Source organism: Phoenix dactylifera, chromosome 1 (genome assembly GCF_051530095.1).
Source record: "Phoenix dactylifera cultivar Ajwa chromosome 1, Ajwa_hap1_PhDact_Kaust_v1.1, whole genome shotgun sequence".
Lineage (NCBI taxonomy): Eukaryota > Viridiplantae > Streptophyta > Magnoliopsida > Arecales > Arecaceae > Phoenix > Phoenix dactylifera.
In genome coordinates, this window is record NC_143190.1 from 58,329,581 (window position 1) to 58,401,669 (window position 72,089).

Genomic DNA, 72,089 nt, shown 5'->3' on the forward strand with positions numbered 1-72,089 from the left:
CTCACAGGCATCCTCCTCCTCTAGAAGAGACGGACGTTCCTATCCATCCAAATGTGATTGCTTTCAATTTTATTCACAGGCAGAATACTTCTATCTCGTATACTCTAGGGCTGCTATATTATGTCTTAGATGCCAGGATTTTTGAATCATATATTATGTCTTAGATGCCAGGATTTTTGAATTACATAGGAACACATGCCTAATGTGTTCGTGCACCCATCTGGAGGCGGTTGAGTGTGAAATACTCGGAGCATCCAATGATCTGAGTTGGTTAGTTATGATTTCAAAATTCCAGGTCTTGTATAATTAGGTCAAGTCCTATATACAACTTTGGTCGTATTACTTGGATCTAGATACCGACGAGGCAAATATATATATATTCTTTGTTACTGCTGAAATATGAGTACTTCTTAATGATGATCAGTTTTATGTTTAGACCAAGGATGCAATGGAATATTGGCAAACAAGCTGATGACTAGATGGCGGGCATCAGGGATGGAAATTAAAGCTAGCAGGTGTTTGATCTGACCTAAATCATAAGTTGATTTCTTTGTAATATTTCCAACAACATAATGTTGAAATCTTGACATGTGCAATGTATGTGATTCATTCAAGAAGAAACATATGGATGCTTATCATGTCATCAATCAAGAATGTTCATAATGGATCTTATAATCATGTCTTGTGTTTTAAATTATTTTTTTTCTTTTTGGGGTTATATTTGTTCATCGAAAGCAATAATTAGGTCTGCCAAGTGCCAACGGGCCGGTTGGGCTGGGCCACGCTTCTACCTGACAAGCTTTTTTTTCTCCAAAAAAGAAATAAAGACAATACTCTGACAAGCTTTCATGAGGCCCCAAGTGAAAAATTGTGCTGTTTGCTGATAAATTAGAGCCATGGCAGCCATTGGCAGGAACCCTCCAGGCTTGAATAAGAAAACTATATATATATATAAAAAAAAAATCGGTACAGGTTATTCCATCAGCTTTCGTAACCGAGGCGGCAGAATATTGGCCACACACAGGGGTGGAAAGCGTGGTTTCAACGGCTCAAACTAACTGACCCACTCAATACCTGGCAGCTGGCTCGGGTATTTGGACTGTGACAAACCACGCTCTTTTCCCAAGTCCCACACGGCAGCCCGAGGACGCGGAAGACTTCCATCATTCCGCTGATGAGGATTAAACAACGAACAAGTGATTAAAATTTCTTGGAATTCCTAATATGTTTGTATATATCTTAAGTAATAACTGGGTCATATATTTTCTTCTTTTGTTGACTCTGAAATTCAAAAAGGTGGATCTAAATGATTCAACATTTGTCCATCATTTCGTTTGATTAAAATTTATTTTATATTTATGTTATTTAACAAAATATAGATACTGATATTAATTTGATGCAAAAATTTATATTCGAGTTATAAATTTAATACCAATAATATGGATAAATAAGAAATTTACAAATATTATCAAATAGATGATAAATCAACCTAACAGCTATAATCATTTGTTTTTTTAAATAATCGAGTACTGATTTGTTTTTTTAAGGATATAGATATTAGATATTCAAATTTCTATTTATTTTGAGACAAATTCAGATAAAAAATAAATCCACTTTCAACCCTGTTTGTTTTAATAAAATTCAAATGCAATAAATATCTATTGAGAACAAGGAGAAACCGTCAGTTCAATCAGAACCCAACACCTTTCCCACTAGAGTAGCAAACTTCCTTCGGAGCCAAACGCATCAACATCACATACCATGACAAATGGCACGTTTTTTATTCCATTAATTACCACTTCACAACGATTCGCACATATATGAAAAAAAAAGATAAACATAAAAACTAATAGGGAGGAAGAACAAAGGCATATGATTAATGATGAAATACCTCAAGAAAACAAAAATAAATTGTTAGACAATGATTATAAACATCTGCACCTATCTGCTTATTTTGCAACATATTTGCACTGAGATCCCACCATCTGTTTATTTTGAAACAACCAATGATAAAAACATCCATGGACGACGACGAAGAGAAACAAAGAAATAGATGACCCACAGGTATGTATTCTAGTATCAACACAACACCCAACGGAGGAAGAACAGCACAAGCATCCATCAACCCGGAATCAATTGATGAAGGCACAGCCGAGGACCAGCGCCGCCAGTCCAAATGAAACCTTACTCAAAACAGAGGAGGGGGAGGCGGTGGATCTATTTTCCGAGGGAGAAGGCGCCGGTATTGCCCCTGGAGGCGGCGGTGCTGCCCCTGGTCCAGAGCCAGAGGAGCTCGGAGAAGGGGAAGTCGAAGAAGACGGAGATGGAACAGGCGATGACGAAGGGGAAGGAACATGGATTGATGGAGATGGAGCAGGGGAGGACGTCGGGGGTTTAGGCGAAGGAGTGGGGGATGGAGGCAGAGACGGCGCCGGCGAGGTAGGCGGTTGGGTTGAAGGGGAAGGAACAGGGATTGATGGAGATGGAGCGGGGGAGGACGTCGGGGGTTTAGGAGAAGGAGTGGGGGATGGAGACAGAGACGGCGCCGGCGAGGTAGGCGGTTGGGTTGGCGTCTTGTTCCTGACTGCCAGCACTACTACCATCAGCTTCTCCCCCTTCTGGCACCGGTCACCGGTCCCGCTGATGAAGTAGAAAGGTCCCGATCGATCGAATTTGAACACCGAGTTGCCGTCATCGAGTCTCTGTATTGGGTTGGTCAAGTTACATGAATCATAGTCCTCCTTCTTCACCACCAGAACAGAGTCGTTCCCCTTCTCGTACTTAAACACTAGCAAACCAGTCCAAAGATTATCAGTACTAAAAAGACAGTGATAAGAATAGAAAGATGACAAGAGAAAGATATGGAGAGATCGATACCGAGGGTGTCATTAACTTGGAACCGATTCCTCGCAGCCCAACTACCATAGTCCTCAGTAGGCTTCAACACCCAGCCATTTCTCCCACCAACATAGAAAACATAAGCCTCCGAAGAAGACACCAAGCCGATCACCACCCCGAGAAGAAGAAGAAAACCAGCCGAGCTCTTCGAAGTCTCCATGCCTATCTCCACTCCAGAACCAGAGAAGGCCGTTTGAGAGCTGGAGAGAAACAGAGAAGAGAAAAAGAGAGCAAATTTATCGGTATCCGAAGACAGATGACGAAACTGGGGCAAGGACCGAGGCGCCGTATAAATAGAGGGCTTGTTTGGGGGTTACCGTTGCATTGCGGTGAGCTGGAGAACCGAAGGCGGAGACAAAAAGCTGTCCTTTTCTCAGAACCATGCGTTGTCCTGCCGGAGACCACGTGGCGATCGCGAGGCGACCCAACGGTAACCGGGTGCGGCTCCCCTGGTTCAGGGCACCGCTTAAATGGAAATCTCGCATCCTTCAGCGGTAACTGTATCCCACATTTCTTTTGTATTAATTAATTCTGCTGGCTGGGGCCGTTTTCTCGTGTTGTTCTCTCTTGATATGATCCGACGGTTCTGGTTTTGGAACAAATATGGAAACTATCAAGCAGGATAATAAGAATGACTTAATGTCGAGTTAAATGTAAAAAATTAATTTGGTAGGAATGTAATTATATTGGTCTATTGTTTTAAAAAAGTTGGTTTAATTTGTTTACCAAAAAAAAAATGGTGTTAATCCTTTCCTTCCCCGCTTGGAGTTAGTCGCCGGCTACGTGTACGCGGAAAAAGGGTGAGGAGGCGTCGTGAAGAGCGTGTCAAGCAAGGCGGAGTACGTCCTTTTCTGGTGGTTTTGTCGTCCCCACGTGTCCAGAGGACGATGCAATCAGACGTCTCAGATCCAATCCATCACTGATCAGATGCTACATGGAGTACGAAGTGTGAACCCGTGACTGAGACGTACCCTGAAACTGGGAAAATCAGAGGTCAGATCAGAGGGTGAGGATGAGCGACAAGTCCCATCATAGGGCATGGCATCCGAGAACGGTGCCAAAGCACTCGAGTCGGATTTGAATTTTGGCACAATATAAATTTCTTTTTTCCTTGGAGTTTTGGTCAATCAAACTGCAGCTTCACAACCAAGACTTGGTTCATCAAAATAAAATATACCATTAATAATGCTCTTAGACTTACATCCTCGTTAAGTAGTTCTATACTGTAATTATGAATAGGATTTTATCAATTTTGTTTGTTTCAAAAATATGGTTTTCACCACCGAGCTGGTAGCATGGTGGAAACGGAACTTTGATTCTACCAGAGTGGTCGAGATTCGAAACGCGCGGGCGCCGATTAAATGCGGGGATCGGATGCCTCCGCCTGATTTATCCGGTGGAGTCGCTATTTGGTCTACCGTTTCTTAAGTGGTGCTGGTGTGTCGTACTCACACGAAGATAGGGCTGCCACGCTGGTGGGGCTTTGCCACAGGCGAAAAGGAATGAGTAAAAAATATTCTATCTGCATCAAATACTCTCCAGTGGGGAAGGAGCCTAATGAGGGTTACTACACTGATGAGGTTCTCTCATGCCTCTGTGCATATGTTAAAATATGGCCTGCTTATCTAAAATATCTCCTAATTTTTTTTTCTAAAAAAAAATTCAATTAATATTATTCTCCACGATATATTTCAAACCTTGAAACTTATGATATCAGCGTCAGACAGCCACCATGACGAGCTTTCTATCCGTTATACAAGTACACTCCTCATCAATAACCGTTGTATCCTAAAGCTCCTCATCAGTAACCGTTGTATCCTCCTTTAGGTGATTCCATTCTTTGTCCCCTTCAACGTCATTCTTATCGTTATTTGAATAAAGCTGGGGAGGTGTCTCACTTCCTCCATTTCCTCTCCAGAAAAATAAAAAAAATTTCATTTGGTTTATATATATATATATATATATAAAACCTACTCTGTATATTATCAATCTATCCATTTTACCATAGACAAAAAATATCCTTATTTTTCATAACTTTTAAGGATATTTTATGTCTTTTTACAATCCCACATTAACTCACCCTCTCAACCTCCAATTAATACTCTCTCCTCCTCACTCTCTCCGATATATATATATATATATATATATATATATATATATATATATATATATATATATATATATATATATATATTGTATGTATGTATACATGTACATATATGTAAGTACATACATACATACATACATACATATATATATTGTTGGAAATTGTATCCTAAATGTCAATTGTCAGCATGTTGATGATTGAATTTTTTAAATGAATTGATAAATTAAATAAAGTGTTATTTGACATTATTCATTATTTTACATCTTCAAATGAACTCTTATATGACGAAGTCCTTAGGACTTATTAATGATAAATGAGAATTTATCTTCGAGTCCTTAAACCAGTTCGCGACCAAATGATATGTTGTTACTAGGACGACAACATTATCGAGATTAGGTCATTGTGTGACATATACGTTGGTTGTCCTCTTAACCGAAAAGTGTGGAGATACTGGTATGCCACACAGGTGAAGTGTAAGAGTACATTTCACTAAACGTGACCAATTTCGGAACGCTCTACTGTCAAGAGATGTTCCGAGTGGATATGGGTATAAGTTTGGCCCTATGACCTGAGACCGCAACATGTGACTAGCAAGCAACTCACTTACTTTGGTACCGAACTACCTGAATTTCTGATTCAGTGACGGAAGGTCACTGGGTACAGTCAAGTACTTGTGTAGTCAGTTGTGAGTCGAAATGGAATTGACCCCTCCTGAAAACAAGAGATAATGTCTTGTGATTAATTTAGCAAAACCTTGGTCAGGGTAATCCCAGTGAGGAGTCACGGGATATTTAAAATTAATCACATAATGGATGTACTAATTATAGGGTTGACAGTGAGCTCTAAGTCATCCAGGCATTAGGAGTCAAAGGGATTGAATTATACAGAACCATAGTCTAGGATTTCAGAATATTTGCTTCACATATATTCGGCCTATCCGGACGTCGGGTACTATTGCTAGATGGTTACATCGATTAGTATAGGAAGACGTTTCTATACTACCGGCTTAGGTTCGAACCTATGAGGTCACACACATAAAAGTTTATAGGTTGATCAAATGGCTGATTGATGATTAAGAATCATTCAGGGATAATTTGGTCAATTCGATTGACAAATTATCCTAAGCAAAAGTTGCATTAAAATAATTATTGAATTATTGAAGGATTAATTAGTAATTAGATTGCTAATGAACTCAATTTGATTGAGTAATCGGGCTTAGGTTGAGCCAAATTGAATATGATTCAATTTGGGCTGCATCAGGGTTTGGCCTAATTGGATTGGGTTCAACCTAAGTAGATTGAGTTTGACCCAATTGATGGGACTTGACCCAATTGGATTGGGCTTGATCCAAATCAATTAGAAGACCTTATTTGGACTGAGATTAAGTGTTATGAAATAGAATTGTAACTCAATTAATTGACATTGCATAATTCTTTGGGCATATGGGTTAGCTTGAATCAAGTTCTTAGGATTGGTTTAGACCTAAGGTTAGAATCATTCATGGATTAATAGAATTAATTGATCAAATCTAATTATGTAGTAACTAGATTAGGTCAAGAAAATTCTAGCTCAATTTGCGATAGTTGTAGATTGATCAAGTCCATGTCTTTGATTAGACCAAGATGGAACTTGATTTGGGCTCAGAGGTGAAGCCCGAGTCATTTGAGTAATCAAATCAAAATTGATTAACCAGTTGGTGTCTAAGGTAAGTTTGGCAGTCTTGACCGGTGGTTTTTAATTGGGAGCTACTCGCACTGATTCGTCTTTGTCGAGTTAATGGCATATCCCTTCCACCGATCTCACTTATCTGGCCGATATGGTCAATCACATTTTGATTGGATCACTTAGTGATTCGAGTTAGCCCATGCCTATAAGAAAAATCAGTTTGACTGATTTAGGTGCCTCCTTAACCGGTTTGAGTCTAATCTGATTTGGTGAAGTCAGTGGGAGAAATTAGACTAATCGAATCTTCTCATCTATCCTAATTATGAAATTCTCTAAAATTATTAGGTCCTTAAAATGAAATGGTTATGGAGATAACTAGGTCATAGCCTCCATATAATGGTTATGGAAATTGTATCCTAAATATCAATCGTCAGCATGTTGATGATTGAATTTTGTAAATGAATTGACAAATTAAATAAAGTATTATTTGGCATTATTCATTATATGAACTCTTATATGATGAAGTCCTTAGGACTTATTAATAATAAAGGAGGATTTATCTTCGAGTCCTTAAACTAGTTCGCGACCAAATGATATGTTACAAGAGATGAAGTGTAGGAGTACATTTCACTGAACGTGACCAATTCCGGAATGCTCTACTATCAAGAGATGTTCCGAGTGGATATGGGTATAAGTTTGGCCCTCTGACCTGAGACCGCAACATGTGACTAGCAAACAACTCACTGTACTTTGGTACCGGGCTATCTGAATTTCTGATTCAGTGACGGAAGGTCACCCGATGCAGTCAAGTACTTGCGTAGTCAGTTGTGAGTCGAGATGGAATTGATCCCTCCTGAAAATAGGAGATAATGTCTTATGATTAATTTAGCAAAATCTTGGCCAGGGTAATCCCAGTGAGGAGTCACAGGATATCTAAAGTTAATCACATAATGGATGTACTAATTATAGGGTTGACAGTGAGCTCTAAGTCATCCAGGCATTAGGAGTCAAAGGGATTGAATTATACAGTAGCCATAGTCCAGGGTTTCAGAATATTTGCTTCGCATATATTCGGTCTATCTGGACGTTGGGTACTATTGCTAGATGGTTACATCGATTAGTAAAGGAAGACGTTCCTATACTACCGGCTTAGGTTCGAACCTATGAGGTCACACGCATAAAAGTTTATAGGTTTATCAAATGGCTGATTGATGATTAAGAATCATTCAGGGATAATTTGGTCAATTCGATTGACAAATTATCCTAAGCAAAAATTGCATTAAAATAATTATTGAATTATTGAAGGATTAAATAGCAATTAGATTGCTAATGAACTCAATTTGATTGAGTAATTGGGCTTAGGTTGAGCCAAATTGAATAGGATTCATTTTGGGCTGCATCAGGGTTTGGCCTAATTGGATTGGGTTCAACCCAAGTAGATTGAGCTTGACCCAATTGATGGAACTTGACCCAATTGGATTGGGCTTGATCCAAATCAATTAGAAAACCTTATTTGATGAGGATTATGAGTCCAAATAATCAGAATTGGATAAGGAGAAGAATTCCTAAATTTTAGGAACCCATCCTTATCTTCTTGGAGAAGAATGACACATTGATTTATCCCCAATCTTTTTCATGCCTATCCTCTTTATTTTTGACCAAAAATTGGCGTGAGAAGAGAGGAGGCATGGGGCTATATTTTCTATAAAAATGACGCCTCAAATCTTCCTAAAAAGATTTAGATGAATTTCCTAATTTGTAGGGATTGCATGGCGCATGAAAAAAGGTGATCTGCGGTTGAACCCAATCAGGTTCAGCTATGGTTTTCAAAAAAAAAAAATTCAGCATGCTAAACACCGAAGAACATAGGATTCACTTTCATATATATATATATATGTATGTTGTGGTTCAAATTTGGCCCAAGGGTGACCATGCCTGAGGAGTCGAAGGAGCCGCTGGTTGTTGGATGAAGAAGATGGGGGCCACCTCCTATGTGACGGCGGTGGATCTGCACAAAGCCTTACCGGTGTTTCCAGTGAGGGCCCTTCGACGATCAAGTTAGAGTGGGATAAATTTGGTCCAGCTAAAAGTCCCTTAGAAGTTACCTGACCGAGCTACTTATAGTCCCGGTGGAGAGGCCCAAGTGGCAGAGGCATTGTCCGCCCTCATCATGAGAGGGCGTGGCTCTAAGCCGAATGGCGCGCAGCTTAGGCTGGTTAGTGGCGTGTAGTACTGTCCATTCTCAAGAACGGTAAGGTGTTGACAGTCATAGTAGAGTATGGCTGGTGTAGTCATGGTGTCGTCCTTTGGCTATCGAGGGCCAGCTATTGAAGCGTGGCATGGTGATGTTGTAATGTACGACCACATAGGAGGGTGTAGGCGCGCTCATGAGTACGGTTGTTGGCGAGGCCGAGCCTGTTGAAAGGTCGCGTCATGCGTTTGGTGAGGTCGGCTAGACGGGTGCTGAGGGTACCTTGGCTCTCCAGATTCCGAGGTGTGCTCATTGGAGTGCCCCGAGCTCGAGGGTCGAGGCGCACTGCTGAAGTTGGTGTCCCGAGCTTGGTCGGGGCGGGTTGGCGAGTATTGGAGGCACCCCAAACTTGGTTAGGGGAGTCGGTGAATATCCGAAGCCGATGGAGTTGTTGGTGGAGTCCGAAGCCGAGCTAATTCTGGGCCGAACCGAGGATTCAACCGGTCGGAGTTGGCGTTTATTGGGCCAAAACAGGGGGGCCTTTTAGCCGTGGGCAGGATGATCCATTTCGCCCCCCATCATTTGCCCTCCACTTCTGAGGTCGAGTTGCCCTTCAGCTCGGGCGATGGAAGTAGCTGGACCATTGATCGTCCAGCGCTTCAGTCAAGTGCTCAGGAATAGGTGTGTACCGAGCTAGATATACCTCGGTATATTTCATAGCAGGGAGGTTGGTGTCGGACTTGGGAGGCTTGAGCCGCTACGTTTTCCTGAGTAGAATCCGTTGTGGGAACTTTTCGGTGTTCCACGTTGGCGTTCTTTTTTGAGGGATTGCTGGAATGGAACAAGGAGGGGTTGACCATTAATACCCCATCCCTTGAAGCATCCCGTCTGGCGGAATGCAAGATGCCGGCCGTTAATGCTCCCTTCTCCGAAGCGTCTTGCCTGATGGAATGCAAGAGGCTAGCTATCAATATTTCGAGCTCCGGAGCGCCCTCCATAATGATTAGCATTTAGTGCGGTGATTCGGAAAGATTTGCTGAGGCTATCTTAAGGCTTGCCACGTGGCGAACCCCGGCTCGTCTAATCGTTTAGGCTACCCAATCAGAACCGTTGTAGTGGGCTATATAAGGCTTGAAAGGGGGGCCCTAGGATTGTTGCTTGACCCTCCCCCGCTCCTGGTCCTCTTCTTTTAGCCGCCATTGCCGTGGTGTTCGAGCTTTCCTCTGGGCACTCTGGGAGCTTTTCGTCAGCCTTTGCATTAGGCACTGTCTTCACCTCCCGGCGGTCATTCTCTTTCTTTTCCTGATCACCTTTTTCAGCGAGCTTTCGGGTAGGCGTTTTATCCCTTCTTTCGGTCGCTCGGAGAGTCTTTCATTTTCTCCCCTTTTGTAATCTTAAGACCAAGGCAATGGACTCGTTGCGAGCTCAGGCCTCTTCCGATATGGGGGAGGGTGAGCTCGAGGTGGGCCCGAGCCTATATAGAACCGGCTCGCTCATGAGTGACGAGGATCTGGGCTCGATCCGAGCCCGATTCTTCATTCCTCCGGAGTTCGTCCTCAAGCTCCCGAACCTCGGAGGATGTGTCACCAACCCACCTAGTGGTTGGGTCGGAGTGTACGTAGATACGCTCCGAGTAGGGCTAAGGTTCCCTCTGCATGGATTCGTGGAGGAGCTTTTGACGGCTTATGGCCTGGTGCCTGCGCAGCTCGCCCCGAATTCATGGAGAATAATCATCGGCTTCCTCGCCCTCTGCCTAGCACATGGTCTGTCCCCCTCGGTGAATGTCTTTAGGAGTTGCTTTATATTAAAAGGCAACCCCGTGGACAAAGGGTGGTGGTACTTCTTCCCTCAAGGAGGCCGCAAGCTGTTTGGGGGCATGCCCACTTCCATCCATGGATGGAAAGATAACTTTTTCTTTGTTTCCTCCAAGCGGTCTAGGGATTTAATCTGACCTGGAGCTTTTCGCTGCCTTCTGCGAATAATAGGCTTCCGTAGTTGTCGCAGTCCAAGCAGGGGGCCTTAGATAGTTTGCTCGGACTAAAAGAAACTCCTCGACTTCCTGACCAGCTCAGTAAGGGTATAAGTAGTTTAGCTTTTTCTTCTTCCTTTTTATGCCAGATTCTGATAGGACCTTTTGTCTTTAGACATTGCAGGGATGATCTTTAATACCGAGACGCTGATGGCCGCGTACAAGAATAAGAGGGCTGCCCCCGAAAGGGTCTGACCTGAGGGGAGGCCGAAGAAAACAAGAGTCGCCCCTGGTCTCGAGACTGAGCGGGGAGAGCTTGAGGTTGCCGTCCCCGCTCGGGTCGGACCCAGCCAGGGTCTTACGGTAGAGGCCGAGGTGCCCCAGTCGACGGCTGGAAGGGATCTTTCTGACCAAGCGGTGGTCGCACCCGCCCATCGAGTCCCAGAGATCGGAGCAATCACCCAGCCGCTTGGATCGAATCTCCAGCTCGGGAGCAGGTCCGAGACTTCAATTCCCTCTATAGTCCCAACTGCATCGAGGCCGCGACCTTCTCCGAGGTTCCGGCCTTAGTAAGGGTCGAGCCCATGTTCCCTGAGTCCAACGGGGAGCAATTGCAGCATCAACGTTGTGAACCTAAGGGCGATTCGGCCCTCGAGTCTGAGAACGTTGTTCGTGGGCTCATGCGCAGCATCATGCTCCCGTGTGACCGCGCACTGATGGAGGAGAACCTTGGCGACCTTGTCCATCATGTCTACTTAGTGAGCGTGCGGGTGAGTAATGTCGTCCTTCTGTTCCTTATTTATTTTCTTTATGAATGCTCGGCTTTTGTTAGCACTTTATCTTTTTGTGCCAGTCTCTTCATGTGGTTGACATGCTAATGTCTAGCATGCTCACCAACCGAGAGGAGCTGAGGGTGCTTAGGCCGAGGATGGAGTGTGCCGAGCTAAAAGAGTATGAGGCCAAAACTTGGGCAACAACTGCTGCGCAGCGACAGCAAGAGGCCGAGGATCGAGTGGCAGCCATTGAGCAGCAATGGCGTGAGGCCGAAGAGAAGGCTACAGTCGCCGCGCAGGCCAAGAAAAAAGTGCAGGCTATTGAAGTCCTGATAAAAGATAGGCTCGCCCAAATCCAAGATATGGAGGCCGAGCATTTTCGGGCTCGCCCATCCGCTGCAAGCCGCATCTCCGAGCTCGAAGTCATCCTAATTAGACTTCAGGGTGTAGCGGAGGAATGAAAACTGAAAATCGGGCGACTCGAGAATCTAGTGGAGTCGTCTGCCCGTGAGGCCATCGAGAAGTTTCGTTAGGTGGAGGAATACTTCACCGAATTGGCGGAAGGGGCTGCTGCTACCATGGTCCAAGGCTTCGATAATTGTCACCTCCAAGTCCAGCAGTTCTGCCCTGGAGTCGACCTTAGCGGCCTTGAGCCGAACTTAGATAGGGCTGCTGAGGCGGATGGGCACGTAGCGGAGGCTAATGCCGAAGTCAGGCTAGAGATCGCCCCCGAAGCTGCCGTTTGGATGGAATCAATAGCCATTCCTGATGCCAGTGTTGGGACTGAGGCAGCCTCTGAGGTTAGCGGAGATGGCACTTCCGAGGTTGCGACTAGGATGGAGGCACACATGACGCCAATGTGGAAGTCATCCGCGTCGATTGATTTTTTGTTTTTATTTTTATAAAGTCGGCCGTTTGGACCTTTCGTAGTCAACCCGACCCTAAGGTCGGGTACCCTTGTACTTGGCCTTCGGCCTTTGTTATCAATGAAGTCCATATTCTTTTCAACATATTTTGCCTTGGGTTAAATATTTGAGCTCGTCCCGCTCCATGCTCAGTTATCAAGATCCGAACTGCGTAGCTTAAGTCTAGGCCTATCACGCATAGCAGGAACCTCGTTTGGCGTTTGCCAAAGTCCTCGGGCTCGTCATGTACCTTCAATTTGGAGATAATCCTCCCGAGCTTGTAGCTCTTTGTCTAGTATCGCGGGCCACTTTGAGCTCCGAGAATAGGAATCCGCTCGAGGGCTAATGCCAGTACGAGAATAAAGATGATTTCGGGGATAAGTATCTACCCGAGTGTAGAAATTTGCTCGAGGGCTAATGCCAACTCAAGATTAGAAATGCACCCGAGGGACAATGCCAACTCGAAAATAACGATGAGCTCGGGGATAAGCATCTACCCGAGAGTAGAAATCCGCTCGAGGGCTAATGTCAACTCAAGATTAGAAATCCACTCGAGGGACAATGCTAACTCGGGAATAATGATGAGCTCGAGGATAAGCATCTACCCGAGAGTAGAAATCCGCTCGAGGGCTAATGCCAACTCGAGATTAAAAATCCATCCGAGGGACAATGCCAACTCGGGAATAATGATGATAAGCTCGGGGATAAACATCTACCCGAGAGTAGAAATCCGCTCGAGGGCTAATGGGCTAATGCTAACTCGAGATTAGAAATCCATCCGAGGGACAATGCCAACTTGGGAATAATGATGAGCTTGGGGATAAACATCTATCCGAGAGTAGAAATCCACTCGAGGGCTAATGCCAACTCGAGATTAGAAATCCACCCGAGGAACAATGCCAACTTGGGAATAATGATGAGCTCGGGGATAAACATCTACCCGAGAGTAAAAATCCGCTCGAGGGCTAATGCCAACTCGAGATTAGAAATTCACCCAAGGGACAATGCCAACTCGGAAATAATGATGAACTCGGGGATAAGCATCTACCCGAAAGTAAAAATCCGCTCGAGGGTTAATGCCAACTTGCGATTAGAAATCCACCTGAGGGATAATGCCAACTCGGGAATAATGATGAGCTCGGAGATAAGCATATACCCGATAGTAGAAATCCGCTCGAGGGCTGATGTTAACTCGAGATTAGAAATCCATTCGAGGGGCAATGCCAACTCGGAAACAATGATGAGCTCGGGGATAAGCATCTAACCGAGATTTAAATGAACCTTGGAGTTGCCCCCCACCTCAAATCAGAGGCGTATTTATAGAATCCTGCGGACGGGGGTGCTCTTCCTTGGCTCTCCGTTGAAGCCGCAGGGCATCCCGAGCCGAGCTCAAAGCATGACTTTGTAGATGCCCCCAACTCAGATCAAGAGCGTACTTGTAGAATCCTGCGGATGGGGGTGCTCTTTCTTGGCTCTACATTGATGCCGCAGGGCATCCCGAGCCGAGCTCAAGGGATGACTTCGTCGACTTTATAGATATAACCACAGTTGCGAGCCCCTCGGGCTCTCGCTAAGTTCTGCAGGGCGCCCCGAGGCGAGCTCTGAGGATGACTTTATAGATAGAACCTATAGTTGTGAGGCCCTCAATTTGCTAAGTCTCGTAGGGCACCCTGAGGCGAGTTCTAGGTTCGACTTTATAGATAAAACCTACAGTTGCGAGGCCCTAGGGCTCTTGCTAAGTCCTGCAGGGTGCCCCGAGGCGAGCTCTAGGGACAACTTTATAAATAGAACATGCAGTTGCGAGGCCCTCGGTCTCTTGCTAAGTTCTGCAAGGCGCTCCGAAGCGAGCTCTAGGGGCGACTTTATAGATAGAACCTGCAGTTGCGAGGCCCTCGGGCTCTCGCTAAGTCCTGCAGGGCGCCCCGAGGCGAGCTCTAGGGGCGACTTTATAGATTTAACGGCATATAACTCATGCCGCCAGGGTATCCAGAGTACGCCGAGCCCATCAGGGTGCTTCAGAGACGCCTTGGAAAAGTTCCGGAGGATAACTTCATTAGTTTACACATTCTGGAGGAGGAAAGCCCTGACCTGAAGGGGCTAAGATCTTTTTTTGGGGGAGTAATTTACATCTAGAGTCGCCAGCCCCGGGCCGATAAGAGTGTGGCCTCTTCTCGGCCCCTTAGGGCCAAGGCGGCGTTAATGCATAAGACGCGTAGACGGGGCTGTCAACCCTAAAGGATGAATTTTGATGATTGCAAAACACTTGAGATGATATTGTGAACTAATGACATTGGCTTAATTGTGAAGTTTTATAAGTCAAGAAAAATCAGAAGAAATAAAGCACTGCAAAATCATAAGTTCTTCGCAAACATCTCATTGGACATGTTCTAAAAGAAAATGATCTTAATCTAATCCATAGAGATCAGAAATGAAGTCTAAAGTTTTCTGTTTGAAAGACTTGAGTCAACCCCTAAGCAAAAAGGATAAGTTTAAGTTGATTCTGATATGTTTTATTCAAGAAACACAATTAATAAGTCGACCCCGCAAAACATTAGTCGACCCTTGTGTAGTTCAAAAAAAACAGAAAGCCTTCACCGCCTGAGACAAAGTCTGAAGAGTCGACCCTTGTTCAAAATAAGTCGACCCCTGCTCAGTCTCAGTGTCAGCCGAAAAACTATAGTATGAGTCGACCCTTGCATTTAAAGAGACGACTCCTGATGAAGATGAGCCGACCCTTAAGGATAAAGAGTCGACCCTTCGAAAATATCACAGCATAAGCCTTCTCAACATCTTGAAGTGCCGATCCAGAATGAACATAAGTCGACCCCTGAGTTATATATATATATATATGTATATATGTATGTATGTATGTATGTTTGTTTGTTTGCTTGTTTATTTGTATGTATGTATGTATACATGTATGTTTATATGTATGTTATATATAAACATACATACAAACATACATACATACATACATACATACACACACACACACACACACACACATGAGAGAGAAAGAGGGAGAGAGTATTAATTGGGGGTTGAGAGAGTGAGTTTATGTGGGATTGTATAAAGTCATAAAATATTCTTAAGAATTATAAAAAGTTAGGATATTTTTTGTCCAATGAAAGATGGGTAGATTGATAACCTACCATAATAAAGAGTAGGTTATCAATCCCTATATATATATATGTATATATTAATATATATATATATGTATATATATGTATATATATGTATATATATGTATATATATGTATATATATGTATATACATATGTATATATATGTATATACATATGTATATATATGTATATATATATATATATATATGTATATATATGTATGCATGTATGTATATGGTTTCTTCATAGATTCTCTTCGCACCCATATTGGCTGCTCCCACTCCTCTCGCGTGAGTATAGCCAGCAGCATCATTAGCAATCAGGCTACACAAAACAAAGAAAAAATAGGACTGTTGGGTCCAAAAAAATTCTTCCAAATGATGAGCAAGAAAAGAGGCAACCCAGTCAGCAGCTTGGTTCTCCTCCCAAAGGATATGCTTGACCTAAACCGCACGACACTCCTGCAGCATTCGACGTATGTCACATAGAAGCAGGTCTTTGCACCCGTTTCACCTCATTATAGACTCATAGTAGGGGCTAGGATGCTGGCCTCTCGTGTATCAATTAGTTTTCTAGCCCAATGGTTTCGTTATCCTTTTGATCTCTCGCAAGAGAGGGAATTTTTATGGGCTCTTTCATGGGTGACTTAAGCCTCAGGTTCCGATGCTGCTTTGTTAAGGATCTTTGCCTTGCTGCTATTTTGTTCAATCATCCACGGGCGCGCCACCACGAGGTTTGGCCAGCACGGCCGACGGTTCGGCGCTGTAGGCCTTTTCCGCCTTATGCGCCCCACAGTCGAAAAGCCCCTCGCAATTTTTTTTTTTGGTAAAATGGAGCTCGATTACGTTTTCAAGTATTCATAAAAAAACTTGCTATAAGCCACACTGGCGAAGCTCTAACTATTGCCAAACAACTCGACTGGAAAAAGAATGCTACGAAGAACACTCTCAGAAGATAATTCTAACACTACAATCATCCATAGAAAACCTTCGACCTCCCTTCAAAATTTAAAGAAAATAAAAAAACGTGGACACCGTTTCTTTGACTCTAACTTGCACATCTCTCTACTAAGGCACATTTGGGAGTTTATTCAAGGTAGGACCCAACTAAAATCAAGATCAACTAACAAACTGCTCGTAATTGACTTGACTCAATGCATAAATTAAGTTAACAGGGATCAGTCCCAAGTCTAAATTTGATTTAGTCAAATTAAAAATGATAGAGTTATGCTGACTCGAGCAATTGATTTAATAAATCAAATTAAAACCCAATATTGAATAAAATTTTAGCTCTAAGAACAAATTTGATAATGTCATATTAAATTCACCGTGTTGTATTGGCTCAAGTGAGGCATGTCTTATGCTACAAGTTCACTCTGAGCACAGTCAAGTAGGGGCCAAACTTGAAACTTTTTATTATTTTTATATTTCTTTCTTGTTTTATCTAGTTGTACCATATTATTTTATGGATTCCATTGTATACCTCTCATTATGGGTTAAGTAAAAAATCGGTACAAAATATATATACAAGATATATGTCTTCAAAAATAACCCCCAATACATAGACACATATATATATCTTGAAAAATAACATCAAATACATAGCCACATTATAACATCTCATTTTTTTTTTTTTCATTTGCGATATGGATAACTTGAAGTGAAAAAAGAAATATAACTCCAAAAATAACCTCGAATTTGGGTAGGTATTGTTAAACCGATGAATTAAATAGTTGTGCCCAAACAACCTTCGTGAACTCAATTTTAGGTGCTTGAATCTAATCGCTAAGAAGAACAGTTCTGTTATATATTGTTTTCATGAAGTTTTGACTATAAGATTTGGGACAATACTATTGTCATCTATAAATTCTATTTCAATTTTCACCAATATCTCAACTTTTAAGTTTTTGACATATTTTGATAATAATCTAAATTTTAGATATTTGGAAAGATATTAATAGATCACTAAGAAGAGAATTGTGTTATTAACTTACAATATATAAAGCATTTTGAAATTACAAAATCATACAGAATGTGATGTTTATTTCATACAAAATTGATGATTCTTTTTTCAGAGATTCAATCTCATATATCGTTGTAAATCAAACAATTGCTTAACACATACAATCACTTAATCTATTATTTATGGTCTTTTTTTAATTTTACAGTGGTAACCAAACACTTACTCTTTTGTTTGAAGCCCCACTCAATATCCTCGATGAGTTCACTAAGGTCGTTCTTTTATTAGAAGAGTCTAAACAAAAAATAAAAAAAACAACATACATTATCGTCCATCTCCTCAATTTATTTTTTTTCATTTTTTTAAAATTTCTTAGATCAAACTTTCACCATTATTGAGAAATTTAATGGAGCTGTAGAGCATCTGTTGCATGTTAATTGGACGCTCCATTATTACCCTCACATGATAATTATATGAGTAAAAAAAATATATTTATATTTTATAGAATCCTAATCTTAGATTCCTAACAAGAGTATAAGACTTTAGTAGAAAAACCAAAAGAGGGAAAAAAAATAATGGTTCTTGTTGAGTTCGAATGTCACAGGTCCGCACCAATAAGAGCTTGCCCTTGATGGTTGTCCTGAACCGGCGTAGATGCCCAAAAAAAAAAAAAAAATCTTAAATCACGTCCTTTGACGCGCAATACAAGCATCGACATGTACTATTAAAAATGGAATTTGATTTTTTTTTTTTTCTTTGGGTTAGTCACCAATTTATTTTATAAGCTAGCCCATGACATGAGCTTGGATTCTTACCACGCAATGACTAAAAGGGAAAAATTGAAAGAGAAAAGAAAGAAAACTGAAAACCAAGTCTACCCTCTGAGAAGACCCACAAAGATCATACACTCAATTAGAGCGTTTCTAGTTAACCTGAAACCAATCAAACCAGCGTTCAAAGAACCTACTACCGAACCCAAAATTTACAGTCAGGCTCATAAAAATGCTGCCATCAAATGTTTGAGTCCTATGCTGCACCTTTTAATTCTGAATGTGGACCAGCTCAGAAAATTATTGGATTGGACCATGAAGTAGACATGTCTGATTAAAGCCGGCCGGTAGCCAGATAAATCAGATATGGACTCAGATAGTAACCAACCCCAGCACATTGCTCTTTGAACCCTTTGTCGATAAGGGTGGCAATTTATAACACGATGCATCAGGCCAATCCGTGAACAATCTGCTTTAAGTATTTGACATAAATGAGTTTGAATTATAAACGTTCAATCCATCAAAATTTATTTATCAAATGGGTAGGATTCAAATCTAAGCATTTGACTCGTTTAATCTATTTTGGCCAATTTAATAATTAGATCGAGTTATATCCAGATCCATTTAACTTATTTAAAATATATTTAATTTATTTCTGTTATGTTTAATCCAATTTATTTAATATGTTTAATCTGTTTAAATTCATATATTCTACTAAAAATTTTTTTAATCTGATTTGATCTATTTATCACGGACCGACGTGAGCTAAAAACGCTCGCTCTGGTACCCAAGCCAACCACATGGCTTTCAAGAAAGGTCCATGGTCCAGGCTAACATTTATGATGATTAACCACCAGCCAACAAACTGCGATGGAGTCACGGCGGCATTCTTTAGCATGCGTGATAAACATGGTGATATGATTTTCTTGTGCATGTCATCCAACATTTCAAAAATTTAGATATCAATAAGCTCGAATGTGAATCCTAAGAACGAGCCAATGCTATGCAAAATATTAGGAGGTGATACTTACGCCCCGTTTGGGATAGCTATTGGCAGTAGAGCTTTTGGAAGTAGAGTTTTTAGAAGAAAAACCTCTAGTAGCTAAAGCTATATACGGCAAGACGTAAGAAAGTGAGACTTAAGCTGGGAGGCCTTGATGCACGTGGATCAGCAGTTCCGGTCAGCAAACTTCACAAGGCTCCTGCACATAGCCAGGGATACATAAGAAATAGTCTTATTAGCAGGAAAAACAGGAGAGGAGCCTTCCCTTTCTTCTCACCCTCTAACACTACCAAACTCGAAGTCCATGAAGAAGAGAAAGAAAAAGAGAGGTATTATGTATGCACGGAAAAGGGACCCGAATCTATAGACATGGATCGGTATAATAGGTCATACAGTCGCTTTAATGAGACACCTCCTCCCAGCCTCATAAGCATTTGGAATACTGTTTGGTTAGAGGGGGTCCCATTCTCATTCCGATTCTAAAAAAAAATAGAAATACTCCAATCTCCTAAAATCTAATTCAAATTCTCACCTAGTATTCAAATTTCATTCTGATTCCAATAACGAACCAAACCATCGAAGAACATGACCATTCCAATTTTAATATCGATTCTAGTCGCAAACCAAATGCAGCCTATATCTTATATCTTGTAGAGTCATCGACCAAATTGATTTCATTAATGTTACTGCATGTGGGCTGCAATTTGTCCTTGTAGCTTATACGGTGAATCGAAAGATCCAAAGAAGTTTGTCTAGCTGCTGTAGGATTCCTCTCCAGTGACCTCCATAGCAATATATGCTCCTCAACCTGACATGCAAGTTGTCTGTCTAAGAAACAAGACAATGCAATGAATGATATCGAAATCCCATCGATCAGAATTAAAAATGCAACATTAGCTGTATATAGGAGTGCACCGGACTCGGTTAATGTCAGATATCAGGCTAAGATCTACTCCTTCACAAAATTTAGCAGGCCAAATAAAGCCAGCTCCAAGCCACTGTTGGTGCAAAATCCAAATTTATGTCTCCCATACCAGACCTGATTGCTTTCAATTGGTGTGAATTTTATCCGTATGCAAATGCATGTCATCCATTCGAACCCAACAAAGATGGACTCAAGGCCATTAGAGTTCATTTATACAGGAAACCATTAACATAATCAAGGCAGAACATTACCCTATGATGCCACTAATGTTACCTCCAGAGGAGAGGACATACCATTTGCCGTGTTCAGGGCCTATTTGGATTTTTCTACAGAATTAGGCTAAAAATTATGTACGATTCATGTAATAGGCCGGTACAGCCGGTGGGATTACAGACTACAGGCTGACCTAAGTTTATATTCATAAAATACTCAAGAAAAGCTTTGAAGTTGGCTGGCCTAGAAAACAAAATCTCAACCTCCCTGCAGGAATGCGTTAGGAAAGGTCTAGTTAGCATAGGTTGAGTCGGGTCTCATGTTCCGTACTTCTAGTAATCCTATTTCCAATCATGAGAATCTAATCCAATTTCAATACAGAAACAATCAATTAGGTCCATGTTTGCATTGTCCTGAAGCCAGCCAGTCTATCAAAGAGTAGCCAATTGTAAGTGACAGCCGAAGGAATCGCCCAGGTCCACTTACAGCGAGCTACAACTGCTCCTGTCAACTACTAATAAGAGGTGAGTAAAGGAAGCCAGGGAGGAACATGAAACCAGATTTAATATCCAGGCACCCTTGGTTAATTTTGCACCAAGTTCTCACTTTAATCAGATGCATAACAGCAACACTGCATAGGCAAAAAAAAAAAAAAAAATGCAGGCAAAAGATGAACCAAGTTCCCCCTTATGCATGCAAGCACGGCAACTGCATGTTGCTGTTCTTGCACACACGTTACAGAAATGTCCATCTGGTCTTCATGACACACTAATATAACGAGCAAAAGATCCTTAGGAAGAGCAGATCACCTTTCTTGGTATACACAAGGGGGTCCATTAGGAAGGAATAGAAGGCCAGGAAGGAAAGTTCCTTAGGAAGGTTCCCCAAACCAAGATAACAAACTAAGTTTGCTCAGAATGATCCTCAAACCAGGGCGATACTGATGCAAGTGCAAATATGCCAACCTACAAAACAAATATGCCAGCCTACAAAAGTTCAAAGATCAGTAGGATCCACACTCCAAAACTAATCAAAAAAACTCCTTGTGCTCATGTAAATCTCTTCTCTTCTAACATGACAAGCAAACTTCTCAGTTATATGATTAAAGCATTTGTCCAAGAGTCTCCCGGATGTTCTTTTCAATGCGCTCGATGTAGTTCCTAAGACTCCAGCAATACTCCAGAAAAAATTTCAGGAAGCAGGAGCTTGTAGGAAATATATGTGCCAATGAACACATATATATATATATATATACACATATAAGTGAAAATGCAATGAAACAGTAAATAGTGCTAATGGAGCTTAAGATACAAACTATCCACTAATTCATATAAGATTCAAACCAGTCAAAAATATCATCAGTCTGCAAACTAGTCATCTCATGGTATCCATATGCAAGATTTAACTCCTCCTGGATATGATTAAGCAATTCATACTTCTCCAATGGAAATCCCCTTTCCCTGAGAGCTTGCTTCCAACGAGTCGCTCGCCCATCTTTTCTCATATACCCATTCTCATCGAGGAAGCCCTTCTCCGAGAACATCCGAATTAGCTTGACAGCCATTGTCTGGTTCAACCCCAGTATCCTATCCGACAAGAAGTTTGGAGACAAGGGGAATTCCAAGCACCTGACCTCCTTGACACGAACACCCTTCCGCCTCAGTGCTTCCATGTTCCTTTCTATCAATCTCATCCTGCGCTGGTCTTTAGGCATGTGCACAAAGAGTGTGGGAGGATAACCCTCTGGTATACCCATAGTATCGAACACCCCTTCTGCAATCATAAGCACAATGCTCTTATACCTCATCTCGGCAGCAAGGGCAGAAACGAAGTACCCACCGGATGAAGCCCCTAGTGCCATGATAGGAAGCTTCTCCAGCTTATTTCTCTCAATCCACCATGTGGTTATCCATTTGACAACATGCTTCTCCTTCCCAAGCGACCAACATTTCCGGGAACTGGAAATGCTGAGAACCGCGAATCTCCGATCCAGGGCATGAAGGACTATCAGCCTCTCTTCTGGGAAACCAACGCAATATGGGCAGCCAGGGAATCTGTCCCAAAAGTTGGCTGCCCTTCCATTGCAGCCATGAGCTATAAACAACACCGCCTTGGGCGACTCCGGTATCTGCCATATCAAGTCAGTCCCATTTGTATACTCCACTGTAGGCCGGAATTGGGTGGAAGTTCGGGTTCTGCTCCGTTTTAGCTTCGGAGGATCATATTGGGAACTAGGTTTTCCTTTGATTCCACAAAGAAGCAGCGTGGAAGCGACAAGGAACAAAGCTAGTAGTGCAAGAGCTCTTGGTCGACATCTTTGTGCCCTGTGGAATAGTTTGGTTGGTTTATGACTCTGCCTCCACATCCCTGAAAAAGATTGTGAAGTGAACTAAATTCAACTAAAAAGAGGGATCAAAGGAGACTGAGAACCCTTTATAGGAGGGCAAACCAAAACATAATTCAAGCATGGCAAACAAAACAAAGCTTCGTATATAAATGCAACAAAATTAGCAATAAATTAGAACTAAAGATGAAGAAGACATCACTCTACTGAAGCAATCTTTACAACTGCAGACTAAGGTAATGGGATCTTTGTAAACTTATTTTATTTATAGCTACATACATCTGCAATGAGATTAGCGTTATGATAAGCTTAGTTCTAATTACAAATGGAAGAGACTTATGAATTTAGAATTCAAATCGGGATTGAAAGAACGATGGAAACATTGATTTTGGAATGTAGCTCAATAGCATTGAATATATAAATAAATTAGATGAGCAAAAAAAAAAAAAAAAATCTATTACTTGCAGAGCGAAGCGCTGTCTGCTCGAGAAGTAGGGCTCTCTCTCGACGGTGGTGGCTTCCGTTAAAGGGGTACGTGTATAGAAGGGGCACTTGCCATGGTTGTGTGGTCCCTGATCTCAGTGATCTGGATATATCCGTGGCAGACACGTGTGATACATGTAAAATAATGAAATGAATTAAGATCTAATAAACAAAAATGATCTAATAATATTTTTATGGTATAAAAATATATGCATGGCATTGAAAAAATCTCAGGACTATAAAGGAAGAGCGATTAAGATCATGGTAGGATCAAATTCATGACGAAGTACGACTTTTGGAGAGCAGTTTCCATTTTTCATGATGAGGATATGTTGATTCATGGACACTATATTAGGATGCGGATGAATGTAGTTTTACAAAAATCATATTGTTTATGTAACTTAATGGATGTAGTGCCCATTCAATTCTTAGGAGGTACACTTCTCATGTTAATGGCATATATGACTCTTGGATGTCAATCAAGCTTTTCTTGGAATACTTTCTTTTATTATAAATTAAAGTGTTTTGAGATGTTCAGTGATATATTTATATCTACCCTTTCCCCACAAAACTTATTCAATTGTGTTCAATAAAATCTTCAACACGGAGGAATCATTGTTGCTTAAGACAACCAAAATCATTTTCTGAGAACTCTATCATAATTTAGCCATAATGGGAATTGAGTTGATCGATCACTTAATTACAAATTTAACCATGCTTTCTTATCAATAGCTTCTGATCATCCATATGTAAAGCTTGATAATGTTGAGCATGGAATAGTGACACATATGATGCCCGTAAAAGTAGGCATTGACATTGCCTTTTACATCAATCGGAGGCATAATAATACCATTCGAGGAAGGTTTCATGATTTTTGCCTTGTCCCTTTTATTCTAGAGCATAAGTGAGTTGGGTGATATTGAAGTATACATATCATGAGAATCCATGTTCGTAAGTTGATTAAATGTTAGATCTATGATGCTTACTCTATTCATTATATGCTTAGCTCTTGCGAAGTCAGGAACTCATTTATTGCTTCTTACTCAGCCTATAATGTTTCTTTGGTAAGTCAGAAAATTAACATTTGTATACAGATAAGAAGGGCTCATTCAGTCACTAGTTAATTAGAAGTGGAGTCTATCATAACATTGTTCAATGAAGTGCCTGAAATTGATTAAATTCATTGGTCCCCTCGAATCACATTTGCGCCTTGCACTGGCGCCATGTGCATGGTATACTAGTGGCTTAGTTCGAAAGTTCTAGGCAGTTGATGAGGTTATCAACAGTTGGTATCAGTGACTAGATCTTTAGTCCCAACCTCACTCATTTTTCTAGTAGATTTCTTTATGCTGTAGTTCTGGGGAGAAAACACAGCTCGAACCATGCATTGTGTCTTAAATGGGCTATGAATTAGGTCTGCTACTTGAATTAAATCTACGCCTTGGGATTCATTTTTAGACAGAAGTTAGGACAAGTGCAATTAAAATGAGGCAGGCCAGGCATTGGATTCCCATGGTAGTGAGGTTTGGAGACTCCATGTGTGTAATTAAATTGAGTTATTATAACTGTGGTGCTTAGCTCTTTTAGGGGTAGTTTGAATATTTCTATAGTACCAGACTGAAAATCCGCATGTTGACCCATCTAGTTCGAATTTTTTAAGCGCTTACCCAAATCGCAGCTTTTGGGTTGTAGGAAGAAAAGAAGAGTCCACTGGCTCAAGGATTATTTTTTTTTCTTCTCACAGAATTTGAGCTGAGAGGTGCTAAGTTGATAGCATCCACTTTAAATGAATGGCTTAATCCATAAATTATGCAGAATTTTCAGCCTAATTTTGTTTGTAGTTTTGAACAAATTGATGGCTTCTTACTCAGCCCAGTTCATTTCTTTTGTGTGTAAAAAATTGAAGTTTGCATGCGGAAAAGGGGCTTAATTAGTAACAAGTCAGTCATGTCTCGAAGGTTCATGCAAACCGATCTCTACGTGATGCCAAGCATTAGAACTAATGGCCCTTGGGCCATGCTCATGCTCTGTCATTTGCACAAGTTGAGATGGGTGCATTTGAGGCGGGCCCACTTGTGTTTCAGCTTAAGATTTTACCGTAGAGAGCGCAACTAGCGTAATTGGTAAAATAGTTGAGGATTGTTATCGACGATCTAGATTTAAGTCCCATGCTTGGTAGATTTGCAATAAGATTTTTACTTAAATGGTTCCAAAAAAAAAAAAGAAGCTTGGGGGCATTCTTAGATATTCTCATAGGATTAAGCTGAAAAATGTGTAGGATTCATAGATTGAGCTAGCACAAGCAGTAAGATCATAGACTATATGCTCGGTTAAACATGTATTCATAAAATACCTATAAATAGCTTTGGAGTGGGCTAGCCTAAATTTTATAGTGAGAAAAACACTTCAAAGCTATTCCTCAATATTTATAGCCTATGATCTTGCTGGTCGTACTGATCTAATCCACACATCCTATATGATTTTCAACCTAATCCTATAGGAAAAATCCAAACAGGCAAGTGGCCATGCACCGCACAACCCTATGATGAGCCATAAATTATTTGCATTATCTTCCTTTAAATCAAACCTATGCTTTGTGATTCTCACTCACACACGAGTCAGAACTATACTTTGAAATAGTGCGTTATGACATTATAACCGGCCCCAGGTCCCCTCATCAAAACCATCATTGATCATTAAAATAGTTACAACGACCATTATTTGTCTCGAAATGCAATTTTAAAAAATTTTAATATTAATTACTGGAATAATTATTGTTGTAATAGAAAATAGTGGACAATAATGAAGAAAGAATACTATCATCTTTTCCTTCATTTTTATTAGACAAAATAATAAATTTCTACACCAAATCACTCTTGGAGGAAATTTTGAAGCAAAAAAAATTGAAATTCGAAATAAATATCAATTTCTTGAAAAGAAAGTACAAGTAAAAATAATGGTCATTATTTGTTATCATGATATATTATAATAAAAATAATAAATACATAAAATAATAGCTATTATATATTTAAATGTTATTTATCTAAATATTGTACCAAAAGATGGCTGATAGTATTAAAATGACTGTAATGATGATTATAATATTGTTATTTAAAACTATGATAAATGGAGGCATGCTGGGCATTGAACTCCTATTGCATCAGGCGGTGTCTCGGTCATTCCACCTTGTTTTTGTAAAAAAATAGGAGTTGGGATGAAGATGGGGTGAGCAACTAGGGTTGGATGTGGGCTCGGGGTCGGCTTAAGGCTCGTCGGGCCTGGATGACTTCCATTAGGCTATGGGCCAGGCCCGAGTCGATTTAGTTGGATTTGGGTTCAATTTTGGGGCTTGTAGACATCTCGAGCTTAGGTCAGGGATATACCGGGCCCAACTACCCAAGCTTATACCCGAACAAAGCCTAAAAGAAAGCCCAATGCCGGCCCGTTGAACGTTGAGAAGTGGTCGAGCCTTGGCCACTAGGTTCGTTCCGAGTTTGGTCGAAATGGTTCCCTTCGAGAGCATTTGCTGAGTTGTCACAGTGTCTACCTCATGTTCCCCAAATCCAAACCCCTAAACCTGTTCTTCCCCTCTTCAACCCCCCTTCTTCCTTCTCTTGCACTAATCCTCTGCCGCTTTTTTCCCAATCCCCCCTTAAAACCCCACTCAGTTCACAGCCAAAAATCTAGGGTTTCTCTCATTATTCACCACTGTGAATATTTTCTGGCTCATCAGCAACATGACCCATCTCTTCAGCATCCTTGTCCTCCTCCTCAAGATCGTAGCCACCAAATTTTGCTTGGGTCCTAAGGTTTTCCCTTACAAACTCAAAATCTAGTGATCTTGCCTAATTTTTCCCAAATACTTCAGGATTTTTTTGATTTAGAGACAAGGATCTTGCTCAAGATATAGGCCTTGTACGCTTTGGTATTCTTGACTCGGCACTTGCATTTGTTTACGGATTTCATCTCGGTGTACAACTCGGTGACGAAGGTGGTTTTCATCTCAAGCTCGATCACCATCATATAGTCACTATAAGATTTTATATGTTTAGCTAAAAAAATTTTGTTGCTAAAAAATAAATTTTATTGTCTAAAGTATTTGGCGGTGAAAATTTTTTTATCACTAAGGTTGTAGGCAAGGACTAAAACTATTATAACGACTGTAATTATGATTGTACTGTCATTATTTAGAACTATGGCTAGAATAAGTAAAATTCAAGCGAGACATGCCGGGCTTCAAATCCGTATTGCATGAGGTGATGTTGTGCTAGTTGCTAGCTAAATTATGTTTTCGCCTCCATGGGTGTCTCGTCATTCCATAATGTTTTTGAAAGAAAACGGCAATTGAGATACAAAAGGGAAGAAGAAAAATGTGGAAAGAAAGGAAGAAATTTAAAAAAAATAATAATAATAAAAGGAAAGAAAGAAGGAAGGAGTGAAGAATAAAATAGGAAGAAAGAAAGAATTGAACAAAATATAAGAAAGTAAGAAGAGGTAAAGAGAATAAAATATAAAAAAGTAAGAAGAAGTAAAGAGAAAGAAAGGAAGGAAGAAAAGAAAGAAGGAAAGATGAGATAGAAGGAAAAAAAAAAGAAAGAAGAATAAATGGTGAAAAAAGAAAAAAAAAGAGAAGGAAAAAAAGAAAAAACAAACAAATAAATAAAAAATAAAAAGGGGGGGGGGGGGGGGGGGTGGGGGGGAGGGGAACCAACTAAATAAAAAATAAAATAAAGACAAGAAGTTATCATCGATATATATATATTTTATAAGACTGCAAATGGATTGAGTTGCCTTATGCCCTGATTCGTTTAGACCCAAACCGACTTGTGTTAAAGAGTTCGTGGGATCATGTTGGGTTTTAAAATTACTCATTTTATTTTTCGAGTTAGATCCGAGTTTACTAAATTCTGATCCGACTCAATTCGTTTAATTTTTGGAGCAATTTAGATTTCCAATCCTACAATTTAATCCGACTCAACTCAAACTCGGAAAACTGTTAGGCCCGTAAACTGCAGGGAAGTCAGAAGCGGCAGAAGGCACTGACTGAAGCTTTCAAGATCACAAAGCGGGTGGAGTTGTACGTTGCAATTGTTCACTTGAAGCAGTTGCAGAGGAAGTCTCAAGTCGATGGCTTGGGTTGTGTAGTTGTTGATGCTGCCAAGTTCAAACTGGCAAATGAGAAGACTACTGACATAAAATGTGTGGCTGATGCTCTTTGGCTTAGAGAGATACAGAAGACAACCAAACTTGGCCGCTGTGATGTAGCTCTTTGGAAGAAAGAGATGGAGGAAACTGAGATTCCAGTCGATCTCTTATGATGGGAATAGGGTGCCACATACGTATCTGCAACAAATGCTGTCTTAAGTGCCTATAGAACAGGTTTATTTACTTCTACTAGAGAAAAACCCATGAATCTGCTTTTGAATTAGGCTTTGTTTTCTTCCATTTATTGGTTTGCTTCTGTCTCATCATAATGCTCATTAAGAATATTTGCAGTGACAACTTAAGTTGTATCCTTTTCTAATATTTTTGTTCTTTACAAGATCACTATGCATGTTGAGAATCTAATTCTTTACTAACTAATGCAGTTTTTGTAGAATGAAAAAGACTACTCCAGTTTCTTTGGAACTCTAAAATCTGGGTTTTACCTTTTGATCTAGCATTGTTCTGTGTTCCAATATAGGAGTTTCCAAGAATGGGGCATAAATATAAATGCTTGGACGCTACCCATAACTAAGTTGATCTTTACCATGAAAAGTTGCTGAATGGATCAGATTTTGAAATCCAAAATGTATGAAATAAATAAAACAATGTCATGAATCGCGGCTATCAGACTCTTTTAATGTAGTGTGGTGACTAAAAGATCATCTCTCAATGGATAGCTAACATACGCACCAATGTACAACATATGCACAATCTTAAACTTGAACCGTTGAAACCGGACCCAACTTGAATCCAATTTTTTTGGATTAGGATCGGCTTATTAGATTCAACCCGAATGACTCATTGGGTTAGATATTTAAGCCGTGGACTTGATCTGGCTCAATTCAATTTTTTATTGTGTTGGGTCTGAGCCTAGGCTCGAACAAAAAGACAACGGGTATTTCTTTTTAAATTCCAACGCCAACGGGGGAGAGGAAAACTCTTCTCCACGTGCCTGCTCTCAGAATGAACGCGGCATCCTGCCACCGGTGGGTGTGTCCTTAAATACGGCAAATATTAATTAGTACCAAAATCATTCGTATCCCCCGAATAGCATCCAGGATAATTAACCAATACAAGACCGCAAGATGTCAAATTTATGTGGGTCCCGGAATAGAATCCGCTTGGCCGCAATTATTATTGGAGCCATAGACCATGGACCCCACAATTTGGCTTCCCAAATAGAAGGTATATTCCTTCTCCAAGTCTTGGGACTAATTAAGGAAAGAAATTTGGACCCAGTGGTCCTATTTTTTCCTAACCCAATTTTAGACAAAACGTATTTAATTATAGTACATATTAAAAATATTTCAAAAATATTCCTACTGTCCACATCCAAATTAAATTAGTTTTTTTTTCCGTGATAATTAACTTACTGCCTTTTATTCTACTTTTGTAACTTTGAATAATAAAGATTATCTTGTATCATAATCATCAGAAAATAACTTGGATGCTTTTGCAATAAAAGAAAAATTATTTTATAATTGAATTGAGAAAGAAAGGATGATGCATGAATTTATTTTTAATTAAATTTAGAATAATAAATTAGATGTTTAAGAGTAGTTAAGAAACTAAATCAAGAAAGACCAAGGAGATACAGATCGGTTAAGAAGCATCCCGTGCGGCCGTACACACACGTGTTTCGCTTGAAATATGCGGATCCGCGTCGTCCTTGAGGCAGCTATTTAAATCCCTTCCCCTGTCTCCCGTCTCCCACTCTCTCAAGAAAGAGAAAGAGAGAGAGGGAAAGGATCGATCTCGCATTCTTTCGATTCCCCAGCTAACCCCTCTCGCTCGAAATCCAAATCATTTATCCTCCCCTGACCGAAGAGAAATCCTTCCAGCATTCTCCGGCGATCTCTTCTCGCGCTCGTAATTCCTTCCTTCTCTAGAATTTGTGCTCAATTTTTAGGTTTTTGTGATATATTTAACGAATATGTTATCAAATTTGATCTGATGTAGCCTTGATTCTGCTCCTGTTTCCGGTTGAAAATTGTATCTTTAACCCGATTTCTTGGATTTTCGCTTCTTTAATGAGGAAAAGAAAGGTTTTGTCTGTCCCTTTTTTTGGTGCGGTTTTATGCTTTATTTTCTTCGGAAGATCTCTTTTTGTATGAGGGGATGAGAACTTGGGCTTGAATTCGGTCATATCCGATTTGTGTAGATGAGAGAAAAGAAATCATTGTCCCCAAGAAGTAATGAAGGAATGGAGGTTTGACTGTTGAGTCGCATTGTTGTTTTCAGATTGCATTCATGCTCAGATGCTATGTTCCAGGAGTTTATCCTATGATTTCTTGATTAGGTATTTGTGGTTGTTGGATCTAATCTGCGGGTGGTCATTGTTCTTTCAATGTTTTAGACGCATAATAAAAATTGGTACTTGCTTGTACTTGGAGAAATTATGAAAGACCATTTTTGGGTTGATTTGGACTAGAGTCTTGAAGGATATGCCCTTTTTTTTGCTGCAAATTTAGGATTGCCTTTGATATTGCTGGTCCACTTGCAAACAAACAATTTAAATTTTGTTTTTTCTTTTGTTTTGCAGTAGTGATACAGGAAGAAGGAAAGAGAAGAAAGATGGCAACATATAAGCCCAAGAACATCCTCATCACTGGAGCAGCTGGCTTCATTGCATCGCATGTCACCAATCGCCTCATCCGAAACTACCCTGAGTACAAGATTGTGGTTCTCGACAGGCTTGACTATTGCTCAAACCTGAAAAACCTTAATCCGTCCAGCTCCTCTCCCAATTTCAAGTTTGTCAAGGGTGACATTGCCAGTGCTGACCTTGTCAACTACCTCCTCATCACTGAGTCCATTGATACCATCATGCACTTCGCGGCCCAGACCCATGTCGATAATTCCTTTGGCAACTCATTTGAGTTCACCAAGAATAATATCTATGGCACCCACGTCCTCCTTGAGGCTTGCAAGGTCACTGGTCAGATCAGGCGGTTTATCCATGTTAGTACCGATGAGGTCTATGGAGAGACGGATGAGGATGCTGCGGTTGGAAATCATGAGGCATCTCAGCTCCTCCCAACAAACCCATACTCAGCAACAAAAGCTGGGGCTGAGATGCTTGTTATGGCTTATGGAAGGTCATATGGTCTACCGGTGATAACTACCCGGGGAAACAATGTCTATGGGCCAAATCAATTTCCAGAGAAGCTCATTCCAAAATTTATCCTTTTGGCTATGAGAGGGCAGCCACTTCCAATTCATGGTGATGGTTTTAATGTTAGAAGCTATCTCTATTGTGAGGATGTTGCTGAGGCTTTTGAAGTTATTCTTCACAGAGGAGAGGTTGGGCATGTGTACAATGTTGGGACTAAGAAGGAGAGAAGGGTGATCGATGTAGCAAAGGATATCTGCAAGCTTTTCTCATTGGACCCAGATAAAGTCATTAAATTTGTAAAAGACAGGCCCTTCAATGACCAGAGGTACTTTTTGGATGATCAGAAACTGAAGAGCTTGGGGTGGTCAGAGCGGACCAATTGGGAAGAAGGGCTGAAGAAGACAATAGAGTGGTACACAAGCAACCCTGATTGGTGGGGAGATGTGTCCGGAGCTCTGCTGCCTCATCCAAGGATGCTGATGATGCCTGGGACTGAACGGCATGTTAATGGGTCTGAAGAGGTAAAGGATAAGGATTCTCTGTTCACCAATAACCACAGCAATATGATGGCTCCTGTTTCAAAGGGCATTAGTGGCTCTCCTCAGAAGCCGTCTTTGAAGTTCTTGATATATGGTAGGACTGGATGGATTGGAGGTCTTCTGGGTAAGATTTGTGAGAAGCAAGGGATACCATTTGAGAATGGAAGAGGACGCTTGGAAGAACGCTCTCAGCTCATATTGGATATTCAGAATGTGAAGCCAACTCATGTTCTCAATGCTGCTGGTGTGACTGGCAGACCAAGTATTGACTGGTGCGAATCTCACAAGACAGAGACAATTCGCATCAATGTTGCAGGCACTTTGACCCTAGCAGATGTTTGCAGAGAGCACGGGTTGTTAATGGTGAATTATGCTTGTGGGTGTATGCTCGACTATGATGCTGATCACCCTGAAGGGTCAGGTATTGGATTCAAGGATGAAGACAAATCGAACTTTACTGGCTCTTTTTACTCGAAGACTAAGGCAATGGTAACTTCTTATTTTCTGAAAACATGTCTTTTTACCTTTCCATTATGAACATTGTAGAACTTAAAGGCTAATATGAACTTTTTCTTGTTGCATAATGCAGGTTGAAGAGCTTTTGAAAGAATACGAAAATGTCTGCACTCTTAGAATCAGAATGCCAGTATCTTCTGACCTTAGCAATCCTCGCAACTTGATTACAAAGATAACTCATTACAACAAAGTGGTGAACATTCCAAACAGCATGTCAGTCTTAGATGAGCTTCTGCCCATATCAATTGAGATGGCCGAAAGAAATTACAGGGGCATATGGAACTTCACTAATCCTGGTGTTGCAAGCCATAATGAGATACTGGAGATGTACAAAAAGTATATTGATCCTAGCTTTACATGGGTTAATTTTACTCGGGAAGAGCAGGCCAAAGTTCTAGCTGCACCTCGAAGCAACTGCGAGATGGATGCTTCAAAATTGAAGAGTGTGTTTCCAGAGTTGCTATCCATCAAGGAGTCTCTTATGAAGTATGTTTTTGAACCCAACAAGAAGGTCCTTGCTGATTGAGAAGCTAGCTAAAGCTCCCAAAGTTCCTAATTACTCTAGATTTCACTTAGAAAGTAGGACCTTAATCTTCATCCACACATTAGCAGCTTCAGCCATTATTTGACACTATGATTATTGTCATATATCCAATAGGTTCTGCAATTGCAGTTGAAACAATTCTTCTAGGTTATAGCAAAATAATTGTTCCAGTTTTGGTTTGTAGTTCTGACTTGCTTATCTTGTTTAGGTTTCTGTAAGGCCCAGTACTTTGTCATCTAAATTTGGATTGTGGTGCACTGTTATTTATTAACTTCTAGTTATGAAGCCTGTTATCATTTAATGACTTCACATTTTGTTAATGAATCCTCTCATTTGTTAAGGTTCAAATATCATCAATATTGTAAGATTCTTCTGTTGCACTTACAATCTGTTGAACTTTGCTTGAAGGGATGTATCTTATTTCTAAAATGAGCCATTGCATTAATACAGCTAGATAATTCTTGTCTGAGCTGTAGCACTTACAACACTAAGATTTACCCTGTGCATCTGGTCCTTTAAAGTACCTTCTTATGAAGAAGTAGGTTCTAATATACGGATAGGTAGATCAACTATGATATTGAAGGCTGGGTGGTTAATATAATTTACTTATATATTGTCCATATAGTGAGTGATGGCATTCAAAAGAAGGCCATCTTGTTTGAATGGGTCATTCTATTTATTGGGTAATAAGTTACCTCTGATGATTAACTTTGCAAGAGATGTCTAGGAGGGATTCCAGGGTGAATGGACTAAAGAATACTTAATTCGGTAAAACATTTGGTCTTGATCTTTTTATCTATTTATTTTACTTTGGGTTCACTTGCAGTTCATGAAAACATACCTTTGTTAGAGAAATTTCAGTTTTGTTAATTTAGTTTTTGATTAATCATGAATACCTTCTAGTGCAAATTATTATGCTTTGCTTGTCTCTTAACGGGTTGTTGTTTTATAGATTTAACGTTTACCTGTTGGTAAACTGGCCTAAAAAAAGAGAAAGCGGCCCAGTACATGAGGTTCCCACCATTGCTGGGTTTGGGGAGAGTTGGATATATGTAGCCTCATCTCCATGTACAGATGGACTATTTCCATGTTTTGAACCCATAACCTCTAGGTCATATGGAGCAAACTTACCATTGCACCAAGGCACACCTTTTGATGTTATATTGTATTGAGTTGCATAAATTTCACCTCATATGCTACTATTGATTAATTTTGGGATGATTGAACATGTAGTCATATTCATGAGTTTATGTTATTTTTCAGATTATAATCAAGATTGGGTAATTATTTATGGAATAAAAAATTAAATCCCTGGAAAAAATGGAACCAGAAATTTATACTTTGAAAAAAAAAGTTCAATTTCTTTTTGTTTATCTTGTCATTTCATATTGTCCCATTTTTGTGCATTTTGTTTTTAACAAACAAACAAATCCTAAAATTTTGCAATTTTCAAAATTCAAAGAATTTTAAACTAGAAAAGGATAAAATCATGGTTTTGAAACTAAAAACCTCCAAATACAATCTTTATGCGTTATGGTTGTAGAACCTTAAAGCCCATCTCATAACAAATGGAAAGAAAAGAAAAGAAAATAGAGGAGTGCTGGTTTGGATGGCTGCTTAGCATGGTAGCCCAGGGTTGTCAATCTCTGTTTAAGAATCATTGTTTCTACAGACATGCTTCTTCCTTAATGTGCCCCATCTGTTTCACAATTATTTTTTATCATATGCAGATTTCACATAGATTTAGAATAATATTATTGGAGAAATAATAGATAGCTTGTGACCGTTGACTTTGTAGAACTGGAAAACATTTTATCTAGTCATTTAGAAGAGCAATTAACTACTTGATCGAGGCATGGTGAAAGAGTAGATGCCCTACAAGCCAATCGCAATATATATTACGAAGGATTTTCTTTTGATTTTTCAAATCATGTACATGATATTTAAATAAGAATAAAGACATTGTGTTTTATCATATGCTGTTGATTATATTTGTGATAAACCCCTTAGATTAGGGCAATGGTTTTGAGGTTATGATGAGATCATACTAGCGAGACCTAAAACCCTAATCTTAAATATTTTCAGTTATTGGTACATTGAGTCAAGGATCAATGTTTACCGAAAAGACTGGCACATCTATGTATTCTCGATGCAGGGGGTGATTGATCTCACAATCACTTGTGTGAGACACTAATACAAAGATATGAGTGCTCATTAGAGGAATGAGTTCACTGAATTGACCTACAAAGAGAAATCTTATGAAGTCTTACTTACTTGTCAAAAGATGATTCTCTTAGTGGGAGTTATGCAACTGATCCTTTGACCTGAGATCACCATAGTATCTTGTGCACATAAATCCATATTTTGGTTTCCACTCATTCATGACAATAAGTTATGTACGAGGTCTTCTGGATATGGTGGATTGTGTACGAAGGTTATGAGTAGGTCAACAAGGAATTAATCACTTCTAGTAAGAGAAGATCGCATCCTATTTATTCTAATCATATGATAATTCAGGGAGCCTTTGATCAAAGCACAATGAAAATTAGTAAGAGTTTCTAATGTTTCATTATTCGAATTATCATTAGAAGTTGAGAAATATATGAATATGAAATTGAGTTTGACATATATTCATACTCATATGTATATTCGGGATGCAGTTTGATTAAAAGATTGAATTGCACGGTAACTTGCCACTGAAGGGTATTTTTGGTATTTCCACCAAATTTCATATTTTTCAGGTAGACATGACACGTTGCTAGATGTCAATCTTGTCTTATAGGTTTGATCGAATTAAAGAGTTTAATTCGATCACCAATTAGAAAGGATTCTAATTGTTAAGTTTGGGTTCGCGCAGTTTGGACTTAAATCGATTAGAAGAGTTCTAATCAAGTTGGGTCAACTCGCACTCACACCTATTGCTGGCTGAGTATGGAACCCAATGGGTCACACACAAGAAAACTTATCAAGGGTCTAATTGGATTAGATCATGTTTGCAAGATAAACATCCTAGCAGGTGTTGCAAACCCTAGATTCTGATTCAAATTAAATTCGAATTTGATTCTTAGATTAGGTTGATCTAATATGATTAGATTATGACCTAATATGGGTTAGCCAAGAGTTGGAACCCATTTGGCTTTAATTAGACCTGATTTGATTAGGTTTAATGTTTTCTTTAAGTTGGTTAAACCCAATTGGATTGGGTTTGATAGGGCCTTCACTTCTGGACCATTGATCGCTCCCTGGATGAAGGATCTGGTCCACTGGTTGGCGCCTTCATCTGGACAATTGGATGGCTTCCTGGATGAAGGATCTGGTCCACTGGTTGGCGCCTTATTTTGGACCACTTGATGGCTCCTTGGATGAAAAATCTGGACCATTGCTCAGCACTTGAATCTGGACCACTGGATGGCTCCCTGGATGAAAGATCTGGACCATTGCTCAGCGCCTGAATCTGGACCACTGGATGGCTCCCTGGATGAAAGATCTGGACCATTGCTCAGCGCCTGAATCTGGACCACTGGATGGCTCCCTGGATGAAAGATCTGGACCATTGCTCAGCGCCTGAATCTGGACCATTGGTGATGGCATCTTGCTTCTGGACCATTGGATGGCACTCTGAATGATGATGCCTTGATCTGGACCATTAGATGGCGCATAGATCTGGACCATTGGCTTTGGTTCCTTGCATTTGGGCCCTTGGATCATCAGGATTTAAGAGGAAGACGTGAGAAAGAAGCGTATCATTAGATACGGCTTTTTCTAAAGCTTGATACGCCTCCCTCTCTCTCTTGTTGGCACCCTCTTATCACACCCTTTGATTCATGAAGGGATGGCTAGGATGCATCCCTTCACATCTATAAATAGGGAGCCATTCCACCGTATTCTTCATTCCAACTCAACCGCATTCTCTCTCCCTTATCCCTATTTTCTTACAAGCCTTTGTCTCTTTCTAGCATTGCTTCTAGAGTGTCCTAAGCCAAGACAAGGAGGTCTTCTTTAGGACAAAAAGATTAGAAGTGATTTAGAAAGGTGAAAGAAAAATAAGAGAGGAGAGAAAGCAAGCCAATTTAAATCCTTTGGAAGGATTCAGCATTAAGGATCAAAAATATTTTGGAGCTAAAGTCTTGATTGAGTTTCCGTGTGGATCACCATTGGAGGGTGGACACTTGGACGCCTCGTGGAGATTGTACACTTTGGATTAGCGTTCGAGGTATTCTACTAATTCTGCATTTATATTATATCATTTGATTGTAATCATTAAGGTGATCTAGGCTTAAAAGGGTTTTATGCATAGGGACTTTATTAAGAAAATTTTTAAAATCCCTAGCTTCCGCTGCCCATCATGACATGTTAGAACCCAACACATGGTTCACCAAATTGTTGAAGGTTAAATTGGATAGGAGAATCTGAGAATTAATATTTGTTGCATAAGGGAAGCTCTAACTTGAACATGTCAGAATTAAAGGCTAACTAGGAAAGCAAGACATCTTTAGTATCTTATAGGTCAATCTCTTAGTTAAACTATAGAGCACCACAGGGGTGATTACTCTCTGGTCTGGTGTGCTAGTGAATGAATGCAGGAGGGCTGTAATGTTGTAGTATTGATAATCATCTGCAAGGTTATAACTGTCCATTGATGCAGGTTACAAGTTGATGGAGGATCTCATCTCTTATTGTTACATTGAATTAGGTTACATATCCCATCTCTTATTGTTACATTGAATTTGATTGCACAAATTCTTAAAAACAAAGTACATTTAAAAGTCTGAGCGTAAATATCTTGATACTATGCTGGGTGTTGCTTCTTTAATATTTAATTGCTGTGGCTATGGGGAACTACATCTATGCATGTAAGCTTGATGAATGTGCCAAACTGGACTGATGACTGCCTATTGCTTTGGTCCCTGAACCAACAACTATCTTAGAATGTTTGGCAGGAGTTTGTTCTGATCAATTACTTTGATTTCTCACTGTGTGATAGCAAAAAATTTTCTTGTTTTGGAGCAAACTAGTCAGTTTATGCAATTAGGTTGTCACTCCTGACTTGATGTAAACACAAAGCTCTAATTCACTAAGAAAGGTGAGTTTAAAGTAGATATGTGATGGTTATTAGCTTGCAAAGGACAACAGTGTTAGATTAATTCAAATGAGATCGTTCACTTTTAATATTGATGGTGCTTGGGGGTCATGCCAAATAGAGAGGTGGAAGATAACGGTTAGCATACATTTCCATCATTCTATATTGTGTCCTAATATGCGAAGATCCACTGTTGGATTTCAATATCCAACTTTCAGTTGAGATAATGTTTGTGCTGAAATTGGGTATTTTTGGAGCTGCAACTGATATGCGAAGGGCCTTGCTGATTAAACAGTCTTCTAGTCAGTCTTGTGATGTGGGAGAATTCCACAGAAAAATATGACTTCTGGGACTACCTGATAGGCAGCTATTTGCTACTTTGAATTAAAAACACCTCTATTGTAGTTATTAAACGGACTAAACTAAAATTGTCTTCCCTTTGCTTGATACCATTCCATTACAACTATGTCCATAATTACTTGTGGGAAGCTAATAGCTACACATAGGTCGGTAAAACCTTGGGATCCCAGGTTGACCAAAATGTTCCATTAAAATTCTTATCCATTTTCTGTTGTTACGATTTGCTTTAGAAGATGTACGTTCTGTTGTTTCCAAAGAGGGAGGGTTAGGTCGTGTGGATGGAAAGGATCCAGGCTCACTCTAGGTACTCCTGGTTGGTTCTAAAATGTCATTGATGATTATTAACTCCATGGAATTGAAGGTTAAAATATTACCCTGACCTGGTTAGTGGTAACTATTTGCTCTTTGACCATGTCCCACAAGAACTATAGGGAAGTTCCTAGAGTCCTCAGAGTTTAATAGTTGCAGCACCAAATTAGTCAGACGGCACTGCCTCTTGCCACTTGGTCTAACAGGTCGAGGGTTCAATTCTGGTTGGAGTTACTCTTTTTTTTTTTTTTGCTGCTCCAACGGATAACTCATATACGTCTAGAGTGAATACATTCAAAAAAATCAAAAAGTAATAAGTCTCGAACGCTCTAGGCAGCTCTCTCTCACTAATCTAGAAAATTTCTTCATAGTGATTTGCTACATATGAGGCCACCCAATCCGCAGCTCCATCAGCTTTTCTGTAGATATGTTTGGCCTGGAAGGCAACATCCTTACCTACCATGCCCCAAATATTTCGGAGCAGTGGATAACAGCCACCAATGCCACTAATGCACCCCTGGATCCAGTCACCAATGCCACCAATGCACTTCTAGATCTAGCCATCACCATAGCTGAATCACCTTCGAGCATCACTAAGTTACTCTCAAGAGGCGGGGTGAGAATAAATGTAGAAAGGTTGGGATTAGCCCCTTGGAATGTAGAGAGATGCTCTCTAAGTGGTGTCGAGAAAATAAGGGTAGGGAGATGGAGATAAGCCCCTCCTAGTGCTTGTTTAAAAGTTGCAATATTCTCTGGGACTAAGTAGTTTCTATCCCAGATAAAAGGTTCAATCTGTCTGCTCCCCATTTATTTTTTCTAAAAGGCCCTTTAAAGAAGTCTGGGATAAATGCGTTCCCGTTCCAGATAAAAGGTTCTCTCTGTTTGCTTCCCATCTATTTTCCAAGCAGACTTTTTAAGAAAGTCCTGAAGAAATGGGCTTTTTATTTAAACCTTCAATAATTGAATATTTTTTGTATGTTAGGCTCCAATGACAAGAAAAAAATGAATTCCAGAAAATTTTTGGAAACCCAGAAAAGCTTTGGAGGTAACATCTGACCAATTTGGTTACTTGTTGCTTCCACCCTTAAAGTGAATAATGGATTCAGTATTGAATATGTACGGAGAGTTGGTCAGCAATCGGCCAGTAGTTTGTGCTCAAAGATGAAGTTTTATATAATTGTAACGTACGTAATATGATTGTTGTGATCATCTGATGATGAATATATGTAGCTGTGTCTCTTGTATTAATGATTGAATGGCTACAATTGGACAATTACATAATGTTTATTATGCTTATCGATCCAATCAACTTGGAAATTCTTAGAAACTAAAATTCATGGTCAAGATTTTGAGGTTAATGGAAGTGAATTCGAGCGGAAGAAACTATGTTTAAGTCCCAAATGGACAAAACCGAAGGGTGAAACATTGCACTGGTAGAACCAGAAGAATCTCAAATTGTTAGGAATTTACAAGAGTACTACAAAACTACAAAAGCTCAAATGAGAATGCTTGATCTTGTGCAGCAAAGCTGACATTTCATTCAGGAGTGATGGCTGGAAGACTGGAAAATCCTACACAGTGATTAAACCTTTTATATCGGACTAAACCTTCTATAATATAATTAAAGGTTTTGCAAGTAATTTATGGGATGAGAGTACTAGCCCAATTATCGGACTAACCTCATCCCTGGCCGAAATAGTACTTCTTCCATAAGTAGTTTCAAATTTGTAATACACTAATAAGAATCAAAATCCATGTCATCATATAGAATGTTCAAGATATACCGTCTCGGTACCGACCTTATATATGTCGGTGCCATTTTGTTACTATATCGGGACGTCCGGTATAGAATTAGTTCGATGTATTGAATATTATTACTCCTCCATTTCATACCGCATATTGGTACCGAACTGATGTGGTACAATACATTTTATACCATCTAATTTGTTACAGTTGCATATCTTAAGATTCAATGCTAAAGAAACCATGACTCTTAGCTTGCAAATTACCGCTGAGAGGTCCAGCCAACTATAAAGGATCAAACGGGAGAATAGCATTCACCCTATGCTCAGCGACACTGCTTGCAACCCATTCAGCTGCTTTCTTACCTTTCCTATATATGTGGGTGGCTTGAAAGTACTGCAGTTGACGTCTTAACCTCCAGAATCAGCGTGTAGCCAAACTTTCTTGGTTCCTAGCTTTGTTGGAGCAACCGAGAGTCCTGGCCAGATGGAAACACAGGCAATTAATGGATGTTAGAGGATTAGGGTTCCACAGGCTTTATCCCTCCCAATATTTTGCCTGCTTTTTATTCTGTTCATGGTGCATGCTTTCCCCAACACAAACACGAAGACTCGTCAAGCAAGTTCACCAAAAGCGAGATGTCAAGCTGCTGCCACCTGGGAGACGTTCTTGCTGGGGAAATGACCAGCTGGATGCGGAGAAATAGATCTTCTCTCAGGGTGTCAGCTCCGTCTTATCCAAATGAATAGGAACGACGTTAGGTAAGAAAGGAACAAGGAGTGGAGGAGTAGGTTAGAGAAGAATAAGAGAGTCTTCACCATTCCACTCAGAACTATGATGCATCGTGTAAGACACGAACGAGGAACCCACTTGCACTTTCCCCGATGACATGCTCATATCACAGGCTCGTCATCTCTTTTAGTTGGCCTACACTACAACACCTTCTCTTCCTATTTGAGTTTTTGGATTTCCCAAGCTACCAATGATTTCACGATGGGGCAATATGGATGCAGCCTGCCGGCTTGATCCTCGTTATACGAAGGATCTATTGGGTATATTTTGAGTTTACAAATTCTAAAAAATCAAATTCACATCAGTTCTAGAATATCGATTTAGGATATCAATTATATATTGATCTAAAAGGATTTGATAGGGACATCAGCTAGGCCATCATTTTATTTGCATATTTGTTTTATTTTTATTTCTGGGTTTATTCGCATTTTAGGGCTTATTTGTGTTATTTGTGGGCTTATTAGGATTTATTTCTGAGTAAGGGGATTTATGCAAATTGTGTATTTGGGCCCTATATATAAAGACCTATTTTCATGATTAGGATTTAATGAAGATTTAACAATTTTCTTCCCCACGTTTTCTCCTCCTCTCTTTCTCCTTCTCTTCTCCTTCTTCTCTTCCTCTTCCTCCTTCTCTTCTCCCTCTTCTTCTGTTTCTGATTTAAAACTGCAACGTGAGTATATCGTCACCACTGAAGTCTTCCTTCCCGGACTTGGTTCTACACCAACTTGGTATCAGAGCAAGGCTAGTTTTGCCCCGTTGCCAAAGCCCGATCTGTTTATTGGAGCAACAGAACATCTTCCCTGTCAGATTCCTGCCATACGAGAAGGGTTCCGATCCTTTCTTCTTTTGAAGCAGAACTCCCGCGCCCTGCTTCCGTGTGTGCGAGTCCTCCCTCTCAGGTCTCACCAGAAAAAAAAAAAAACCTTCTGTTCTTCCCTTTCTTCTTTCACGGTTCCCATATAGAAAGCCAAAAGGAGAACATCCCTGCGCCGGATCCTCCCGCCAGCAGTCGTCGCCACCGCCTCCACCACCTCCAGCACCCGCCATTGGTGTATGGCCGAGCGTCGCCGGATCCCCGAATTTTGGTTGGTGCACGAGCTCTACGGGGTACCCCGACCACGGACGCTGGAACGCGTTGAGGGGCCACACGAGCGGTTCCCGCCGCCGGAAAGAAGAAGAGCGTCATCGCCCTCCTTGCGGCCTTGTCCCTCGAACCCGCAGTCGCCACTGCGTCGGCCGCCCCGCCTGCAGCCGCCGGTCTGCCCTCCGTTCCGCACGCAGTCGCCGCTACAACCGCCGCCATGTCCTCCGCCCTGCATCCAGCCGCCGCCGACCGCAGTTTCGCGGCTAGTTGCTGCGCCGGCGGTCCCCTCGGTCGATCCGCAACGGCCGCCGAGCAGCCCGGGTCGTCCTTCCGTTTCGGTCAGGAGGTTCGGAAGGTTGAAGACGAGTGATAACGGGTAAGTTCTACACCCGTTATCCCTAATATCCGTTAGCCGGATCCAAAGTCCAATAGTTAAAAAAAAAATTTGTTTGCACGTGATCTGCACGTGCTGGGCTTCACAGTTATCGGAGCGGGTTTCATCCGAAACCCGAATCCGATAACCCGAACCCGTTAAGGTTAAAAAAAAAAACCGTCGGATCACGTGACTTGCACGTGTCCCTGAAAAAAAAAACTGCTCACTGATAAGGGTTTCGCTGTTGTCGCTGCCGTCGTCGCCTCCGCCGTGCCGCCGAGCATCCACCGAACTCCGCTCGCCACTGTTGCCGCCGCCGCCGCATCCGCAGCGCCATCACCGCCTCCGCCTTCGTCCGCGGTGCCGCCACGCCATCATCTGCCGCTCCGCCTTCTTCTTCCCCGAGCACACCGCCCTCCGCACTGCCCGTCGTGCCATCCCTTCCGCCGCTTCTCGCCGCTTCCGCCTCCGCCCAAACCTGCGCCTCCACCTCCACCTAGCTCCCTTTGTTCCTCTCCTTCCCCACTTCCGCCACCTCCGCCTCGCTGTTCTTCCTCCACCGTCACTACCCGAGCGCCGCCCGCCCTCGCCATCTCCGTCTCCAGCCGCACCTGTCTCCATCGTCGCCATCCGGGCTTCATCTCCCCACAGCACCGCCGCCGCCCCGCCTCCTCTGTCGCCCTTGATTCCGCCGACCATCACCACCACCACCCCCATCCTCCCACTCCTTCGCTTCACACCAGACCCTCGGGTCCATCCCACCAAACCTTCTCCTCTTCTAATCCATCAGACTGCAGCCCTTCACCGACCGCACTACTGGGGCCCAAATTATCAGGCCCGCAGCCGTCAAGCTCTTCACCAATTCCTCCTCCCCCCTTGTTCAATTTAAGGGCCCAACAGGCCTTTTCTTATAAAAACCCACACTATTAGGCGCAGCAGGCCATCAGGCCAATTTCCTCTCTTCCGCAAGCCCAATCAAGTTGCTGTGATCAGATCCAATTGAAGCCGTTTCGAGAGTCCATCGGCTACAACCACGCCCCGACCGTCGCCCCAGTCCACGAGTACACGATTCTGATTGACTGCATCCGCCACAGGTAACAGGTTCTTCTTTCTTTTGGCTTATTTATCTAATTATGTTCTAGTTCTTTTGCATGACAGTCCTATTTTGAAACTTATTTTCTTGTCAAATTGCAAAACCTAGAACATTTACCACCACACCCGTCCTACCCACCATTTAAATCTAAATATTAAATTAGCACACCTTAGCGACAGGATAGTTCTCAATATCCATAGATCAGATTACTTTTGGACTTTGAATGACCGTAAAACGTGTTTGCAACCTAATTTTTTATAGTGACTAATTTTCTACTTTAATTCTGAAATAACCAAAGTGCAAATTAGTAATATTTAATTTTTAGTTATTTTTGTGAAAATTTGCTGATTTCCGAATTCATAGTAGATTGCATTCGTAGGTTGTCCTGCATTGCATTTAATAAGTTAGGGTTCACTAGTAGCATTGCATATCATATCACCAACTAGAGAAGTCCCTACATGCCAATCCGAAGTGGTAGAGAGTACCTCCTCACTGACTCTCAGACCCCTTTACCCACCATGGACCCCAGAGTTCTACAAGATATTTTGGAATAATTAGCTGCATTACAAGCTGATCAAGACGAATTCAAACGAGAGATCCGTGCTCTAGTGCACCACCCTAGGACTCCCGAACTGTCAACCCCAATCGCAGCTTATCTCGAGTTTGGTCTGACCACACCACCTGTAGCTTTTTTCCATTCTCCTAGGAACCAACTTTCTCTTGATCACCAGCGTGATCTTGACGAGCGACTATTTCGTACCGTCCGAATAGATGCTCCCACATTTGCTGGTCAATTAGAGCCGAGTGTGTACCTTGATTGGAGAGCAGCCATGGATAACTATTTTGAGTGGTACGAAATGACTGATGATCGAAAAGTACGGTTTGCTAAAATGAAGCTTATTGGGCAAGCTCACTGGTACTGGCATAACGTTGAACATAGGCATGAGACCCAGAGGCCTCCATGTATCACCATCTGGCAGGATATGAAAGAAAAACTAAATGAGAAGTATTTGCCATTCTCTTACCGACAATGCCTTATGGATAGGTGGCAGAAACTAACGCAAGGAACTTCAACCGTTGCCGATTACATTGCACGATTTGAGGAGTTTCACATGAGGTGCGGTGTAATCGAAGAGGAGACTGTTACTCTTTTTCAGGTTTCGGGCAGGACTCCGCGAGGAGATCCAGAAAGAATTAATCCTCCGAGAGATTACCACCCTTGGCCAAGCATACCAGTTGGCTCAAGATGTGGATAGTTTCTTACGAAGTCCTGTAGTGAGGCGTACCGACTCTCGGTCCATACCCCCAGGAGCTCGACCTAATCAAAGCTATCTCCCGCAATCTAGACCATTTTCCAATCACCCTAATCAGCCCGGGTCTAGCCAAACACCGACTACGCCGTTCCTAATGCCTGCTTAAAGTACGTCAACTGATAAAGAAAAAGGCATATTAGGGGCCAACCCGCCCTCAAGAAGCCAAACCCAGTATTTTAGGTACCAAAAGTTTGGCCATATCGCGTCCCAATGTAATGCCAAGACCTATCTAATGACTGAACTGGAAGCAGAAACCCAGGAGACTGAATGTGTCGAAGAAGTCTATGAACCAAACATCGAGAATTTTGTAGAAGACTTTAGAGACGAACAAACCGGGTTAGAGTTTGTTTAGACTGAATTCCAAAATGAGCCCACTGATCGGAATGACCAAAACCCTAGGCTCCATGTGGTTAGGTGTACTCTAGCCCAAACCAAGACCGAACAAGATTGGCGTAGAACCTCTCTATTTTACACGCTCATTAAGATCAATGGTAAAACATGCAAAATTTTATTTGATAGCGGGAGTTGCATCAATGCCATTGCATCTGGAGTTGTTTCCCGTCTTGGTCTGAAATCTATCCCTCATCCAAACCCATATAAGGTAGCCTGGGAACATAAGACGTCCATATCGGTGTCGGAAAGATACCTGGTTCCGATTCAATTCTTATCGTATAAAGACGAGATCTGGTGCGACTGTCTTCCGATGGACGTAGGTCAAGTCATTCTAGAAAGACCTTGGTTATATGATAGGGACGTCACCCTTTATGGTCGGTCAAATTCGTGTAGCTTTATGTTCCAGGGTCGAAAAATTATACTGAATTCATTGCCTCCTAGAGAGACCGTCTCTGAGAAGAAGGGTGCTACACCACGAAAAGATGAGTCACTTCACATCATTACTTTAAGAGAGATAATGAAAGATATCGAAAGCCAATCACCTGTGTTCGCCCTTGTGGCTAGGGTTATCAATGTGGAGTCAAATTCCGAGCAACTGCCTGCAGTAGTTCCCCTGTTGGAGGAGTTTCACTCTGTTTTTCCGAAGGATCTCCCAGATGCACTTCCTCCGATGCGTGATGTCCAGCACGTAATTGACCTCATTTCTGGAGCATCCTTGCCAAATCTTCCCCATCATAGACTCAACCCAAACGAGCACACTGAATTGAAACGTCAAGTTGACGAACTCCTCACTCAAGGGTATATTCGTGAGAGTCTGAGTCCATGTGCTGTACCTGCACTCCTCACTCCTAAGAAAGATGGCTCTTGGAGGATGTGTGTCGATAGCCGTGCTATCAATAAAATCACGGTTAAGTACCATTTTCCTATTCCTAGGCTGGACGACCTTTTAGACTATATGTCTGGTGCTACAGTATTTTTCAAGATTGACCTAAAGAGTGGGTATCACCAGATTCAGATTCGTCCTAGGAATGAATGGAAAACTGTCTTTAAAACTAAAAATGGACTCTATGAATGGTTAGTAATGCCTTTCGGATTAACAAATGCTCCGAGTACTTTTATGAGGGTGATGATACAGATCTTTCGACCTTTCTTGAATAAATTTGTTATTGTATATTTTGATGACATCCTCATTTATAGTCAAACTTAAGAACTCCATCTCTCATACTTAAGGCAGGTTTGTGATGTCCTGCGAAGAGAAAGCTTCTTTGCAAACCCTAAGAAGTGTGCTTTGCTGACCGATCACGTCACTTTCTTGGGGTTCATAGTATCTTCAAAGGATGTCTCCACGGATCCAAAAAAAGTACGCGTGATAGTTGATTGGCCTGAGCCCAAGACCTTAGCAGAAGTACGTAGTTTTCATGGCCTGGCTACTTTCTATCATCGTTTCATTAGAAATTTTAGTTCGATAATGTCTCCCATTATAGATTGCATGAAGAAAGAAGACTTTATCTGGACTAAGTCGGCATCCCAAGCATTTAGAGGAATTAAGAAAAGGATGACCGAAGCGCCTGTCTTGCGCCTCTCCAATTTTACTAAGGTATTCGAGGTCGCATGTGATGCCTCTGGCGTTGGAATAGGTGGCATATTAAGTCAAGAAGGTCACCCTGTTGCGTTCTTTAGCGAAAATTAAGTGACGGCAGGTTGCATTATTCCACCTATGATAAGAAATTCTATGCGATAGTACAAACTTTGCGACATTGGCGACACTATTTGCTACCGCAAAAAATTAATCTTGTATTCAGACCATGAGGTCTTAAAGTATCTCAATTTCCAAAAGAAACTGAACCATCGACATGGCCGATGGATTGAGTTTCTGCAAGCCTATACTTTTGTACTGAAACATAAAGCTGGAGTTGAGAACAAGGCTGCTGATGCGCTCAGTCGACGAATTTTCCTCCTATCTGTGATGAGTACTGAAGTAATTGGTTTTGAAAGGATCAGAGAACAATATACCACATGTCCCGATTTTAGTGTTGTATACCTGACCCTACGAGATGGAGTAGAGAGAGAACAAGATGATTTCTTTTTACAAGATGATTATCTCTTTCAATCCGACCGATTGTGTATTCCTCGAACCTCATTGAGAGATTTCCTAGTATGGAAAATACACGCTGGAGGACTGTCTGGGCATTTCGGAAGAGACAAAACCATTGAAATGGTGGAAAGACGTTTCTTCTGGCCGAGTCTCAAGAGAGACGTGGCCAAAATTGTCGGCTAGTGTCGCACATGTCAACTAGCCAAGCAACGTAAACAGAACACTGGTCTTTACACTCCACTACCCGTTCCTGATTGTCCTTGGCAAGATGTTAGCATGGATTTGTTAGAAACCCGCCCATGCCGCAGAAAAATTTCAAAAATTTCAGATGCAACGGAAGAGGCATGCGCGGGATCAACCATTCATCGCATGAACGTTGTTTAAAATCGTTCGTAGATAGATAAGGATTAAAAACTTTTTAAAAATATTAGAAGATCAGATCTTCACCTTGTGCGGGTAGATGATCACCGCAAACTGATGATCGTGGTTTTGGATGAAGGTTCGCTTGAAGCCGTTCAAGTGCCCGGCCTCTATGGGTATCCAGACGAAGCAGGAACCGATCTAAGCTTTCTATCTCCCCGGGGTGCTAGCTTCCTTACAGAGATAACTTTGATGGCTGATGTCCTCCCTCTTAATCAACCCTTGATTGTGCTTGGGAGGAGGAGGAAGAAGAAGGAGAACTCAAGGAAGAAGAACACAGCCCCTGCAGCCTTCTTTCTTTTCCCTGCGTTGGAAGGAGGATGAGGGAGGAAGAGGGCCGCCAACACCTTCTTTATTTCTTCCTTGCTTGCGGTTGAATATGGAGAAGGAGGAGAGGGAGGCCACAGCTGAAAGGAGGAGGGCTTTCACATAAATTAGGTCAGCCCCCAAAAGCCTCCTTTAAATAACATGTGGAGCTCCTAACTTTTAGGAGCTCCCTTGAAATTATTCCAAGAGGGGCGCCGGCCCCTCTTGTTGCCGCACCAAGGAATCAAAGGAGGAGGGGCGTGAGCCCCTCTCTCTTATGTTGCCCTAATCCTCATCTAATGAGGATTGGGAGGCCCTAATGTGGTTTAGCCCTAATCCAATTAGGATTTAACCAAATCATGAATCAATTGGGTTCAATCTATACTAGTCCTAATCCAATTAGAACTTGAATGAACCATGACTCAATTGAACTCTTCAATCCTAACCCAATTAGGAGTCATGTTGATTCATTAGATTAATAATTAATTAGGACTTAAGAAAACCTAATCCAATTAGGACTTATTTAATTTTAGTCCTAATCCAATTAGGACTCTAATTTGAATTCGAAGTCCTAATCCGATTAGGACTCTAGGAATTCTACTCCAAGTAGGAATCCAAATTTAATTCAAAACTCCTAACCTAATTAGGATTATAGGAATCCTACTCCAAGTAGAAATCCTCGTCCTACTCTGAATAGGATTTCCAGTCCAAGTAGGAATCTTAGTCCTAATCCAATTAGAACTCTAGTAATCCTACTTCAACTAGGATTCTTGTTTTAAGTCCAATTAATTAATTCCCTTTGTTCCTTCTTCAACTTATTATCAATCGAATTGATTACTTGTGATTCCTAATCACGATTCAACCATCGAATCGGTCAATGCCTCTAGTGTGTGTGACCCCATAGGTTCTACTCTGACTGATAGTGAGATATATTGTGATCTCTATCACAATATCATTGAAAACTCATTTCAATGGATTGGAATGATTCCAACTCTACTCATTAGGGTTTATCGATCATCGAGATAATCCCTATGAGTCCCACCATCCACCAGTAACACCTAGCAGCATGTAGTGGCTACCCAGTAGAATAGAATGATGAACCTCTAGGTGCAGTTATCATGTGATACAGTCCTTCTATCGTGGATCCCTACAAGACGGAGGTCATGGATAACTCGTCAAACCCCTTCGTCTGTCATATGTCAAGATTTATTCGATTTAAGTTCGAGAGCGGAGAACTCTTTCTCCACTGTGCAATCTGCCCCGGCCGGGGTCTTACGAACTCAATCTTATAAATCACATAGGATCTCTCCTTATATATCAAGGTCGATAGATTCCTTATAGATGCATACCCTACTCCTACAGTGAACCTACTGCAGCCAATCTACACTGCATGGACCCATATGGCTAGAGACCATGTATATGTGCAGTCAAACTACAATAACCTCACTGTGAGTAGCCGAAGCATTGCAGGTCAAAGGACCAGTCACACTACTGCAATATCAAGCAAGTCACTGACGAGTGGATAGACATCCAAGTGACTTCTTGTCTTGGTCACGCTCAGTATCCTTGTTCTTAACAAGCACCTGCACTATTACTTTAGTGTCGCCACACTGTGGACTCGAGTCTCGTCCATCCATAAGAAAAGCAATGTGTACACTGATCGGATCGATCACCGTCCTTGTGATGATCCATTGATCAGGAGCATTCAGAAATTAATCAATGATGCATGGCTCAAATTCTTAACTCTTAAGAATACGCATCATCATCTTATTAATTCTTGGACGATTCATAGACACATAAACAATATGAATAAAAAGATGCCTTTTATTTATTCAATAATAAATAGTCAAGTACAAAATTATGTCCCTAGAATTAACAATGTGTCAGCCAGATTGGCTTCTAGGGCATACATCTAACAGGATTTTGTGTTAGGGCTTCACGTACCTCTACCAAACACGATTCTATTTTCGTAGTGGTGGATCGATTCTCTAAAATGGCTCATTTTCTCCCCTGTTCTAAGACTTCTGATGCTTCTAGGATTGCAAAACTCTATTTTGACGAAGTCATTAGACTCCATGGCCTCCCAAAATCTATTATGTCCAATCGGGATGTTAAATTTATGAGCTACTTTTGGAAAATCCTTTGGCACATGATGGGCACCAAATTAAAATTTTTCTCTGCCTATCATCCCAAAACTGATGGACAGACAGAAGTTGTCAACCGAAGTCTAGAAAATCTTTTAAGATGTCTGGTAGGTGAGCATGCTAGGACTTGGGATCTCGTGTTACCAACCGCCGAGTTTGCATATAATAGTTCGGTCAATAGGACCTTAGGCATGAGTCCTTTCGAATTGGTAAATGGATATAAATTTAGGAAACCCATAGACTTGATTCTCATGTCTTATCAACATAGAGTCTCTGAGTTTGCACAATCATTTGCTTCATACTTGCATTCATTACATCAGGAGATCAGCAAACATATTCACTCTAATAACTTAAAATATAAATCACTTGCTGATTTGCACAGACGTTATAAAGAATTGAATGTAGGTGATTATGTCATGGTAAGAATTAGACCTGAACGACTCCCTTCGAGAACGTTCAAAAAGTTGCAATCTTGTAGTGCGAGACCGTTCAAAGTTCTAAAGAAAATTAGTTCGAATGCTTATATTGTAGATCTTTCTGAAGACTATGGAATTAGTGTGACATTTAATATTGAAGATTTAGTCCCATACAAGAAGTCAACATTCATTCCTTCTGACCCTTTTGTTGATACACCTGCTGTTGTTGATCATTTTGATCCAGCACCTGCTATTGAGTCTCCACCTCCACAGTTACATGCACGCAGAGAACACATAGAACATATATTAGATGAGCAGGTTATATCTACCAGGAGAGGAAGCTACCAACGTTACCTTGTTCGGTGGAAAGATCGACCCGAATCGGATGTGACGTGGATTTCGCAAGCCGAGTTGCAGTGCCTTGACCCTGATCTTCTAGAGCAGTACAACAGCCGACCAGATCTGCACCCGACGGGGTCGAGTTTTTTCCACCCGGAAGGAGTTGATGGGGACATCAGCTAGGCCACCATTTTATTTGCATATTTGTTTTATTTTTATTTCTGGGTTTATTCGCATTTTAGGGCTTATTTGTGTTATTTGTGGGCTTATTAGGATTTATTTCTGTGTAAGGGGATTTATGCAAATTGTGTATTTGGGCCCTATATATAAGGACCTATTTTCATGATTAGGATTTAATGAAGGTTTAACAATTTTCTTCCCCACGTCTTCTCCTCCTCTCTTTCTTCTTCTCTTCTCCTTCTTCTCTTCCTCTTCCTCCTTCTCTTCTCCCTCTTCTTCTATTTCTGATTTAAAACTGCAACGTGAGTACATCGTCACCACTGAAGTCTTCCTTCCAGAACTTGGTTCTACACCAGGATTATTATAGAAATATCAATTTGAATCTAAATCAGCTTACTCTATTATATATACCACTTATAATTTTTTAGAAAAAGTATAATTGAGTATCCTAGAGATCAGATGCATTGAGGACTAGAGTTTATGATGTAATCTTGTACTCCATAATTTATATTTGTTTTGTTGTAAAGCTTTTGTATTATCTCTGCTTGTAGATGTAAATCAATAGATCGAACCATGTAAGTATCATGTGCTCTTGATCTTCTCTTGTTCTTCTCTTGCTCTTTTCTCTTTTTTTTTCTTCTTATTTTGTTATTCTTCCTGCCTGTCGCAACAGGTGGTATTAGTGCCTTAATCTTTTCTATTGGAGTTTCACGACGACGACGGTAAAATTCAAAATCGATATGTTTAATGGCACGAATAATTTTGGCATCTGGCAGATTAAGATGCGAGCTCTTTTGGTGCAACAAAAGCTATGAAAAGCATTGGTGGCAAAGAGAAATTAACAGATAGCATGTTCGATGGATACAAAAAGATGCTGTCAGCGAAGGCACACAATACAATTCAATTATGTTTGAGCAAAAAGGTACTTAAAGAAGTCATTGAAGAGAAGATAATGACTAGACTATGGTTAAAATTGAAGAGTAGATATATGACCAAGTCACTCACAAACAAATTATACTTCAAATATCGGCTCTATCACCTGCACATGAAAGAAGATATGCCTGCAAAAGATCATATAGATAAATTCAATAAAGCTTTTTTAGATTTAAGAAATAATAGTGTTTCAATTGATGATGACGATGATGCTCTTGTTTTATTATGCTCACCACCACCCTCTTATGAGAACTTCATTGATACCATGGCATATGATAGAGCATATCTTTTAGTTAGTTATGTAAAAGATGCCTTGCAATATAAAGACTCAAAGAAGAAAAAAAAGGTGTCCGAGCGATATAAGAAGAATTAAGGAGAAGGTTTGATTGTTAGAGGTAGGAGCAAAGAAAGTAGTTATGGCATTAAGAATAAGTCTAGATCAAAATCGAGACATAGAAACATCCGTTGTTTTCAAGAAAGGTATATTAGAAGACTTTATGCAGGAAAAAAAGGAAAGGGTGAAAAGAGAGAGAGTCTCTCTTTGAAGCTAATACTAGTGTAGCATAGGAATATTTCGATGATGCTAGTAGTGAGGTTCTATCAGTCAGTGTTAGTAGCTTTAGAAGAGTGTGGATTCTTGATTTCGATTGTTCCTTTCATGTGTCTCCTAATAGAGACTGATTTTCTACCTATCAGACTAGGGAAGAAAAGGATTTGTTAGGAGCTAATAAATCCGTTGCGGTTGTTGGTGTTGGAACAAATCGAATTGAGATGTACGATAGTAGTGTAAGGACCCTTAGAGGATTGGCACATTTCGGAATTGAAAAAGAACATAATTTCCTTCAGTACTTTGGATTCTCAAAGATATAAGTATACTGGTGAGAATAGTTTGCTGAAAGTCTTTAAGGGAGCCCTTGTAGTGATGAAGAAAAAGTTAGTTAATGGCTTGTATAACTTACGAGGTAAAGCAATAACGGGTATTGTAGTGGTTTCTTCATCATTAGAGTTGTCAGTTATGGATGCACTACAAAAAAAAAGTCTTTTCCGATGTTTTTTAAAGCCTGTATCGACGCTTATAAGCGTTGGTAATTTTTACGATGATGCTTCCAAAAGCGTCACAAAAGCATCGGGCAGGTGAGGGTGAAAATTTTTTTTGCCGACGCTTTTTAAAAGCATCGGCATAAATGGAAGCTATGCCGAAGCGTCGGCCCATTTTGGAGTCCGCCGACGCTAATAAACGTTGACAGAAGCCGAAGATAGGCCAACTCTTATAAGCATCGGGCTTGTCTAGGCTTCCATCGATGCTAATAAGCGTTGGTAGAAGTAGAAGATAGGCCGACGCTTATAAGCGTTGGGCCTATCTAGGCTTCCGCTGACACTATAAGCACTGGCCTTTGCCATTTTGCTTCTGTGCCGTGTCGTGCGATTTTGCTATTGCGGACGCTTTTAAGCGTTAGCAATAGTGATCATTTTTAAAAAAAAATCAATAATTTTTTTTAAAAAAATATGTATACATTATTTACCAAAACAAATATATAACAAAAATTGCATAGACAACAAAAGTCACATCACAAATAAGAACTTTTCATTCGAAATATTCATATTGTCATGTATGATTGCATTTATAATATGCTTCGAAAACATTAAAAACATACATATCGAATTTCTGAATAAATAGTCTATGAAATATTTGGGGTCGATGGCATTATCATCATCATTATCTCTACGAGTAGATGAAGTATCAGAAATCTACAAAAAAAAAATAGAAACTTTAGAAGTTAAGAACGAAAGTCATTACGCTCATACAAAAATAAGTTATAATTATGTAAAATATTCAAATAAATGTAGTTATTTACCTCATCGAGGAAGCCATCTTCAGTGATGCAAACATCCTTTTTCATCTAGATATGAGAGAAAAATATCTTAAAATTTTAGCCAATTTTTTCTTAGTTTGTGCAACATCCACTTTATTCAACAAATCATTCTCGCTTTCTTTATCTTTTTTCCATCATGAAGATCCACATATTCGGCATGACTCTTGGTTAATATTTTTACCGCGATATAAAATGCAGTCATTTGGATAACTGTGTATCTTCTCGTATCTAAGATTCAACTCTTTTACTAGTTTTTTGGCTTCATAAGAAGATGATGGCAAAGTAGCACCTTCCGAAAATACATACTTTAATAATTGAAGAAGTATAGTAAAAGACTTGTTGGATCACCCATTCATATATCTCAAATGGAATCAATGCAGAAAAAAAAATTTTCTAAAATTTTTATAGCCCAGATATAATTCTTGATCACAATCTTTCACGAAGTTATAATGCCGAGCTATGTCATCAGAATGTATAGATTTCTCTACATGCATGGACTGATCAGTAATTGTATGCTTATCACTTATTACAACTGTTTTTTGTCCTCCACTGAAATTTGTTAAATTTCTAATACTATATTCAAGAGCACCTCTGAGTAAGCCCCTTATATCATCTTTTCATATAGAATTTCATTCCGTGTTACTAGATTCCAAACTAGAGATGTGTTCTAGATAGGAGGATTGGTTATATGAAGACGACAATATGGACTTTCCATAAAGTATTCATTCAGTATAACCCTTTAGAAAACTATTTCACACCAAATGCTCTTCAACAGTTTTTAGAGCGAGAGAAGAACTATTTATACATTTTTGACATGGACATAAAATCTTTTCATTTTCATATTAGATTTCTCAAAAGCAAATTTAATAAAATTCTGAACTCTATCCAAATATTCGGCACTGGATCTCGACTTATTTTTCCAACTTTTGTCCATTCTATTACTATACCGATTGAATTGCAGTTTATCTAAAAAAGATAAACAAAATTAGTGTGTGAAGAAGGATTATTTAGTCACACACTAGCACTTACCCAATAGCATTGATTAATTTAAAAAACACACAACAATTAGCAAATGAATGAGCAGTTACAATGAGCAGTTTGCTAGTGTCTCAAGGCCTAGCAAAGTGTCTCAAGGCCTCCTAATCTTCTCAAAAAAAAAAAATTCTTTTTCAAAATTTAGGTACACTATACAGTAATAATTTGAGAAGCTCAAACTTGAATGAGCACAAGTTTGGTTGCTAGCTCCTATAATTTGAATGCATCTAAAAATTCTTCATTTTGGTATAATATACTGTACTAATTTTAAAAGATATGATGTTCATCATTTTCATTTTCATGTCAATAAAATGAATCAGTTAAAAAATATTATAAAATAAATAATCTTTTATATATGCACGCATGCTAATTCCATCACTTAGATTAGTGGAATTTTGCATCTCCTTTTGTCTCCATCTCTATCATGGAATAACAAGTTGAATTTGTCTATGCATTATGTTTTGTCTCTGATCGCCTTCTATGCTAGCTAGTTGATACATGTTCCATGACTCTCTTTTTGTTAATGTCAATCCACAAGTTATTTCAAATGGAAGCTATCTATTTCAACCTTACGTTTTGGTTTGACTAGGCTAGTTATTATTGCTTAAAACATCAATTGAGCAGGATATTTGCCGTCTAAGTTGATCCTAGAACATTGTCCATGGAATAAGTCCCTGTATAATATTCTACCGTAACAAATAAGAACTCTAAAATGTTCTATTTAGAATGTGAATCAATCAATGAGAAATGGAGAAGGAGACAATAAAACTTTATAGACTTATATGTAGATGAGATGATCTTCCATCTAGATAGGTCACCATCACATGTTGCTTGTTGGGCCCTAGGTATTGAATTTGTTACACCGATTCAATCCTCCATCTTTAGAATTCATCCTTGCATCTTTAGAATTTTTTACATAAACTCCACTCGAATTCCACATGAAAGAGAGGGATCAAGATTAAGCTATACAAACATAAAAAGATTAAATTGAAATAGAAACATAAAACATAAAAAAGCCATCAAACCATGCAAAAGCTTTCAATACAAATATTGTATCCATCAAACCATCTCCGTGGAAACTAGAAATAGAATGCGTAGATCACAAATTAAAGAAGGAAAGAAAACCCACACACACACACACACGAAGAAAAGGAGGAGGAGAACAAGCGAGAAGGAAGGAGGAGGAGAAAAATACCTTGGGCGGAGAGGGTTGGAGTTAGTTGGTCGGCAACGCATAGGAGGTGGGGTCAGTCGGTCGGCACTGAAGAGGAGGAAAGCTAGGGCTAAAGCTGGTCAGCACTGAAGAGGAGGAAAAGGGGGCTAGCTAGGGTAGAATGAAGGCTCGAGGGTCAGGCACTGTGTGGAGTGATTGATTAAAACCCCATTTGATTTTGATGAGCTCAAAGCATTTGAGTATATCTTGTGATTACTAATGAATTCAATTGAGTGTTTCAGTGAAAATCCTGTCCAAGTGTCTCTAGATTTGGTTCATAGTATTTTGGATAAGTTAAGAAGTCTGCTGAACCAAAGTCTGAGACTCGAGTCGACTCCCGAGTATCACGAGTCGACTCCAAGCGTATCAAGTTCACTGGCACGAGCTCGAGTCGACTCCAGACTAGTACGAGTCGACTCTGACTGAGAACAGAAAGAAGAACAGAAAGCCTCATCTCAGAACCTGTCAATGAGTCGACTCCTGAAGTGCGCGAGTCGACTCCAATGTTCAACGAGTCGACTCCAGGGTAGTAAGAGTCGACTCCAAGAGGTACACAAAGAAAAGGTCAGAGAGCATTTTATGGACTCTGAGATTCGAGTCGACTCCCGCAATACGCGAGTCGACTCCGAGACTGTGCGACCATCGACAGACAGAAAACCATGTTACTGCCTCTGAGATTCGAGTCGACTCCCAGATAGCTCGAGTCGACTCCAAGACAAGCTTCACGTCAAAAGGCAGAAGACCAACTTTCGGAAACTGAGAGCCGAGTCGACTCCAAGGAAGTTCGAGTCGACTCCAAGACTGGATGAGCCAAAAGACAGAGAATCGGGAGTTCGGGCTCTGAGATTCGAGTCGACTCCAAGGACAGTCGAGTCGACTCGAGTGGACAAAATTCAAAATTGGATCCACGGACTTCTGTGGATGAGCCGACTCCAAAATTGCCAGGTCAACTCCAGAAGTTGGCGAGTCGACTCCGGGTCAAGACGAGTCGACTCCCAGTCGTGACGGCAACTTTAATTCAAATTTGGAACAGTTGCCGAGTCGACTCCGGAAAAGCTTGAGTCGACTCCCGCTACAGCCGAGTCGACTCCTGATCGCGCGAGTCGACTCCAACCCACCAACGGTCATATTGTCAGGCTGCGCAGAGTGTGCAGAACGGACAGAAAAAGCAGTGTAACGGCTAGTTTCCGTGGGGGTTGGCTTAAATAGCCACAGAAGACTGTAGCAAGGTAGAGAACAACCATTCTACTCCAAGCATTCAAGCTTTCAACTCTGCAACTTGTTCTTCAACAAAAAAGAGGGAAGATCTGCAATAACTGCATCCAACTACATCTTCTCAACATTAAAAGCTTCCTCCTCCTGCATTCAAGTCGACCACTCTTTCAAGAGGAGACCAGAAGTTCAAGAAGCCATTCCTCATCTCCGATCTAAAAGCGTTTGAGGCTTCTTAACTTCATTTATTGTTCATATTGTTTTTATCTGCTTTTTGAGAAGCTGTTTTCTGTTTTCTTTTACACACTGTATTTACTTGGTTCAATCGGGGGATTGAATCAAGGGGATTAAGGTTGGTTGGTGAGCCAAGTTAAAACCAACGTGTGTAAGGGTTTGATTGTGAGCCCGGGAAAACAATCGGGGTTGGTTCTAGTCGGTGAGCCTGGGAAAACCGACCGAGTTCGTTGTGAGCTCGTAAAACAACAAGTTTGGTTGTGAGCTTGCAAAACAACCGGCTGTAATCCAAGGGGGTTATAGTGAATTCCCAAGAGAGACTTGGGGAGTGGACGTAGGAGCAAGGGGTAGCTCCGAACCACTATAAAACTCTGTGTTTGCATTGGATTGTCTCTTCTCTTCTTCCTCTCACATCACTCACAGCACTTAGCATTAATTAAATAACTTGCAATAGTTTTTAATTAATCATCCATAACGTTTTAATTATCCAAATTAATTTAAAACCCAATTCACCCCCCCTCTTGGGTTGTCTATCTGGGCAACAAGTGGTATCAGAGCCAAAAACTCTTCCACTCAAAAGTTAAAAGATCAAAATGACAACCCCATTTGGATCTTCTCACATTGAGGGTCAGTCCACCCAAAGATCCCCTTTCTTCAATGGATCCGACTACTCATACTGGAAGGCTAGGATGAGAATATTCATCCAAGCCCAAGACTATGAGATGTGGACCATTGTAGTGAATGGCCCATACATCCCATCCACATATGTAGAGGGTGTTAAGGTACCCAAATTAGAAAAGGATTGGGATAAACATGACATGAGGAAGGCACAATTAAACTCTAAAGCTATGAATGTGTTTTATTGTGCCTTAGACCGTAATGAATTCAATAGGGTTTCAACTTGTAATTCTGCAAAAAAAATTTGGGACAGACTTGAAGTGACCCATGAGGGCACGAATCAAGTCAAGGAATCCAAAATAAACATCTTGGTTCATAAATATGAACTATTTAAAATGGATTCAAATGAAACAATCACATGCATGTTCACTAGGTTTACTGATATTGTCAATGGCCTAAAAAGCCTTGGTAAGAACTATACTAACAGTGAGCTTGTCAGGAAAATCCTTCGGTGTCTACCAAGGTCGTGGGAAGCTAAAGTGACGGCAATCCAAGAAGCCAAGGACTTGAACAAGCTACCACTTGAGGAGCTTCTTGGATCCCTTATGACGCACGAGCTCACCATGAAATAACACAACGAGGAAGAGTCCTCCCATAAGAAAAAGGTAATAGCTTTAAAATCTACTTCATCTAACAAAGACTTATCTTGCAGTAACAGTAGTGAAGAAGAAGAAGATGAGGAAGATGGTGGTGAGGCACTTCTTGTGCGCAAGTTCAAGAAATTCATCAACCACAAGAAGTCCTATCATCAAAGGAGAGGCCCCTCAAATTCCTACCGCAAGGACAAAGGTAAGGAAAGAGAAAATGAGGGGATTGGGTGCTATGAGTGCAAAAAGCCGGGACACATCAGAGCTGAGTGTCCCTTACTAAAGAAGGGCAGCAAGTACAAGAAGAAGAAGAAAGCCCTTGTCACCACCCTATCGGACTCCGACGCATCATCTTCATCATCGGATGAAGAACAAGAAGAGAAGGCCAATTTCTGCTTCATGGCCAACGAAAACGAGGTAACTTCCGATACGCATTTTGATTTTACATTTGATGAACTTTATGATGCGTTTAATGAATTAATGATTGAATATAAGAATATAAATGTTAAAAACAGAGAACTAAAAGTAACTAACCAAACTTACATTCATAAGCATGATTCATTAATTAAGGATAAAGATAATCTTACCAAAGAAAATCTAGAACTTAAGACAAGCAACCAACTCTTAATTAAGAAGACTAACAACTTAACGAAAGATAATGAAAAACTAACTAAGGAACTTTCAGAACTTAAAAACCATAAACAAATCTTAAACAAGGATCTCACAAAAGACCTAAATGATTTAAAAGCAGAAAATCAAACATTAATTAAAGAACTTGGAAAATACAAACCTTTAGTTGAAAGGTTTACGTATAGTTCTGAAAAGTTAAATATGATACTTAATAATCAACGAGCCGTATTTAATAAAGCGGGTTTAGGATATAAACCAAGAAATAAACAAAAACTTCTTAGTAACTTCTTTGTTAAAGCTGGGGAAACTAAAATTAAGAAAATAACTTGCTTTTGTTGTGGTACAGTAGGTCATAAAGCAAATGTGTGTAATTTTAGGAAAAGTAAAACTAAAAGAAAAATTAAAAAGGTATGGGTTCCAAAAGGAACCAACTTGACTAACCATGAAGGACCCAAGAAAACTTGGGTACCTAAGATGACATGATTTGCTTGTGTAGGAGTGTCTTGCAGCCAAAGTCAACAAAAACTGCTGGTATTTGGATAGTGGCTGCTCAAGGCACATGACGGGTGATAAAGATCAATTTTTCACCCTTGAAGCTAAGAAGGGAGGTGCTGTGACGTTTGGAGACAACAACCAAGGTCACATCATTGGTATTGGTAAAGTTCAAATCACCCCTTCTACTTTTATAGATAATGTTAGATATGTTGATGGTCTTAAGCATAACTTGTTAAGCATTAGTCAATTATGTGATAAAGGATATGATGTTATGTTTAAACCATCACTATGCATTATAACAAATCCTAATGATAATAGTTTAGTTTTTAAAAGGAATTAGACGTGGAAATGTATATGTTGTAGACCTAGAAGATCTTGCAAAACATAACCAATGTCTAGTTGTAAATGAAACTAAAGATAATGATGCTAGTTGGTTATGGCACCGTAAGTTAGGTCATGCAAGCATGGACACAATAACTAAACTAGTTAAAAGAGACTCCGTGATAGGTTTGCCAAAATTAAAATTTGAAAAGAACAAAATATGTGAAGCATGTCAATTTGGCAAACAATCTAGGAACTCTTTTAAATCCATAAAATGTGTCTCTACTTCTAGGCCTCTAGAATTACTACACATGGACCTATTTGGTCCAACTAGAACAACAAGCCTAGGTGGAAATAAATATGGTCTAGTTATAGTAGATGATTACTCTAGGTACACATGGGTCATGTTTCTAGCGCATAAAGATCAAGCATTTTCTATGTTTAAGAAGTTCCATAAGGAAGTAACAAATGCTAGAGAGTCTTCAGTCATAGCCATTAGAAGTGACCATGGTACCGAATTCGAAAATCAATTATTTGACGAATTTTGTAGTAAAAAGGGGATAACCCATAATTTTTCTGCACCTAGGACACCACAACAAAATGAAGTTGTGGAAAGGAAGAATAGAACACTAGAGAAAATGGCTAGGACTATGTTATGTGAAAGTAACCTCCCTAAGTACTTTTGGGGAGAAGCCATTAATACCTCTTGTCACATATTAAATAGAGTTTTATTAAGACCCATTATAAAGAAAACACCTTATGAACTTTGGAAAAACAGAAAACCAAAAGTTAATTACTTTCATGCCTTTGGATGTAGGTGTTTTGTACATAATAATGGGAAAGATAATCTAGGAAAATTTGATCCTAAATCTGATGAAGGAATATTCTTAGGTTATTCTACAACTAGTAAAGCCTATAGAGTCTTTAATAAAAGAACCCTAGTTATAGAAGAATCTATACATGTTGTTTTTGATGACTCTAGTGACATCTCATCTAGTAAGAAGGTTAATTTTGATGATGATGTTGAAATACTTGAAGAAAAGATAGATGAGATGGGATTACAAGATGATAATCAAAAATTGATTGAAGAAGCATCATCAAGCCAAGAGCCTATTGTGGATCATGGGCTAACAAAAGCTTGGAGGTATGCTCACGGGCATCCTAAGGAACTCATTCTAGATGATCCATCTCAACCGGTTAGGACTAGAGCTTCACTTAGAAATTTGAATAACCATCTAGCTTTTGTTTCACACTTTGAGCCCAAACATATAGAAGAAGCCGAAAATGATGTAAATTGGATAAATGCAATGCAAGAAGAACTAAACCAATTTACTAGAAACAAAGTGTGGGATCTAGTAGAGAGGCCTTCTGAATATCCAATTATAGGTACAAAATGGATATATAAAAATAAGCTAGAAGAAAATGGAATTGTTATAAGGAATAAGGCTAGACTAGTAGCAAAGGGTTATAATCAAGAAGAAGGCATAGATTTTGATGAAACCTTTGCTCCCGTAGCTAGACTTGAGGCTATTAGACTATTATTAGCATATGCATGCTCTAAGGATTTCAAACTATTTCAAATGGATGTAAAAAGTGCATTTTTAAATGGGTATATTAATGAGGAAGTGTATGTAGAACAACCTCCTGGTTTTGAAAATCATCAATACCCTAATCATGTGTATAAACTGAACAAAGCACTTTATGGATTAAAACAAGCACCTAGAGCATGGTATGAGAGACTTAGTAAATTCCTATTAGAACATGAATTCTCTAGGGAAAATGTAGACACAACATTATTTCTGAAAAAGCAAAACAAAGATATGTTATTAGTACAGATTTATGTTGATGATATCATTTTCGGTGCTACTAACAATCGCCTCTGCGAAGAGTTTGCTGATTTGATGCAGAGTGAGTTTGAGATGAGCATGATGGGAGAGCTGAACTACTTCCTAGGGCTTCAAATCAAACAATCTGAAGGAGGAATCTTCATCAATCAAGCAAAATATATCAAGGAGATGCTCAAGAAGTTTGATATGGAGGGAAACAAGTCAATCAGCACCCCCATGAGCTCATCATGCAAATTAGATCAAGATGAATCAGGTAAATCTGTAGATCAAAAACTTTATAGAGGTATGATAGGATCTTTACTGTATCTTACTGCAAGTAGACCTGATATTATGTTTAGTGTGTGCATGTGTGCTAGATATCAGGCTAATCCTAAAGAATCACACCTAGCTGCAGTTAAGAGAATTTTTAAATACTTAATAGGAACTAAGAACATAGGGCTATGGTACTCTAAAGAATCTAGCCTAAACTAAATAGGATACACAGATTCAGACTTCGCTGGATGTAAGCTTGATAGAAAAAGTACCAGCGGGTCTTGTCAATTTCTAGGAGAAAACCTTATCTCATGGTTTAGCAAGAAACAAAACTCGGTTGCATTATCCACTGCTGAAGCTGAATATGTGGCAGCCGGGAGTTGTTGTGCTCAAATCTTGTGGATTAAACAACAATTAGAAGATTATGGCATTAAACAAGATAAAATTTCCATTAATTGTGATAATACAAGTGCCATAAATCTAACTAAAAATCCAATTCAACATTCAAGAACTAAACACATTGAGATAAGACATCACTTCATAAGAGATCATGTATTGAATGGTGATGTGACACTCCAATTTGTTTGTACTGATAATCAATTAGCAGATATTTTTACAAAACCCCTAAGTGAAGAGAGGTTTAGTGTGCTTAGGAGGGGATTAGGAGTGATTGATCCATCCTAGTGGTGGTTTTCACTAGAATAATTGATTTTGATGATTACAATGTGGTTAAAATAGAGTTTCTTTTCAATGATCATCAAATCAGATCATAATTAGGTGATTTTTCCTCATTTGGCACGATTATAGCATGAGTTTTAGGTGCGTGCCAAAGTTAGAGACGACTCGAGTAAGTTTCAGAGCTGGCTCCTAAGGGGGAGTCGACTCGCGCATTTGCGGGAGTCGACTCGCAAAGATGGCAGCTGAGGGGGAGTCGACTCGCACATTGTCGGGAGTCGACTCGAAGTCTACAGGCGCATAAGGAGAGTCGACTCGCGACTCAGGGGAGTCGACTCGCAGTCGGGATCCGACTTTTTAACCCTAGGTTTGTCGTTTCGCAAACACTTTTCTTTCAAGCAGCCACTGTTCAAAAAGCCCTAGAGCCGACTCCTAGGTCGTCCCCGATCGTCTCCAACCTCTGTTCGGTCGATTTTTCACCGGTTCTTAGGGTTTTCGTCCGTTCCTAGGTCGTCTCCTGTCCGTCTCGAGTCTCCTCCGTCGACCTTTCTCCGTCCTTTAGGTGTTTCTTCCCGTTTAGGTCAAGATGCCTCATAAGATCGTGGTTAGGAAGAGGTCCCGTCCCGAGGCCGGTCCCGAGCGGCGCTCCAAGGCGCGGCACGATCCCGCGAGGGAACCACCTCCGGCTCGTTCCCCGCCTAAGGCGGTTCCCGCAAGGCCGTTGGCCGGGAAGGCCGTCACCACCGGGAGGTATGTCGACTTTGACTATCTCTCCCGGGAAGGGTTTACCATAGGTGATAGGCTTAGAGCCCAGGGCCTAGAGTACTTCCTCACTTTGGACCTTCCCACTTACCCTGGCCTTGTTCAAGAGTTTTATAGTACCGTCCATCGGGGAGATGGAGGTATCGAGGGCACAGTAGTAGGTGTCCCTGTGCGTGTCACGGAGGATCTCATTGCCCACATCCTCCACCTTCCATTAGTAGGGGTGGCTCCCGCACACCCTGAGGATAGAGTTGAGGCCCTTACGGTCGTCTTAGGGCATCCACCTCAGTCCCCCCTAGACGAGGTATCTGCTAGCTCACTTCCTATTGAAGTGAGAATCCTTTTGAGTATTCTGTCCAGGTCTATCTTCCCTAAGACAGGAAGATTTGATTTTGTAAATGAGAGGGACCTAGCTATTATGTCTTACATTCTTCAGGACACCCCGGTCAACTTCCCCAAACTCATCTATAGGTATATGTGTGAGCCCCTAGATAGACCTAGGCTCACCCTCCCATACGGCATGATTTTTACTCTTCTCTTTAGGGAGTACGAGATTTCCATTCCTGAGAGGGAACCCTCTCGTGCATTGCGATGGACAGATCGCTTGTGTACGGGGACCATGCACAGGATGGGGTTTCGGAAGAGAGAGGGGGTATGGGTTAGGAAGTCTACCCTCACCGCTCAGACCACCAGACCTTCACCCAGTCTTGAGCCCGATTCAGACTACCCAGACCTTCCAGACTATCCAGACCTTCCATCCACTCCTCCTGCTCCTACCACCTCCGCCGGACCTTCCTCCTCGGCACCACCCTCTATGGCGGTCCGGATTGATCCTGAGCAGCTCCGGGAGCTGCGACAGGAGATAGTCAGAGAGGTGAGGGATGAGCTGCTTCGGGAGCTCCGAGGTGCGGTGCCTGCTCCCACTCCTGCACCCGTATCTTCTCAGTTGGTCCCTTCCTTGACAGCCGTGACTGACATGACGGCTCATGTACTGAAAGAGATCTACAATGTCCGGAGTTTGGTCCAGGCCCAGTTCCACAGCATGAGTGAGGTCACGAGCTCCACTCGACAGATGCGAGAGGAGATAGGTCGTGACATGCACACCACCACCGAGGGGGCCGAGCGCTTGTCGAATGTACTCATCGACAAGCTGGACGCACTTCAGACATCGGTGACTGGGCTTCAGGCGTCGGTGACAGAGCTCTCCACTACACATAGCAGAGCCACCACGTCTATCATCACACAGCTTGGCCATGTCACAGATGCAGTCACCCTCCTCATGGAGCAGAGCCGATTGAGAGGAGGAGCCACATCCTTGAGAGGAGGAGCCACATCCTCCAGAGGAGGAGATGCATCCTCGAGAGGGGGAGCTTCATCCTCGAGGAGGACATAGATGTGTTTGAGTTCTGTTTTGTATTGTTTTACTTTACTTATTGTATGCTCAAATCTACTTCAATTCATATCAATACAATGAGTAGACATCTTATCTTCAATTATGTGCCATTTGATGATTGGTTGTGCCATTGATTGTGGTTGATTACCTCCTTTTTGGTATGATGACAAAAAGGGGGAGAAATATGTATAAAATGTGTAAAAGGGGAGAAATATGAAAAAATATGTAAAAGAAATCAATGGAAATAAATAAAAAGATAAACTCTTAAAAACACACACAAATTTGTTCTAAGTGGATTCGGTACCTCGAGGCTCATTATCTCTCTTTTGGAGCTCCTAATGGAGTAATCTCCAGAATCTATTCAAGGGATATTCGGAGATTAGCTGAATCCTACTCAAGAACAAATTGACAGATTTTCCCTCTAAAAACAAAAAATTCAGTTCAAAAACTTCAAAGCATTAAAAGGAAATTCAGAGAATCAAAACATAGTTGAATGCATATGTTGAGGGGGAGAATCTGAATTTTAATCAAGCTAAATCATTAATGACATATAAGCCAAACAATTGATTGCATAATATGAAGGCTTATATAATTCCAAATGAAAGGGGGAGCTTTAACTCTGAAATTTGTTGTTTCACTCCTTTCAAACTTGGATAAATTAAATTATCAGACATTTGAATTCATTTATGGATTTTATTTCATTATTTATTGAGCAAGTCATTTTACATATACTCAAAGTTTTGTCATCATCAAAAAGGGGGAGATTGTGGAGTGATTGATTAAAACCCCATTTGATTTTGATGAGCTCAAAGCATTTGAGTATATCTTGTGATTACTAATGAATTCAATTGAGTGTTTCAGTGAAAATCCTGTCCAAGTGTCTCTAGATTTGGTTCATAGTATTTTGGATAAGTTAAGAAGTCTGCTGAACCAAAGTCTGAGACTCGAGTCGACTCCCGAGTATCACGAGTCGACTCCAAGCGTATCAAGTTCACTGGCACGAGCTCGAGTCGACTCCAGACTAGTACGAGTCGACTCCGACTGAGAACAGAAAGAAGAACAGAAAGCCTCATCTCAGAACCTGTCAACGAGTTGACTCCTGAAGTGCGCGAGTCGACTCCAATGTTCAACGAGTCGACTCCAGGGTAGTAAGAGTCGACTCCAAGAGGTACACAAAGAAAAGGTCAGAGAGCATTTTATGGACTCTGAGATTCGAGTCGACTCCCGCAATACGCGAGTCGACTCCGAGACTGTGCGACCATCGACAGACAGAAAACCATGTTACTGCCTCTGAGATTCGAGTCGACTCCCAGACAGCTCGAGTCGACTCCAAGACAAGCTTCACGTCAAAAGGCAGAAGACCAACTTTCGGAAACTGAGAGCCGAGTCGACTCCAAGGAAGTTCGAGTCGACTCCAAGACTGGATGAGCCAAAAGACAGAGAATCGGGAGTTCGGGCTCTGAGATTCGAGTCGACTCCAAGGACAGTCGAGTCGACTCGAGTGGACAAAATTCAAAATTGGATCCACGGACTTCTGTGGATGAGCCGACTCCAAAATTGCCAGGTCAGCTCCAGAAGTTGGCGAGTCGACTCCGGGTCAAGACGAGTCGACTCCCAGTCGTGACGGCAACTTTAATTCAAATTTGGAACAGTTGCCGAGTCGACTCCGGAAAAGCTTGAGTCGACTCCCGCTACAGCCGAGTCGACTCCTGATCGCGCGAGTCGACTCCAACCCACCAACGGTCATATTGTCAGGCTGCGCAGAGTGTGCAGAACGGACAGAAAAAGCAGTGTAACGGCTAGTTTCCGTGGGGGTTGGCTTAAATAGCCACAGAAGACTGTAGCAAGGTAGAGAACAACCATTCCACTCCAAGCATTCAAGCTTTCAACTCTGCAACTTGTTCTTCAACGAAAAAGAGGGAAGATCTGCAATAACTGCATCCAACTACATCTTCTTAACATTAAAAGCTTCCTCCTCCTGCATTCAAGTCGACCACTCTTTCAAGAGGAGACCAGAAGTTCAAGAAGCCATTCCTCATCTCCGATCTAAAAGCGTTTGAGGCTTCTTAACTTCATTTATTGTTCATATTGTTTTTATCTGCTTTTTGAGAAGCTGTTTTCTGTTTTCTTTTACACACTGTATTTACTTGGTTCAATCGGGGGATTGAATCAAGGAGATTAAGGTTGGTTGGTGAGCCAAGTTAAAACCAACGTGTGTAAGGGTTTGATTGTGAGCCCGAGAAAACAATCGGGGTTGGTTCTAGTCGGTGAGCCTGGAAAAACCGACCGAGTTCGTTGTGAGCTCGTAAAACAACAAGTTTGGTTGTGAGCTTGCAAAACAACCGGCTGTAATCCAAGGGGGTTATAGTGAATTCCCAAGAGAGACTTGGGGAGTGGACGTAGGAGCAAGGGGTAGCTCCGAACCACTATAAAACTCTATGTTTGCATTGGATTGTCTCTTCTCTTCTTCCTCTCACATCACTCACAGCACTTAGCATTAATTAAACAACTTGCAATAGTTTTTAATTAATCATCCATAACGTTTTAATTATCCAAATTAATTTAAATCCCAATTCACCCCCCCCCCCTCTTGGGTTGTCTATCTGGGCAACACACTGGGTTTGATTTGGAGAGTTGGCCTCCGACAATGCATATAAACGTCATCTTATGCTGGAGCATACCGACGATGCTTAAAAGCATTGTCCCAGGCTCGGCTCCCACCTCTAACGATGCTTGAAAGCATCATCTTAGCTGGAGGCCTCTGATGATGCTTTCAAGCATCGTCTGCTCTTTCAGATTGCCAACGTTCATTAGAAGTGTCGACAAATTTTGGCATGGGAGTAAAATTTACCGATGCATCTCCCTAGCGTCGACAATAATGAGCCGCCTTTGCCCAATTTTGCTGTAGTAATTCTACTCAGTTATGGCATATGTGTTTACAACATTTGAGCGAGAGAGGGATGATGATTTTATCCAAGAGAGGTATGCTTGATGGTATGAAGATATATAGAAAAACTAAACTTGTATGAACATTGTGTATTTGGCAAGCAGTGCATGGCAAAGGTTAGTACTGGTATTCACAGTACCAACAACACATTAGATTACATCCATTTAGACCTCTAGGGTCCCTCTCTAGTTGTATCGATGAGTGGACATCAATATTTTCTAGCGTTCATTGATGATTATTATAGAAAGGTCTGACTGTATTTTCTGAAACACAAGATGAAGTATTGATCAAATTCAAACAGAGAAAAGACTTGGTTGAGAAACAAAGATTAAAATGTTGAGAATCGATAATGGTTTGGAGCACTGTTCAGGTGAGCCTCCCTACTCACTGGCTTGACTGCATTGACTTACTGGATTGCCCCTTTTTTTTACAGAAAGCTTTCGACGAGTTCTGCAAAAATGAAGGTATAGTAAGACGTTTAGATGAGAGATTGGTGAAATGATTGTACCACACTATACGAGAAACACCACAAAAGGATGGAGTTGTAGAACAAATAAATAGAACATTTATGGAGAGATCTCGCTATACGCTCTCAAATGTTGGACTTGGCAAAACTTTCTAGGCTGAAGCAATTAATACAACATGTTACCTAGTAAATCGGTCTCCATCAATTGCAATTGAGTACAAAATTTTGTATGAGGCATGGTCCGGTCACTCTATTAATTATTTTGATTTGAAAATATCTGATTACCCTGCATATGTTCATGTGAATGATGGTAAATTTGAACCGAGGATAAAAAGATGCAAATTCTTGGGTTATGCAGATGGAAGGAAGGGATATAGATTGTGGTGTACCAACAATTCTAGATCACCCTGATGACCCAAAGATTGATTCAAAGATTGATTTTGATGATCACAAAATCTTGAAGTATAAATACTAATGTTTGTGTTGCAAGGAGAAAGATATTTATTTTGCAAGGAACATAGCAAGTTGGAAGAATACAAGAAGGCCTCCAAAGTTCTCAAGAAAAGTTGGAAGAAAGCTACAATTCATTGGCCCAAGCTTCAAGTTCAAAGATTTCAAGTTGAAGGAGCAAATTCAAAGAAAAATTCAAAAGAATAGTCCTCGAGTCGACTCCTGGAAGTTTCGAGTCGACTCTGGCACTCTAGAGGTTCAAGGAACAGTGCTCGAGTCGACTCCGGGACTCTACGAGTCGACTCCGACTGAGAACAAACAAAAAGACAGAGAGTTGATTTTCTGCGCTACAGTGATCTCGAGTCGACTCCCAACTTCAGGAGTCGACTCCCAACTTCAGGAGTCGACTCCCAGCTACAGTGCCGGCAGACTACTATTCACAGATCAACTCCTGTTTCAGCCGAGTCGACTCCTACTTCAGCCGAGTCGACTCGAGCACGCTGGGAGGCATAACGGCTAGTTTTTTCTTGATTCCAACGGCTCTATTTTCGTCTCTAACGGCTAGATTTTTGTTGGGACTCCCTCTAAAGCTATAAAATCAAGAGGAGAGCTAGGGGAGAAGGCATGGAAGTGGGAGAAAACATTTAGGAAAGAGATTACAAGGGAAATCTCCCATAAGCACAAAAAGGGCCATCCAAAGAGAAATAGAGAAAAGAAGAGCTTCCAAGTGTATCCTAAAGCTTCCTCTCCATCCGTGTGCTGCCGCGGTGATCCTCTACTTCGTGCCAAATCAGAAGAGGGTCAAGTAAAGAAGAAGTCGAGCTCCTCCATCTTCAAAACTCGTTTGAGGGCTTCTCTTTACTCTATCTGTTTATATTGTTACATTTGCTTGTTTAAGAAGCTTTGATTTGTTTTATTCTTTGTTTTAATATCTTGTAACTTGATTCAATCAAGGGATTGAATCAAGGGGTTAAAGGTTTGTTGGTGAGCCAAAGGGAAAACCAACGGTGTAAGGTTTGTTGGTGAGCCAAAGGGAAAACCAACGGTGTAAGGTTTGTTGGTGAGCCAAAGGGAAAACCAACGGAGATAGGTTTGTTGGTGAGCCAAAGGGGAAAACCAACGGAGATAGGTTTGTTGGTGAGCCGAGGGTAAAACCAACGTGTAAGGGTTTGATTGTGAGCCCGGGAAAACAATCGGGGTTGGTTCTAGTCGGTGAGCCTGTGAAAACCGACCGAGTTCGTTGTGATCTCGCAAAACAACAAGTTGGGTTGTGAGCTTGTAAAACAACCGACTGTAATCTAAGGGATTATAGTGAAATTCCCAAGAGGTCTTGGGGAGTGGATGTAGGTGCTGGGGTGCACCAAACCACTATACATCTTTGTGTTTGTGATGCTTTATCTCTTGTATTTCATGCCTTCCATTCATGCTTGATTGTGTAATATCTCTAGATTTGTTTCTATAGAGTTATAAGTGATTTGCTTAGCTTCCACACCATTCTTACCATACACATAGATTAAAATTGATCATACAACTATAAGTTAATGTTAGATCAATTGCACCCTAAAGCCATAGTATAATTGCTCTAGCTTAATCTTCCACTGCTTTACTTGTAATTGCCTAGAGCTTAAGTAAATAACATCTTATTATTCTGCTGCATTCTATTCAAAGTAAAAATTAGGGAACATAATTTTTAGAAAACCCAATTCACCCCCCCCTCTTGGGTTGTCACCTTGGGCAACAAGTGGTATCAGAGCAGGTGCTCAAGATTAATTATTGATCTCACGATCAAGAGCCAAAGATCATGACAACTCAAATAGATAGTTTTCTAGGAGAGGGACAGTTAATTGATAGGCCTCCACTGTTTAATGGCATAGACTACACATATTGGAAAGCACGCATGCGCATTTTTATTCAATCACAAAACTATTATTTATGGAAAATCATAATAAATGACCTTCACACACTCTCTCGAACTATTAATGAAAAGGACTTAGCACAATTGAATGCTAATGCTATGAACATATTATATTGTGCTATTCATGAAACAAAGTTTAATGAAATTTCTGCATGCTTATCTGCTAAGGAGATCTGGGATACTTTAGAAAATATTTATGATAAATCTCATATTAGCTCACATGTGCTTCAATTGCGTACTAACTATGAGATTGCAGAATCCTCCACAGTAGCCGAGTCGACTCCCAGTTTGTCCGAGTCGACTCCTAGAGAAGAACAGTCTGAAAGGCAGAGACACAGTCTTGAAGACCCTGTGAACGAGTCGACTCCAAGTAGTTCCGAGTCGACTCCCAAGTTAGCCGAGTCGACTCCGACAAGGCCCGAGTCGACTCCGAGGCAGAACAATTCAAAAGACAGAGAATCATCTTTTAGGCCTCTGAG

The 72,089-nt window shown here is 40.7% G+C and overlaps 3 protein-coding genes across 3 annotated transcripts; 1 reads left to right on the plus strand and 2 right to left on the minus strand.

Moving 5' to 3' along the window:
• Positions 1 to 1,762: 1,762 nt before the first annotated feature.
• LOC103723118 (early nodulin-like protein 14) lies at positions 1,763 to 3,173 on the minus strand. The gene is made up of 2 exons (XM_008813936.5): positions 2,878 to 3,173; positions 1,763 to 2,788 (listed from the first exon to the last, which is right to left on the minus strand). The coding sequence occupies exons 1-2, from the start codon at positions 3,056 to 3,058 to the stop codon at positions 2,133 to 2,135; spliced, it is 837 nt and encodes a 278-aa protein (XP_008812158.4). The 5' UTR covers positions 3,059 to 3,173; the 3' UTR covers positions 1,763 to 2,132.
• An 18,535-nt stretch (positions 3,174 to 21,708) lies between these two features.
• Positions 21,709 to 23,353, minus strand: LOC103723117 (uncharacterized). Its single transcript, XM_008813935.5, has 2 exons — positions 23,308 to 23,353; positions 21,709 to 22,869 (listed from the first exon to the last, which is right to left on the minus strand). The coding sequence occupies exon 2, from the start codon at positions 22,865 to 22,867 to the stop codon at positions 21,824 to 21,826; it is 1,044 nt and encodes a 347-aa protein (XP_008812157.3). The 5' UTR covers positions 22,868 to 22,869; positions 23,308 to 23,353; the 3' UTR covers positions 21,709 to 21,823.
• A 6,857-nt stretch (positions 23,354 to 30,210) lies between these two features.
• LOC103723116 (trifunctional UDP-glucose 4,6-dehydratase/UDP-4-keto-6-deoxy-D-glucose 3,5-epimerase/UDP-4-keto-L-rhamnose-reductase RHM1-like) lies at positions 30,211 to 33,557 on the plus strand. Its single transcript, XM_088707918.2, has 3 exons — positions 30,211 to 30,403; positions 31,077 to 32,677; positions 32,778 to 33,557. The coding sequence occupies exons 2-3, from the start codon at positions 31,109 to 31,111 to the stop codon at positions 33,228 to 33,230; spliced, it is 2,022 nt and encodes a 673-aa protein (XP_088564044.2). The 5' UTR covers positions 30,211 to 30,403; positions 31,077 to 31,108; the 3' UTR covers positions 33,231 to 33,557.
• Positions 33,558 to 72,089: the final 38,532 nt, after the last annotated feature.

Coding starts and splice junctions, on each gene's coding strand:
- LOC103723117 (XM_008813935.5), bottom strand. CDS start 22,867: ATGTGGAGGCAGAGTCATAAACCAACCAAACTATTCCACAGGGCACAA.
- LOC103723116 (XM_088707918.2), top strand. CDS start 31,109: ATGGCAACATATAAGCCCAAGAACATCCTCATCACTGGAGCAGCTGGC. Junction 32,678..32,777: donor ACTCGAAGACTAAGGCAATG/GTAACTTCTTAT, acceptor TGCATAATGCAG/GTTGAAGAGCTTTTGAAAGA.
- LOC103723118 (XM_008813936.5), bottom strand. CDS start 3,058: ATGGAGACTTCGAAGAGCTCGGCTGGTTTTCTTCTTCTTCTCGGGGTG. Junction 2,789..2,877: donor CCAAGTTAATGACACCCTCG/GTATCGATCTCT, acceptor CTGGTTTGCTAG/TGTTTAAGTACGAGAAGGGG.